The 72089-nt window shown below is 33.4% G+C and overlaps 1 long non-coding RNA gene across 1 annotated transcript; it reads left to right on the top strand.

Moving 5' to 3' along the window:
* Positions 1-36782: 36782 nt before the first annotated feature.
* LOC128553535 (uncharacterized) lies at positions 36783-58744 on the top strand. Its single transcript, XR_008369363.1, has 3 exons — positions 36783-36984; positions 46822-46893; positions 58658-58744. It is a non-coding gene; the product is annotated as an uncharacterized LOC128553535 (long non-coding RNA).
* The last annotated feature ends 13345 nt before the right edge of the window (positions 58745-72089 follow it).

Here is a 72089-nt window from a genome sequence, read left to right as displayed (position 1 = left end):
AAAAACTAATACACTTATAAATAAGCTCTGTAACTAACGAAGTAAAAGTACTAACCTGAAACAAAGCAATAATTATCTTAGATAATATATTTATTATTCTTATGTAAACTCTCTATATATGCATTTACATCAAGAAGGCAAGTGCAGTGAAGCATTTACACTTGCTCTCGATTATTGCAATACAAAGACATAGATTAAAGATTAGTACAATTCAGGTTGGGGACCGGGGTAGACAAGGATAACGGTAATTTATTATGTCAAGTATAGGGTTATAGGATGGAAAAGATGTACGGATTTATAGTAAAGAATATTTGGGTGAAATTGTTACACTGAATCTTAAAAGGGGTGTACTCGATTTAATTACAACAAAAACAATTTTAGTGTGCTTTATATTTTATTTAAGAAGATGTAAAACAATTAATTTCAGAACAACACTGTCATGCCCTATGACATACTCCCCCTGCTTTAAGAAATGTCGTCCCCGACATTTAACTCCCAGAGCTGAAAGAAAAAAAAATCTTAAGTGTACAAGTATGTGATAATTAAAAACAAATAAGATTACACATGATATATCACTACTACGGTATTTGCATGTACAAGTACATTGCCGTACCCTAAAATGACGTGCTTTTGTGTCAGAGACCTAAGCTGCAATCTACATAAGACATACTGGTAGAAGAAGGTCAACTAGCTCAAGGTAAGTATACAAGGTAAGTATAATTACTACATTACCTAAAACTTGTGTTACTACTAGTACTTGAGTGCTAATTAACTAATTACCGAAGGTAAGTATAATTATACTATATATAGGTAAGTATATGTACTATTAACACATCTAGCTAAATACAGTACACAATATCATGTCACTGGTGTACGTGGTAGCTGGAAAAAAAAAAACAGTGATATCGAGCTCAAATATCATTGAATGTCCAACAGGTAAGTAGCAATCATATAATACAACAATCATTTGCAGATGCAAATTTTACAATTACAGGTAAGTACTTATTCATGATCCACAATTTATCCAAGGTAAGTATCTACCTTATGGTTGTACTTATAACAATGTAATATGTTCTAAGAACATATAGATACATATACTTACACATTTTAAACATTAACTAATGCAAAAGTGAAATATACTCATTGTGCACACATACATGTAGTCAACAGAAATAAAACATTACTGACTAAAAGTTACAACTAAAACAGATAACAATCGTCAGTCATACTGCTGCCTCTTATTAATACGTAACAAAGTCCCCTCTGTTCATCCAATAAGGCTTCTGTCTTTTCCTATTTGGTCGCTTAGATGGTGTTGAAGCTGTTTCCGCTGGTATTTCCGATCTCACTACATCACGCCGAATCCTTCTTGCAGGAATTACATATTTCTGCCCATCTCCTACTGGTATGTGGGAAGGAGACGCACTGCTGGTCTCTTCCGAAGTAGGTGCTGTAGATAAGGTTTCAATGTTGTCTTCCACATCATCGGAAGTGTTACCAGAAGGAAGGTGGTCATCGGGATCGTAGCCATCTGCAATGGACATGAAGGGAAGGAGAAGGTTTCGGTGTAGAATCCTAGATTTCTTATACCGAGCTCCTTCCCTTCTGACCTCGTACACGGGAATGTCATCGTGTACCTTGCGCACAACTACGTATGGTTGCTGCTCCCAACGATCAGCTAACTTCTGTTTTCCTCTGATCGATACATTGCGCACAAGCACAATATCTCCCGGATGTAGGACCGAACTTCGAGCCTTCTCGTCATATACCGACTTATTGGCTAGTCCTGCAGTCCTCGCAGTTTGGCGGGCCTTGTCATATGCGAGCTTCAGACGGTCGTGCAGCTTATTCACGTACTCAGTTTGTGATGCAGCTGAAAGATCATCAGCTGGTAGCCCTAGAAAAGCATCAACTACTAAACGAGGATGCCTCCCAAACATTAGAAAATACGGAGAAAACCCCGTACTTTTATGATGGGTTGCATTGTACGCATGTACAAGGGTGGGTACATGCGCCCTCCAGTCGGACTTTTGATACTCCTCTAGGGTACCCAGCATCTTTAGTAACGTCTGATTAAACCGCTCGACCTGTCCGTTACCCATTGCGTGGTAAGGCGTGGTTCTTGTCTTTTTGACGCCTGCGATGTTGCATAGTTCTTTAATCAGACGAGACTCGAAGTTCGGACCCTGGTCGCTATGGATGGACGCCGGAAAACCATAATGCAGTATGAAATTCTCAAAAAGAATCTTGGCTGTTGTCCTTGCTGTTTGGTTCCTGGTAGGATATGCCTGTGCATAACGACTGAAGTGGTCCGTTATGACCAGGATATCCTCAAAGCCTCCTTTGCTTCTCTCCAAGGACAAGAAATCCAAACAGACGACTTGCATTGGTGCCGAAGACTGTATCGGGACAAGTTCAGCTTTAGAAGAAAGACTTTTCCTTCTAATGCACCTTCCACAGTTTCTAACTTGGTCCGCCACAAATGTATCTAGACCTGGAAAGTAAAATCTTTCTTTAAATAGTGACGTTGTTCGGTCTCTACCCTGGTGGCCCAAATCGTTATGCAGAGCTTCAAAGATATCGATTCGAAGATTGGTAGGCAAGACTAACTGTAGTCTTTCGTGTCCATTAACAAGTGATTTTCGAAATAGTACACCATCTTTAAGGATTAGTTTTAACCAATCCCTTGTATATGCATGCATTGGTCCATCTGGCTTAGCCGGTTTGGTACCATTGTTAAGATGGTCAATTATTGTACTAATCACTTGGTCCTGTTTTTGGGCCTTTTTCCAATCTTTTGACGACAAACTGTAACTGTACAATAAGTCATCTGGAATCGAATCTGACTGTTCGTTTGAAGTTACATCATCGGGCATAGAGAGGGAGTCACTTAAAGCACCATCAGTAAGAGCTGATTGGATAACTGCTTTAACAGCGTCTCTGGGGATGGTTGAAAGGTTCTCCTTTTCCTTCATACGAGATAGGCTGTCGGCATCCGTATTCTTCGACCCAGGTCTGTATTTCGGTACGAAGTCATAATTTGCCAAGGAAGCAAGCCAGCGGTGACTAGTGGCATCAAGCTTAGCGGTGGAACTTACATAAGTTAATGGGTTGTTATCCGTCACAAGCTCGAACTTCGCCCCATACAGATAGTCGTGGAATTTCTCTGACACCGCCCACTTTAGGGCGAGAAATTCCAGCTTGTGAGCCGGATAATTCCTTTCTGCAGGTTTGAGACTCCTACTCGCAAAAGCAATGACCCTGTCTTTTCCATCTTGGCGTTGATAGAGGACGGCTCCAAGACCAGAAGATGAAGCATCCGTGTGCACCTTGAACGGCAGATCGTAGCTGGCATAGGCAAGTACAGGCGGGTTGGTAAGTTTCTCTTTAAGTTTATCGAATGCTTCCTGTTGTTCCTTTTCCCATTTAAAGTTAACTTTCTTTGTTGATTTTGTTAATTTTGATGTTTTCTTTCTATCACTTCAAATAAAACTACTTGAAGATATACTTTTCTACTTGAAATAAAATACTGTTTGCCTCTGTTTTACGTTTTTGTCAACACCTTGCAAGGATTTTATAAGCTAGACCTATGTATTTTCCCTTTTGTATTATTACAAAGAGAAAACACCGATAAATGCTATGAAACAAATTCAAACTTCTTACATTTTGCAAGAAATAAGAATAGAAAGACTATATTAAATGACTTTATAACAAAGACGGCACTTGTAAGGAGAAAAAAATTTGGAAATTCTGCGTCTCGAACCCACGGGTTAAAAATCTGTTTCATTCATAACCCTACATCGCTACCGATGGAGCTATCAAGGCTATTGGAAATTTCAGTATTTTATTAGGTTATATGGTATACTATAGGAGTATTGAATTTTATCGGGTTGGAGCGGGACAGGTGTTAAAGAGTTAGTCCTCTATACTGCAACTTTCTAAGGAAATAAATAGTCAGACTATATAACTGAATATTACTACGAAGGGTTTATAATATCAACAAACCTTCTAATAACCTAAGGTCAAAAATACATGTATATCTCTGTTAATATAAAATTTCAATCACAGTCTAATTATAACTAAGCAGAAAAATAGAAAAAAATCTTACCCACTAAACATATCCTAATTCCAAATAACTTTTGAAACACTTATTCCAGCACTAACACACTATATCCTAAGCACTAAATTAACTAAATGTCAACGCACAGACAAAAGTTCGGAATGTCAAAGCATTCTTATTTCCAAAGATCCAGGTCAACAACGCGGCGACGACGACATCCAGAAAAAGTATCCGAAAGATGCTGATCAGCTAACGATGTGTTTAGGGCCCAATATGCGTAACTGTCAAACTTGTCAAAATCCGTGCGCACGTGTCGATAGTAAACAAACGAAATGGTATTCCATACCACGTGGATATGATATCCAATGAAATTGTTCATAAACGTGAGTGACGTCACAGGTAATTCTATGATTTCTCAGGTGAACTCAAGGGAAATCCTAAACCAAAAGTGAAAGTACTGTTTCTCAAGTGATCTGTGTAGTGTCTAATGCAACCCAATCCATGTTTTGGGCGCCATTGACGAAGGGCTTTCCTTGTCGTGCCCGAAGGCTAGCTCAACCCTTCTGCCAAATATTTATAGTTTACTGGTAGATGTGGGTTTGTCTTGGGATGCTACACACCTGGGATTACGAATATTTATTCCCAGAACAATCACTGAAACAAAGCAATAATTATCTTAGATAATATATTTATTATTCTTATGTAAACTCTCTATATATGCATTTACATCAAGAAGGCAAGTGCAGTGAAGCATTTACATTTATACAATACATTGAAATTCCAATTATACATGTACACTTGATGTCCTAACAATATTAAATGAAATACTAATTTCAGAACAATTTACATCAAAGTCATAAAAACTAATACACTTATAAATAAGCTCTGTAACTAACGAAGTAAAAGTACTAACCTGAAACAAAGCAATAATTATCTTAGATAATATATTTATTATTCTTATGTAAACTCTCTATATATACATTTACATCAAGAAGGCAAGTGCAGTGAAGCATTTACACTTGCTCTCGATTATTGCAATACAAAGACATAGATTAAAGATTAGTACAATTCAGGTTGGGGACCGGGGTAGACAAGGATAACGGTAATTTATTATGTCAAGTATAGGGTTATAGGATGGAAAAGATGTACGGATTTATAGTAAAGAATATTTGGGTGAAATTGTTACACTGAATCTTAAAAGGGGTGTACTCGATTTAATTACAACAAAAACAATTTTAGTATGCTTTATATTTTATTTAAGAAGATGTAAAACAATTAATTTCAGAACAACACTGTCATGCCCTATGACATGATGCCTATAGAATTGAAAGGACAAGATTTACTCAATCCATTCATGCAGAAATAAGTTCTGATATTTGCAGTTTCTTTCTCAGAGTAAATTCAGAAACATTCATAAGAGGTCTCTTTGATTACAATCTACTTGCTGTATTTGGCGTTAACCGAGAACTTCAAAAGAGCTTCACCACTTTATGCTGTAAATACATACACGACGTATCAATGGAATATAAAAATAATCTTAGATCCATCTAATGATATCCTCCTTGGGAGGTTTCTTCTTAGATGACTAAAATTACATGAATCTGTATTGTGTAAAACCTGATTGTACATTCCCTGACATGATACATATATTTCGTTTTTCGATAAGTTATGTAATGGGGAATGCAGGGAAATGCTGCGTAAATGCATTCTACTGAGCTGAACAAATTTATTTGTCAACAACGTTTCATTATACTTTGTATAATTATGTAATAACTACCATTCTTGTAAATGTACTTACATATGTTATATTGTCATTACTCATATATTTTGTAATATCTTCTGTGTATATATGTAAATAGTTGTTATGTTATGTCAGTCACTGAAAAGTGGAATAAAAGAATATATATAAACGATGCATATATATCCTGTCGGGAAATGTGACAATTTCAGTGAGTTATTTGGAAAATAAGGATGATTTATACAAAATTCAGATTGTTAAAAAAGATAACATCTTAATTCTGGAAAATGTTACAAAAGCAGGATTATATGTGCAACAGCCGAAACGGATGTCTCTCGGTAAAAGTGAACAGAGTTCGGATAAGGTTATATCGAACATGGGTGTGTATAATATGTGATTAGTCTGCCATATTATGTAGATCAACACATATGTATACAACTCTGTGTATAGTAACTGTTAGCTTGCAAGGAAATGTCATTGAAACAGTTCAAATCACAGCCAAGATCAACGACTTATGTCATAAAACAAGGAAATGGTAAGTCCCCATCATTTGAGGCGTTACAGTATTATGTTTTCTAATTTATTAGATTCAGTTATATTATTTGATATAATTCCAAATGATATTATTCATGACTTGATTTTTTTAATTCATTTGGTTCTTTTATTATAAATTTCATTAAAAACAATGGTACTTTAAATTGTATATGTCAAACGTCAGAACGCCCTTTTCAAATTAGGGATAGAACGTCGGAGGGTAAAATAACGGTACATGTAAATCACTGTAAAGTTTTGATTGTTTTATTTCATTTTCCCCGTTTTTGTCCAGTCTTTGCCAAAATACTTCAATACTTACATATAGTCCAAGGAAAATTAATCATCGCCTCCTTAACTAGTCTTCCTAATATTTTGCCATGTGACTTATTTAAAAAAAATGATCTGGTGACTGCACGTTTACGGATTGATAGTCTTTGGATATACTACATATATATTCAGATCTTGGTAGTAATACAACATTTTGTTATTATTATCTTTAAACCCATTATTGAAATATCTAAATTGTTTTTGTCATCATGCCCGCCCTTAAAGAAATTACCATATCATGTAGCCAAGTCAGCTATAAGAGGAAAATTGAAGGAGTGACATTCACATTCCTACTTGATAGCTGTTGGGGTTTAAAAGCAATCTTATATTTAAAACTGCGTACTTTGGTTGCACGAAACCAAGATGCACAAAAGGAAATAACCATAACTTAAAGAATGTAAATTTCTGTTGAAATGCTGTTGTAAATAAATATGTTTTTGTTTTAATACAAATCTTTGACCATAGTAACTTTTTATAACTGTTACATCTTTGCATTTGCTAAGCAACGTAGTTTAACCCGTTTTGAGGAAAAAATCCAAACAACACCAATTTATAGAAAGAAATACTTTGTTTCACATAAACATTGAACAGCATGTAAAACATGTAATTATATTACTTTACGAAACAAGTGTCAGTATGCTGATATAAACATCGAATTCCGGAATAAGACTGCATAAAGGGGCCACACTTCCGGACAGCTAAACGCCTTTAAAAACTCACCATTTTTAAAGAGCTGTTACATATGTTCATTTTGATGCATTTGCAATAATATACAAGTGTTGAAATTTCACATAACTACGTTGAACGCAGTTTTCAGCAATTGTTTATATTTATTTCTTTACAAATGACATTTATGTTTAAAGGGGGACAACATTTTCAGAATATTTGTAGTATCCGTCGTACTGGAGAGTACGGCAGAACATGTAATGGTCAGGTAAAATAAACAGGGAGAGGGATAACGACAACAGGCCGCGCATGGTATTGTTATGCGCATGTGCAAATATCGTGTAAAAATAGCCATCTAAAAATAGCCATCCCAAATAAAAGTCTATTTTTAGATAACTAGCCTATTTTCTGTTTTCAATTAACATCATGGAATGGGATGAGGAATTCACTATGAAGAATGACTCTTATTACGGTTCATTTGTGTCTATTGAGGCAGCAAAAATGCCATTGACGACTTTGAATATTTTACTTCTTCCTCATTTTCGGAAACAAGATCGACACACTTCGGACAGTTTTGTATAGAAGGGAAAGAAATTATTGTTAGAGTTCAACACTAATTTCAGACCCGAAGCCGCACAAGTCATGAAGTATGTTAATAAGTCGTTTTACGGCAATAGTGCATTGAAATAAAACAGCTATATAGCATGCTCTGTATTAGTAGTCTTACTCTATGTAAACATTCACGACTGTTATCAAAACTAGAAAGAAACAGTAACTTAAGTGCAGACAGGTATGGTTTGAGGCTGCGTTTTTTGGAACATGGCTTTCCCTGTTGGATATTCTTCCTTGTTTGTATCAGTATTATAGATAACCATGCCCTAACTGTTGTCATGGTTCGATAGCTATGGCTGACCCATGGTATCTGTGAGTACTATGGATAACATGCTCCGCATATTTTTGTACTTCAAAAGCATCATGTAGCTGGAACATGGTATATATGAGTATTTTAGATAGCTATGCTCCGACTGTTATCCTGGTTAGATGACAACAGCTGGGGCATGGTATATATCATTACTATGTTCACCATGCTCCAACCATTGTTGTGTTTCTGTTACCTCAGCGGAGCATGGTAAATACCATTACTATAGTTATCCATGCTCCAACTGTACTGCTGGTTCAGTAACAACAGCTTGAGGACGGTATATATAAGTACTATAGATAACCATGCCCAAACTGTTATCATGGTTTATATATTATATATCCATGTTCTGACTGTTGTCCCGTAAACCCAGCTGGAGAATGGTAATTACCAAAAGAATTTGTATCCATTTCCAAACTGTACTAATTCGATAACAAAAGCTGAAACATGGTATATATCAATATTATAGTTCCCAATGCCTCAGGTGGTGCATAATATATATGAGTATTTTGGATAACTATGCCATGACAGTTGAGTTGGTTTGAACCCGTCTGAAATATTTTTCCATTACAGCTTATTTTTGTTGTGGGACTACTATGCAAATGCGTAGCTCCTGGGTTGTGTTTTGATGCTCTGTGCTTCTCAGAAATCTACCCTTACCTATTATCGTTTGGTTCCGACATCTAGATCATGGTATTTATTAGTGCTATAATCATCCATGCTCAAACTGTAGTTATGGTTCAGTAGCAACAACTGTAACATGATATATGGGTACTATAGATAACCATGTTCGACTTGCTGTCGCGGTTCGGTTAAGTACAGTTGGAGCATGATATATATCAGTACTAGATTTAACCATGATACAACAGTTGTACATAATGTACTAGAAGCAACAGACGAAACATGGTATACACGAGTAATATAATTAACCATGCACCGACTCTTGTCGTGGTTTGATAACAACAGCTAGAGTTTGCATATATCCGTTCATGCACTGTAGCTAACAATGTCCCAACTGTTGATATTATTCGATAATAAAAGCTGAAGCCTAGTTAACTCTAGCAGTAGCATGGTATATATCAGTACTATAGTTATTCATGCTCCAACTGTAGTAATGGTTTGATAGCGACAGTGGAAGAATGATAAGTATGAGTACTATCGATAACCATGCCCCAACAGTTGTCATGGTTAAGTATCAACAGAAAGAGCACGGTATATATCAGTATTACGGATAACCATGTTCTGGCGGTTGTTGTGGTTCAGTGATAACAGCTTGAGCACGGTAAATATGAGTATCGTAGAAAACAAGATAACCATGCCCCAGTTGTTGTCAAGGTTTGGTATCAACAAGAAGAGGTATATACCAGTATTACAGATAACAATGTTCTGGATGTTGTTATGGTTGAGTAAAAACAGCGGGAGCGTGGTAAATATGAGTACTACAGATAACCATGCCCAAACTGTTGTCATGGTTTGGTATCAACAGGAAGAGCATTGTGTATATCAGTATTATAGATAACTATATTCTGGCTGTGGTTCAGTAGCAACACCGGAAGCACGGAATATATGAGTTCTAAAGATATCAGTATCACAGATAACCATGTTCTGGCTGTTTTTGTTGTTCCGTAACAACAGCGGGAACATTGTAAATATGAGTACTATAGATAACCATGCCCCAACTGTTGTCATGGTTTGGTATCAACAGGAAGAGCATGGTTGATATCAGTATTCATGCACCAACTATAGTGATAGTTTGATAGCGATAGTTAAAGCACGGTAAGTATGAGACTATTAATAACAATGTCCCAACTGTTGTCATGGTTTGATGTCAACAGAAATAACACGGTATATATCAGTATTACAGATAATCATGTTATGGCTGACAACAACGGGAGCATGGTAAATACAAGGACTATAGATAAACAAACCCCAACTGTTGTTATGGTTTGTTAACAGGAAGAGCATGGTATATATCAGTATTCATGCACTAACAGTAGTGATGGTTTGATAGCGATAGGCGATAGTTAAAGCACGGTAAGAATGATTACTATAGATAACAAGGTCCCAACAGTTGTCTTGGTTTGATATCAACAGAAAGAGCACGGTATATATCAGTATTACAGATTACCATGTTTTGGCTGTTGTCGTGGTTCAGTTACAACTGCCCTAACTGTTATCATGGTTTGGTAACAACAGGACGAGCATGGTTTATATTAGTATTACAGATAACCATGTTCTGGTTGTTTTTGTGGTTCAGTAACAGCAGTGGGAGCATGGTAAATATGAGTACTTTAGATAACCATGCCCCACTGTTGTCATGGTTTGGCAACAACAGGAAGAGCATGGTATATATAAGTATTACAGATGACCATGTTCTGGCTGTTGTTGTGGTTCAGTAACAACAGTGGGAGCATGGTAAATATGAGTACTGTAGATAACCATGCTCCAACTGTTGTCATGGTTTGGTAACAACAGGAAGAGCATGGTATATATCAGTATTACAGATAACCATGTTCTGGTTGTTTTTGTGGTTCAGTAACAGCAGTGGGAGCATGGTAAATATGAGTACTTTAGATAACCATGCCCCACTGTTGTCATGGGTTGGCAACAACAGGAAGAGCATGGTATATATAAGTATTACAGATGACCATGTTCTGGCTGTTGTTGTGGTTCAGTAACAACAGTGGGAGCATGGTAAATATGAGTACTGTAGATAACCATGCTCCAACTGTTGTCACGGTTTGGTAACAACAGGAAGAGCATTGTATATATCAGTTTATTTTATGCTTATTGGTGAAATACTGGAAAATAGCAATGAGATATAAATTGATATCACTCACAGTGCCGAACTTCTTTTTTTCCAGATAAATTATCTCCCTTGAAATATATTCTTTTAATTTCTTCAATTACCTCCCTCTGCTGCCTTTAAAATTACTGGATTATACTAATACTCAAGCAATACAGGAGTCATGAACTGCTAGACAATCCTATATAGAACAGGCTAGCTATAATTAAATATGTTACCTTTGTCAGCTTGGTTGCTAGGCCTTGCCATTCATGTAGCTACAGATTGTGTGTTTCCTCTACTTTTTTTCTATTGGTTCACTATCGTGTGGTAGATTTTACTGGCGACAGCACATTTAGTTGGTTGTTGTCTTAGTTAATTATCACAAGACATCAACTCAACCTTATGTAATATGCCAGCATTTTCGTCGAAGTACTTTCCCACTACAACTACAAGGCAACAAGCCCAGCCAGTTGTGTTCCAACTTCCATCCATTTTGTTATGCTATGCAGCTCCTAGATCAATATTTCCTAGCTATTCTATTGAATCCATGATGATATTTAATTCTGCAGCTTGATTTTCCAAGGACTTACGCATATTCCACAGTTGTTTAGAATTTTCGTGTTTTTTTTTTAAATCTGACCTTCAGCGTGTGTTTTGGTAAACAAAGCAAGCTTCCGGTTATTAAACGAACTGACGGATTGACCCGAAAAGTTTTAAATATGCTTCTACTTAACTACCGGCATTTGTCAATGTCTCTGTTAGCCGCGGACTGTGTATTTTTACACAAAATATTTAAATGCAGTTTTTGTTTTTAAAAACAAAATGGCGTCGTGTTGATTTAATGAACTTAATCACCAATATTCGATATTATTGTGCCTAAGTGTTCATGGTAATTTAGCGGATGTATCATATGTAACACGGTAGCTTAAATAAATCCGAATTTCGTCATGAAATATTGGATTTATATGAACATTTATGCACGTAATAAACAGAAAATTCGTTGATCTTCACAAACTAGCATAAAATAAAAAGAAAATTTGTTTGTTTGCAGTGAGATATCGAAATATATCATCACCGATAAGGGAGACAATTCTGATATTTTCACTCAGGCTCCGCCTTCGTGAAAATATTCAATTGTCTCCCTTATCGGTGATGATATATTTCGATATCTCACTGCAAACAAACAAATACCCTCTATATTACAGATGACCATGTTCTGGCTGTTGTTGTGGTTCAGTAACAACAGTGGGAGCATGGTAAATACGAGTACTATAGATAACAATGACCCATATGTTGTCATGGTTTTGGTAACAACAGGAAGAGCACGGTATATATATCAGTATTACAGATGACCATGTTCTGGCTGTTGTTGTGGTTAAGTAACAACAGTGGGAGCATGGTAAATATGAGTACTTTAGATAACCATGCCCCAACAGTTATAATGGTTCAGTAACAACAGGAAGAGCATGGTATATATCAGTATTACAGATGACCATGTTCTGGCTGCTGTTGTGGTTCGATAACAACTGCTGGATCACGGGAAATATGAGTACCATAGATAACCATGCCCTAACTGTTGTTATGGTTTGGTAACAACAGGACGAACATGGTATATATCAGTTTTACAGATGGCCATGTTCTGGCTGTTGTTGTGGTTCGATAACAACTGCTGGATGACGGTAAATATGAGTACTATAGATAACCATGCCCTAACTGTTATCATGGTTTGGTAACAACAGGACGAGCACGGTTTATATCAGTATTACAGATGCCCATGTTCTGGCTGTTGTTGTGGTTCAGTAACAACAGAGGGAGCATGGTAAATACGAGTACTATAGATAACAATGACCCATATGTTGTCATGGTTTTGGTAACAACAGGAAGAGCACGGTATATATATCAGTATTACAGATGACCATGTTCTGCCTGTTGTTGTGGTTAAGTAACAACAGTGGGAGCATGGTAAATATGAGTACTTTAGATAACCATGCCCCAACAGTTATAATGGTTCAGTAACAACAGGAAGAGCATGGTATATATCAGTATTACAGATGACCATGTTCTGGCTGCTGTTGTGGTTCGATAACAACTGCTGGATCACGGGAAATATGAGTACCATAGATAACCATGCCCTAACTGTTGTTATGGTTTGGTAACAACAGGACGAGCATGGTATATATCAGTTTTACAGATGGCCATGTTCTGGCTGTTGTTGTGGTTCGATAACAACTGCTGGATGACGGTAAATATGAGTACTATAGATAACCATGCCCTAACTGTTATCATGGTTTGGTAACAACAGGACGAGCATGGTTTATATCAGTATTACAGATGCCCATGTTCTGGCTGTTGTTGTGGTTCAGTAACAACAGAGGGATCATGGTAAATATGAGTACTGTAGATAACCATGCTCCAACTGTTATCATGGTTTGGTTACAACAGGAAGAGCATGGTAAATATCAGTATTACAGATGACCATGTTCTGGCTCTTGTTGTGGTTCAGTAACAACAGAGGGATCATGGTAAATATGAGTACTGTAGATAACCATGCTCCAACTGTTGTCATGGTTTGGTAAAAACAAGAAGAGCATGGTATATATCAGTATCACAGATGACCAAATTCTGGCTGTTGTTGTGGTTCAGTAACAACAGTGGGAGCATGGTAAATATGAGTACTATAGATAACCATGACCCAACTGTTGTCATGGTTTGGTAACAACAGGAAGAGCATGGTATATATCAGTATTACAGATAACCATGTTCTGGCTGTTGTTGTGGTTCAGGAACAATAGTGGAAGCTTGGTAAATATGAATACTACAGATAACCATGCCCCAACTGTTGGTTTGGTAACAACAGGAAGAGCATGGTAAATATCAGTATTACAGATGACCATGTTCTGGCTGTTGTTCTGGTTCAGTAACAACAGTGGGAGCATGGTAAATATGAGTACTATAGATAACCATGCCCCAACTGTTGTCATGGTTTGGTAACAACAGGAAGAGCACGGGATATATCTGTATTACAGATAACCATGTTCTGGCTTTTGTTGTGGTTCAGTAACTACAGTGGGAGCATAGTAAATATGTGTACTATTGATTACCATGCCCTAACTGTTGTCTTGGTTTGGTAACAACAGGAAGAGCACGGTATGTATCAGTATTACAGATAACCATGTTCCGGCTGTTGTTGTGGTTCAATAATAACAGTGGGATGAATATGTTCTGGCTGTTGTTGTGGTTCAATATATATGAGTTCTATTGAAAACAATGCTCTAACTATTATCATAGTATATCAGTACTATATTTTACTATGACCACCAGTAGCAAAGCTGGAACATGGTATACAAGAGTAATATATATAACCATACCGACTCTTTTCGTGGTTTGGTAACAACAGCCGTGCTGTAGTTATGGTTCGGTAGCAGCAACTGTAACATGATATATGAGTACTATAGGAAGAGAGTAGTATTTATCAGTACTATAGTTAAACATGACCCAACTGTAGTGGTGGTTCGGTAGCAAAAGATTGGGTACGGTATATATGAGTTATATAGATAACCATGCTCTACCTGTTGTCATGGTTTTGGTAACAACAGGAAGAGCATGGTTTATATCAGTATTACAGATGGCTATGTTCTGGCTGTCGTTGTGGTTCGATAACAACTGCTGGAACAAGGTAAGTATAAGTACTATAGATAACCATGCCCTAACTGTTGTCATGGTTTAAATGAACAGGAAGAGCACGGTATATATCGGTATTACAAATAACCTTGTTCTGACTGTTGTTGTAGCACATTTACCAGTGAGAGTTTTTCTTTCAATAAAGAGCATTGCAACGTATGAATCCCAAAAATGCTAAGATAAAAAGGGACAGAATTTTATTATTATTATTATTATTATTATTATTATTTACCAGATTTTTATAGCGCTCTTTTCATCTATAAAATAAACGTCCAAAAGCGCTGTACAAACTGCATGATATGGACATACAATACAACACAAAAAATATATTAACAAATAACAATAAAAGGTATTTAGCTTGAATCAGGTTTTAGCCGGAAGAGCATTACATAACTTCGGTGCAGCTGATGAAAAACTACGACCACCGAACCTCACAGTTTTGCTTTTTTGAACAACCAGTTGTTTTGAATTGTTCTTGGATCTCAAATTTCTTGCTGGCTTGATGGGAAAACGTTCTTTTACTAATATCTAGAATGGACTGTTAAACTTGTGTGGTGTAATTGTTATACAATTTTAAACATAATCTGTAATTTTATACACCTTTTACTCAACATTTCTATTTGTACTAAGTGCACATATTTCCTTTGACTTTGTAAATCTTGTGATAGGGTTTGATAGTTTCGTTATAAGTGCACTTGTGACAGTATGGCATCCAATAAAATCAACACTATTGCAATTTTGTAGAGTACTGAGTGCACTTAACACATTTGAACCTTCGAATTATTTTGCATTTTGTTGTATGCCAGATTGAGTTAAGTACAATTTTAACTATAAAACCAATTTATTTTGTGAGAAGTCCTTTTATAGTTGTCCTATATTATAACAACATTATAATATAACTGAATCATACCTAAATATTCCCATTCAATAAAAGTTTTATGTGTCTAAAACCTTCTTTTGCGTTTCTCTCCACTATATGAAAAATGGACTTATATCGTTCTGGTTTTAACCCCTCGATATCAGTATTACAGATAAACATGTTCTGGCTGTTGTTGTATGAGTACTATAGATAACCATGCTCCGACTTTTATAATGGTTCGGTAATACCATCTACAGCATGGTATTATTCTGATACAGACAATGCTCCAGCTGTTGTAATACAACCATGACAACAGTTGGTGCCTAATTATCTTTAGTACTGAAACAGATGCTCCGGCTGTTGGTACCGGACCATGACAACAGTCAGAGCATGTTTATCTATAGTACTGATACAAACAATGATCTAATTGTTGTTACACAACCATGAGAATAGTTGGGTCCTGAGTATCTATGGTACTGATACAGACCGTACTCTAGCTGTTGTTACACAAACATGACAGCAGTTGCGGCCTGTTTATCTACAGTACTAATATAGACGATTTTCTAGCTGTTGTAACACAACCATGATAACATTTTTGGCCTGGTTGTCTATAGTCCTGGTACAAACTATGCTCTAGCTGTTGTTATACAATCACGACAACACTTGGGGCCTGGTTACTTTTAGTACAGAAGGAAACCATGCTCTATCTGTTGTTACCGGTCAATGACAACAGGCGGAGCATGTTTATCTATTGTACTGATACAGAACAAGCTCTAGCTTTTGCTACCGGACCATGACAACAGCCGAAGTATGTTTATTTTATTGATACAAACCATGCTCTAGATGTTGTTACACAACCACGACAATAGTTGGGACCTGGTTATCTACAATACTGATACAGATCATGCTGTAGCTGTTGTTACTGGACCATGACAACAGCCGGAGAATATTTATATATAATACTGATACATATCATGCTCCAGCTGTTGTAACGCAACCTTGAAAATTGTTGTGGCCTGTTTATCTATAGTACTAATACAGACCATGCTCTACCTATTCTTACACAACCATGAGAACAGTTGGGACCAGGTTATCGTAAGCAATGGTACAGACCATGCTCCGTCTATTGGTTCCGGACGATGACAACAGTCAGAGCATGTTAACCTATAGTACGGATACACATCATGCTTTTACTTTATTTTACTAATTTTGTTGGGTTTAACGTCGCACCGACACAATCATAGGTCATATGGCGACTTTCCAGCTTTGATGGTGGAGGAAGACCCAAGGTGCCCTTCCGTGCATTATTTCATCAGAAGCGGGGACCTTGGTAGAACCACCGATCTTCTGTAAGCCAGCTTGATGGCTTCCTCACATGAAGAATTCAACGCCCCGCGTTAGGCTCGAACCTACATCGATCATGCTCTTACTGTTGTGACACAACCATGACAACCGTTAGGACATTGTTATCTAACATAGTGATGCAGAACAAGCTCCACCTGTTGTAGCACAACCATGACAACAGTTGGGGCCTTGTTATCTATAGTACTGGTACAGAAGATGCGCCAGCTTTTGTAACAGAACCAAGAAAACAGTTGGGCCCTTGTTGGGTCCTAGGTATCTACTAATACAGACCATGCTGTAACTGTTGTAACCGGACCATGACAACAGCCGTAGCTTGTTCATCTATAGTACTGATACAGACAATGCTCCAGCTGTTGTTTCCGGATCATGACAACAGCCGGTGCATGTTTAACTATAGTACTGATACCTATCATGCTACAGCTGTTGTAACGCAACCTTGACAATTGTTGGGGCCTGTTCATCTATGGTACTAATACAGACCATGTTCCAGCTGTTGTTACCGATACATGACAACGGCCGGAGCATTTTATCTTTTGCACTGATATAGACCATGCTCTAGCTGTTGTATACGGATCATGACAACAGCCGGAGCATGTTCATCTATAGTACTGATACAGACCATGCCCTAACTATTGTTACACAATCATGACAACAGTTGGGGTCTGATTATCTATAGTACTGATACAGATCATGCTGTAGCTTTTGTAACACAACCATGACAACAGTTGGGGTCTGGTTATCTAAAGTAATGATGCAGATCATGTTGTACCTGTTGTAACACAACCATCATGTTGTACCTGTTGTAACACAACCATGACAATAATTGTGGTCTGGGTATCTAAAATACTGGTACATGATACCATGTTCCAGCTGAAGTACATGATGTAGCTGTTGTAACACAACCATGACAAATATTTGGGCATGGTTATCTAAAGTACTGATACAGACAATGTTCCAGCTGTTGTAACACAACCATGAAAGCAGTTGGGGCATGGTTACATTTAGTACAGATACAGATCATGCTCTGGTTGTTGTTACACAACCATGAGAATAGTTTGGGCCTTGTTATCTACATTACTGATTCAGACCATGCTGTAGCTGTTGAAACCGGACCATGACAACAGCCGGAGCATTTTATCTTTTGCACTGATATAGACTATACTCTAGCTGTTGTTTCCGGATCATGACAACAGCCGGAGCATGCTCATCTATAGTACTGATACAGACCATGCTCCAGCTGTTGTTTCCGGATCATAACAACAACCGGAGCATGTTTATCTATAGTTAAACAACCCCCATGACATCAGTTAGGGTCAGGTTTTCATTAGTACTGAAACAGATTATGCTCCAGCTGTTGGTACCAGACCATGGCCACAGTATAGTACTGATACAGACCATGCTCTAGCTTTTGTTACCAGTCAATGACAACAGCCGCAGCATGTTTATCTATTGTAATGATATAGACCATGTTCTAGCTGTTGCTACCGGACCATGACAAGAGCCGGAGCATGTTAATCTTTTGTACTGATTTATACTATACTCCAGCTGTTGTAACACAACAAAGAAAACAGTTTGGGTTTGGTTATCTATAGTACTGATACAGACCATGCTCTAGCTGTTGTTACCGGTCAATGACAATAGCCGAAGCATGTTTATCTATTATAATGATATAGACCATGTTCTAGCTATTGCTACCGGACCATGACAAGAGCCGGAGCATGTTTATCTATTGTACTGATTTATACCATACTCCAGCTGATGTAACACAACCATGAAAACAGTTGGGGTTTGGTTATCGATAGTACTGATATAGACTATGCTCTAGCTGTTGTTACCGGTCAGTGACAACAGCCGGAGCAGGTTTATCTATTGTACTGATACAGACCATGCTCTAACTGTTATAACACAGCCATAAATAAAGTTTGGTCGTTGGTATCTATAGTACTAAAACAGACCATGTTCTAGCCTTTGTTACACAACCATGAGTAGTATAAGAATTGTTTGTTTTGAGACATCTGACCCCACTTGACCTTTTAACCCTCGGTCCGAACTGACCAATGCCGGACAATTTAAAATACTTTAAAATCCACAGGTTTTAAACCCAACAATTAACCCAACCCTAAACTTATAATACTAACTCGCGAATCTGAAACCTTCGAGGTCTTTGACCCAGTCAGACCTACAGTCTTCGGTTGCACTCGGTACACTTGTACCCTCAAAATCTAACGACACCAGTCATTTTCTTTAATAAGTTTATCAATCAATATCGTTTGTAAGCTCAATGTAAAGCGACACCGGTGTCGTTCTATTGATATTTACTTTCATTCATAAAGTTAACCGATATGTTTACATTTGTAGTACAATTCGTTTAAACTTCCTTGTGATCGATTTACATTTTACAGCTGATTTAATATAAGTGTCATAGGTAAATCAAGTGCATTTTTTAAAAATGATAATGCGGGAAACCACAAATTCAACCAATCAAAAGCCTGCCATTTTTCTGCCAAGTTGGCAGCAAACTGTCATTTGCTTTTACTTTGGCCGAATCTTTGGCCGAATCTTTGGCAGAACTTTGGCAAAACTTTGGCAGATTATTTTTATTAATAAAATGTAAGGTGGGTCTACGACCCCCGGAGGCAAAGCCTCTGGTCTTTGATCTTATTTTCAATTAGTAAGTATATTATCAGGGTACACATAGTAATTAAAACTTTAATTAAACTTTTAATTAAGCTTTTAATTAAGCTTTTTAATCCAAAAGTCTGTTTCTATCATAGGATACAGGTTCGTCCGATATATAGAATCTGATGTAACTACCCATCAAAAGTATAAATGTTAATTTTGTAGATGCTGAATCGTCATAAGGGTGAATATCAAACATTGTTCCATGTTTTAGATAAATTTTAATTTTTTTCTTATACATAGATATTAACTTATCAGTGTCAAAGTCCTCAGCTGCCTCAGCTGTTATATTTACATTATCAAATATATCAAAAATAAAACATCATCCTGAGGTCTATTATTTCGCCACCTAATATAAAATTTGATATGGGCTTTTAGTCGGTTTATAGGTTCACCCGGGGGCTCGCCCCCTTTTAATAAAATTTTAATATCATTAAAAATTCCGGGTTTTTTTTCCGCTAAAAAACACAACACCAAAAAGCAATCTATAACTATTTTAATTTTTGGTCTATGAGTAAAAAAACTTTTAAAACAGGTAATTCCGGGCCCTTATTTAAATAATTTTAAAAATAGTTCGATCGGCCCATATTTTTATATTTTGAATTATCCCAGGCACCACGGCGGTCAAAATACTTTTTCTTTTGGGGGTATGTAATCAAAATATGTTTTATAATTTTCAAGAAAACCTTCTTTTTACTTCCTCTACCCCTTTTTTTCTTTTTTTCCTGTCTTTCTTTTTAATTTAAAGAATTATTTCCGCTAAATCCAACTCTTTTTGTTGTAGCAACTTCAGAAGCAGATAAACATAAACAGTTTTTTTTTGTTCAGCAATTGTGTTTCTTTTTAAGAAAACTTTTTTACTTTTGTAATTTCTTCAGCATTAGGGTAATTTTCTTCAACATTAGGGGTTTATTGCTTTAGATTAGCAAAATTCTTTGGGTATTAGCATGATTGATTCTCCTTTTTAACTGATATTTTAACTACAAGCCATATCTTTTTATTATTTTTTTAATTTGATCTTAATTTTATTGCTTCTATTAGCAGTATTAAAAATCTCCTTTTTTAGCTAAAATTTTCACACAGAGTCCATCATTTTTTTTTTTTTTTTAAATTTTTATTTTTAAATTCATTTTCTTCTTGAATTTTTTTTGAATTTATTTAAATTCTGCATATTTTAAATTGTGACGGTTTCAACAATACTAATCCAATTTCGAATTTTTTTTTTAAGTCTCTATTTAGAATTAAATTTTTTTTTTAAAAGTTATCTAATCCCTGTATCTGATCACACCTTTTTGTAAAGCTGCCTTTAAAATTCAATTATATTCTGCAAATTTTTTAAAAAATTTTCGAAAAAACTTGATTCCCCTTTTTGCCATTTCAGTATTTAGTTTTTTTTTTCTTTTTTGATTTCTAACTGATACATTTTTGTAACTTTTCTCAGCTTCAATATCTTACTTTTAGCTCTTCATTTTAATCATACTATCTTTTAATTCTTAAACTTGGGGGTTAAAAATGTTTAAATTGACTCGAAATACTCTTTTATGTTGTCATCTGTAAAATCAGTTTTCTCTTCAACTTTAATAAAATCTCATAGCTTTCATTTCTTCTTAAATTTTCCTTGAATTGATTAATTAAATAATGAACTTTTTTAAAAATCTTTTTAATTCTTCAATATTCTTTTTTTCACTTTTTTGTTTTGTTTTATATTTTTGACATTTTCAAGATATAGTCATCTATTACACTTTGAATTTTTTATACAAAAACCGTTTTGGGGAACTGCATCTTGGGTTTATCTGGTTTTCCCCAGGTTTGTTTATTTCATTACCTCCCTATCTAATGCCTATTCTTTGGGTTTCAATTCCTTTTTCATGAGATACATTCCGTTTCCTTTTAAGTTTTTTTGAATTGATTTTTAGTACATAATCATTTAAATCAAAAAAAATTTAACTTTAAATTTTAAAATTTCATTTTTCCTTTATTTTTTTTACATCATTAAAAACTCCCATTAATAATTATTTTTATTACCATAAATTTTTTTTTTTAAAAAACCCCTTGGTTTGTCAATTATAAGAAATAAATTTTTTTTTGATTTTTCATTAGCAAAATACACGATCTATATTTTGTTCATTACAAATCCTATTTTTTTCCCTTTTTTATCTAGATTTTTAAATAAAAAATTGAACAGTTAAATTTCGAATATTTTTTGGTGTTTATAGAAAGACGACTTAAAAATAACACAACATTTTTTTGACCCCTTGAATAAATATTTTGTTATTTCATTTTGAATTTTTTTACTTCACATAAAAAATCATAAAAAATTTACTACTTTTTGTTTTTCTGATTCAAGATTCCAAAATTTTCATTGGTTTTGGGATCACTGAAATTTCAAGTATTTCATTGGATCTACTTTAATTTTTTTTGCTTTTGGTTTAAGTTTTTAATTAAATCCTAATTTGTTTGTTCTTTTTTTACATAAATTTTAATTTAACAAATATATAAGAGTTTTCGAAGTAAATCATTAAGTATTTTTTTTTTCCAATCCTGCCATCCACTTTAACTTCAAAAACAGAATCGGCAAAAAGGGAAAAAATTTTTTAAAGTTATTGATTTATCACTTTTTGTATCAAAATTTTGGAAAATTTCCTTTTAAAAAATATTACATTTTTTAAATATCTTAATTATCTACTTTATTTACTTATTTTAATTATTATATAAATGCATAAAAACAATGAAAATAATAAGAAAAAAATTAGTTGGGCAAAAGATAGAGATCTAAGAAAAATAAGGGGAAAAAAATAAGAAAAGCTACAAATCGGGATATTTACTAAAATTTATAAGCCAATTACTGAAAAAATAAAAAGTCAAAAAAAAATTTACAAGTCAGTTAAAAGCATTACCGGGAATAAAAAAACTTTTGCTTTACCCCCAGAAATTTTTGCTGATAAATACTGAAAAAAAATCTAAAAAGGGAAGAGTTATTGGAAAAAAAACCACCCCGGACTACAACAACCATACAACCATTACCACCCCATTCCAAGAACCAATACTTTTTTCCCCCGGAAATCTATGGGTTTGGAAGAACTATTCCGAGAACCAACACAATTACCGCCGAAAGATCATATGATTTGGTGATGAGTGATGGTTTGAAGACATTGAAAACCTCCCAAGAACTAACAAAAATTTTAGAAAATTTAATTAAAATCGAAAAGATAAAAATTCAGAATATGGTTTGCCTACTTTAACGTTTTAAAAAAAACCCAAAATAAAATGATTGGATAAAAACAAGAAAAGAGGTTACCAAAAAAATTAAAAGGTCTTTTCCCGGGATAAAAAAATATAGTAAAAAAAAACCAATGAAAAAATTAAATTTTACAAATGCAGAACCTACGGCTGCGGTGAGTATGTTTGGGATTAAAATTTACAAAAGGAAAATTTTAAAAATAAAATAACCTTTTAAAAAATTTTTAAAAGACTCAAAGTTTTTGAAGGGGAATAAAATACAAACCCATAAAATTTCCCCAAAATGGAAAATATGGTAATTTAATAATTAACTTAAATAAACTTATGGTCAAAACAAATTAATTGCAAAGGGATAAATAACGGAAAAGAAGAAAAAATTAACACAAAGTAGATGATGATTTAATTGATTTGATTAAAATAAAAATATAACAAAAATAAAAAACTAAATTCATTCAAAAAAATTTCAAAAAATTTAACAGAAAAGTCAGGATTACCTATCAATAAAAGATCATGAAATTTTAAAAAAGAAATTTGGGGGACGGGTTTACGTTTGCCCCCTGAACCAGAAAATTGGTTTTAATGACTTGGAGTTAAATTTTGGTTCAATTAAGCTGGAAATAATAATGAAGAACTAAAAAATGAAGGTTTAGAAAATTTGATGAACTTTTAAAAAATGAAAACATTGTTACCAAACACAGGGATTTTTTTTTAAAAAAATTATTTTTCTTGAATTTATTTTTAGTTTAAGTTTTAAAACTTTAGTTTTTAATTATAATAAATGGAACAAAAAATATTTTAATTTCTAAAACATTTAAAAGATAAAAAAATACTCCGATGTTTTTACAACAGATTTGTCGTTCTTTAATTTTAGATAAAAAAAAACTTATTTTTGGGTTTGGATAGTATTAACCATCCCTATTCTGGCATAATATTATGATGAAATTACAATAAAAAAATTTGTTATCTAAGGGAAAGGATTGGAAAGATTTATTTTTACAAATTTTCTTACATTTAAACACAAAATTTTAAAAAATTTATTTAGGGAAACATTAATAATAAGATGAATGAATTGATAAATCAGAATTGCTCCATAAGTTTGGAATTTGTTTTAAGATTTTAAGATTTTGATTTCAATTACAATTTTTAATTGGATTTGGGAAATAAAAATTTTTCATACTTGCTTGGTTTTTGAAAAAAAAAAGACAAAACTAAAAGGGGGAACAAAAACACCAAATATAAAAAACCTTGGGAACAATTTACTTCATTGTAAATTTATTGATAATTCCTTTTGTGGTTTTTTCGTGATTTATCTATGCTTTAAGTACTGAAATTTTTTAAAACAAGAGTTTACCCTTTTAAAAAAAAAGAACCACAAAGGTTGGATATTCTGAATTAATAAATAATAAAAATTCAATTGAATATATTTTACAGATTTTTTTGGTAAATTTTTAATTTAATGGGTTGAAAAAATTTTTACAATTTTTTTAAAAAAATTTTTAAAAACTTTTTTTAAATTTTTATTTTAATAAATTACAAAAATTTATGACAAAAAAAAAAGGAATTTTATTTATTTGATGCTCACACAGGAGAAAAATCATACACGGGACAGGTATCTTTGACCTTTAACAAATTGCTTTCAAGTTCAGCCCTTTCAATTCACACTGAAAAAAAAGCTTTAAAAACAGCAGAAAAGCACACTTGAAAGGGGAAAAAAAAAAGGGTTGGAAAAAGTTGGAAAAATTTAGCTGCTAAAAAAAATTTAAAAAAATTAAAAAAAAACCCGCCCCGGGAATTTGGTATTTAATTGCAAAGGGAATTACAAAAAAAAAATAATAAAAAAAATAAAAAAAAAATAAAAATGAAAAAGGGGGGGATTTCATATAAATAAATAAATTTTGTCAGATCGGAAACCGTAAACGATTAAAAAAAGTTAAATTTTATAAAAAATAAAATAAAAACTAAAAAAAACAAAATAAAAAATAAAATAATTATAATAAACATTTAAACAAAAGAATATTGCGAAAGAACAAACAACTCCTATTCAATTAAATCGCTTAATATCTTCTTGGGAAATAAGTTAAACAACAAAAAAACGGATATCATTTTAAATTAATGAAGAAGCAATTTGTTTGGGTTTAATGGTTATTTTGAAGTAAGTTTTAAAGTAAAAAAATTTGCTGATGGAATAATTATAATTTTGGGAGATCAAATTGCTCAATTAAAAATGCAGCTTCTTTAATTTGGATCATTTAGGGGTTAAAACAAAATAAAAAATTGTATATGATTGTAAAAATTTTATACAAAGTAATAATGAAAAAAAATTTATTTTGAATTATCTAAAATTTAAACAAATTCAACGGGAACAAATATTTTATTTATTTAGATAAAATAGACTCTGAAGAGGAAGGTAAATTTAAATTAATTCGGGGTTTGCTTCTGGAATTATTAATCCGGGGGAATGATTAATGCTAAATTCCATTAAAAAATTATCTTTTTTCGGGGTTTAGAAACTAATATTTTCCCTCCAATCAAATTCAAAAATAACACTGCAGCGACAGATATGTAAATTAATTTTTTAGAGCTAATCTGCTGATCCCGGGTGAGTAATTGAAACAAAATTTAATTTTGGGGTTCCACTTTGGTTTTTAATGTTTGGGGTTTTATCTAATTACTACTGAAAGATTAAAAAAGCAAGGGTCAAACCTTGGGAAATGGGACGCAATCAACTGATACACGACAGAGGGACATAACTTTTAAATAACACGGTATACAAAAACCACAACTGTATTTGTTTATTTACAACGACCACAAAAGTAAGCACAAAGACGAATCCCCATTTAAATACATTTAAAGTTGATCGCAGATGAAATGTTTTTTTTTTGAGCTTTTGTCGTCTTGAAGTTGGAAAGGGGTTTTTTTTACCAAAATAGAATCAAAAAAATCGAAAAAATTGATGATGTAATTTTAATTATTTTTAAAACAAAAAAAAGAATACTGAATTTTTTAAATAGTCACTTTTTTCAAAAATTTTTTGGATTTTTCTTTTTAAAACTTGGAATATAAAAAGGAAAAACTACAGAAACCCAAAACATATACTTAACAGCTAAATTAAATGTTCGGCCGGCAGCACTTTCCCCGTTTACGCAATTGATTATATGGGGGAAACAGTTAAAAAAATACTTTTGGAAATGAACTTGTTATGTTTAATAAAATAAATAAAAATTAAATAAATAAAAATTTTAATAATGCATCAAATTATATTGAATAAAAAGAAAACCTTAAAATGGACAAAAAAAAATTTAGCCCGAGCCTCAACAACAAAACTCCATATAATTTAAGTTTAAAAATAAAAATTTACAGGGAAATTTCCCCTTTACTATTAACAAAAAAAAATTAATAAAATTTAAAAAAAAGCTTTGCAAATAAAAAGGGATTAAAAATTTACAATTTTTCCTGCCATAAAGGGTAAAAAGGGGTTTTTTAGGGCTTTACTGTTTGTTGGGAAAAAAAATTTTTCCAATGGCAGCAAAAATAGCTCCAAAAATATTAGCCCTCTAGGCTTTGGGAGCCCTTTCTGGATGGCCATTAGGTTAGAAAATACTTGGAAAGGTATATTTCAGTAGCTAATGATAAAAAATAAATTCCCCATATCTTACACCTAATCAAAAAAAACAATTATGGGTCGGGAGTGTTTAAAATTAACCAAAAACAAAAAAAGACGGCGTTTTTTTAGTATGTTTGGCTGCTAGTCTAGGGATACCTTTTGTTTACATCTTTTTTAAAGTGAAAAGGGACTACAATTGATCTAAAGGGAACCTTAAACAAATTCCTAAGAAAAAAAAAAATAAAATTTATAAACAAACCTATTTCAACTTTAAATTGAAAAAGGGGTAAACAATAAAAATTAAAAATTTTAGGGTGTTTTTTAGTAGAAAAAATTTATTAAAAAATTAAAAAAAAAGGGGAGAGTGTGGAATTTTAAATTTGGACACTCGTTGGGCCTGAACCATTTGGGTTTTTTATTTAAAAAATATGTTTTCGATCCTTTGGACTTCCTCCACCCAAAAGAAGTAATTCATATAACCAAATGTAAAAAACAACAAAAAGTTTTAATATCAAACAAAAAAAATACACTCTGCGGATATTTTGTTTATTTTTTTATTTAAAAAGTTTACAAGAAAAGACCGTTTTTTTTGATTTTTAAATTTTTAAAATACTAAAATTTAAAAAAAAAAGAGTAAAGAAAAAACTATTAAAAATTTTTAACCAAAAAGGACATTTATTTAACTGGGAAAAATTAATAAATGGGAAATTCAATAATATAAAAAAAAGTAAAAAAAATAAAAATGGGCGTCGACACCAAATTTAAAAAAAACCTCCATTTTTTTTAACAGTTATACCCAAGATACCATGGTGGATTATTTCAATGGAAAAATGTAAAAGCAGTCCCGGGTTTTTTCAAAAGGGAATAAAGAAAATATTAATTTTTTAAATTTCATTTTAAAAATTCTTGTTGAGCAATTTAAATTTGATAAAGGAAACAAATTACAAATAAAAATAAAGAAAATGTAATTCTTCAAGTTATAATTAAAAAAAAAACAGAAAAAAAGAACTATTTCTATTAATTTGCAAATAATTTAAAAAAAATGATGTTTTTAATTTAATTCTTTTAAACGTTATGAATTTCATTAACAATTTTTTGGTTCTTAATTTAAAAAAACTTTAAAAAAACTTTAAATTTTTTAAGAATAACTAATGTATCAAAAACCATTATCAAAAATATATCTTTTTTGTCTCATATAAAGATGTTTTTTTTAACATAACTGGGAAAAATTGTGTTTTCAAAGAATAAATTTTAAAAGGGGGGATTACTTTGGGGTTTAATTAAACAAAATCTTTTTAATTTTTATAACTAATTTTTTCTTAACAACAAATTTTTTTTTTAAATTTTTTAACATTTCTTTGTTTTCTAAAAATATGAAAACTTTTACTTTTTAATCCGACAAATTCAACAATTCTACACCACACTCATCTTTAAATTTTCCCAAAACTTTTTTATTATTACAAAAAAAAATTTTTAATTACTACATAATCACTATTACAAAAAAATCTTTGTCCTTATAAAAATCTTTATACCTCTTGTTTTTTTCATAACTAATGAAACATTCGTAAAAATAATTTACAATTACCCTGATTTTTCCTTTAAAGTAATTATAATGAAAAAACAACATTAAAATTTTTGATAAATCAGAATGCACATTTCCAAATAACAAGGGCTGTTTAAAAACAAAAATTTTTTTTTATTCTATGAATTTTCCAAAAAATTTTGAGTTAAAAAATCGTTTTAAAATAACAATAAGGTTTGGGTATGTATTTTAATAAAAATTTTTTATCTTTTTAAATTTTAAAAATTCCCTCTGCGTAAAACCCATCGTCTACCGAATACAAGGTTGTTCATAACTTAAAAAAGCCTTTTCAAAGAATTTTTTGCTTTAGATCTTTTTTTATATTAAAATCAATATACTTTTTTAACCAAGGACTTTCGTCAAAAGTTAATATTTTATTATTTTTGTTACTTTAACCCTAATTTTGTATATACAAGATTTTTAAAGAAATACATAATTTGTTTTTTCATTAAAGTTTGGAATCAACTTCTTTTCATTACTTTTTTTTATTTCAAAAATTTTGTTTTAAAAAATTTTAATAACAGAAAGCCATTGATCTTATTTTTATTTTTTCAAGCTAAAGGGTAATCGTTGGGGTTTATGTAAATTTTTTTGGATTTCAGATCACATTCAACTATAAAATTTATTTTTCCTTTTTCAATTAATTCTTGAATTTTTTTTTCCGAATAAATTTAAATTTCCAGAGGGCAAAGGGTTGACACATAGCCCAACCGTAAAGGATTGGGGTCAGGTAATAATTTTTGCTTTTTTTTCTTTTGAATTTTAAATCTTTTTTATAATTATTGTTTGCTTTACTGTATCTGTTTAAAATATAAAATTTCCCCCCAGCCCCTTTTTTTAAAAAAATACATATCAAATCAGTTATTAAAACCCAACTTAATTCCAGTCATTTTTTTAAAATTGCATCCCAAGCTAAAACCCAGGGGGCTACTAAAAAAGACAAGGAACTAATTTTGTATATCCCAAAAAAAAATTTTTTTAAAATTTTTCAAAAACATCACTAAAAATAAAACTCATTTTTAAATATAATCAAGATATTCTCCCATTGTTTTAATTTTTAATTTATTCCAAAAATTTTTTGCATGTTCATTTCTTGTCAGATATGTGTTTTACATTTAAAATTGAAAAAACCTTTTTTAAAGGAAAATTTTGTTTCTTTTTATTTTTTAAATGAATCCTGTAACATTGGGTAAAACCCTTTTTTCTTTAAAAATTCTATTTTTCAAAAACTGAGATAAGTATTAAAATTCTGGAATTTTTTTACTAAATTACTAATGATTGAACATAAATTGGAATGAATCAAAAAAAGACCAAATCGAAATCAAAATGCCAATATCTTTCCATATTTTAGGAATAACATAATTTTTTTTTTAAATTTCCCCTTTTTGCATAAAAATGACCGCAAAACCTCTTTAAAATTTGAAAAATAACAGGAATTTTTGGTTTTTTTGTTTAAATTAAAAATTACTTCTGAGTACACTTCCTCTAAATTTTCCGTTTTATACGTGATCCTTACTTTGATTGAATCTTTTTTATATCTTTTTCACAAAATGACAAAAATTTTTTTTTAAATTCACTTTCACTTTTTTTTGACATTCTTAGTTCTTTGTTAAAAGTTCTTTAAATATTTCTTTTCAAAATTCCTCTTCCCCAAGCATTTTTTTTAAAAAACTTGTAAAATGCATTAGGGCCTCTATAAAACTGGGGTGGTTTTTATTTTATCATCATAACAACAAAAAACTTTATCCCCTAAACCCCAACTATAATTTTGATATCTTCATAATGAAATTCAGTTAAGGTAAAAACGTTAAACTTTTTTTTGATTCAAAAACACATAAATTTTCAAAAGGTACGCTAAACCTTTTGATAATTTTTAAAATTTTACTTTTACTTTCCCCCTTTTTGGGATTTTTAAAAACCTTGATACCATTAATACTAAACAATTTTGGGAATATGTTCATTTAATATTTTTTCTTAGTAAAAGTTGTAACAACATTTACGAAGTGTTTTTTTTTTTGTTTTTTTGTTTTTTATTCATTTAAACTTTAAAGTCTTTTTTCCAAACATAAGTTGGGCTCATTCTTGGGGGTTTACAAACATCTATTATTTTTAATATTTTTTTTCTTAGTAATTACAACATGTCACAGTGGGTTCTTCGTTTTTAATTTTGATATGACAAAGGGTAAATTTTCCCCTAGGTTTTTTCATAACCAAAAAATTTAAAAGATATTTCATTTAAAACTTTTATTTTAGGTATTTTTATTTTTAAAGTAACAGGAAATTTAAATTCCCGTATAATCAAAATCGTTTATATTTTTTTTATAATTTGAAACTCTTTCAAATGTTTTTTTTACAGGAAATTTGTAAGCTAAATGACACCATCTAAAAAATTCGTTATCATCTTTTTTTTATATTTATTTTTTCCTTTATGGTGTTGAAAGGTTTTGGTAATTCTAAATAACTTGAAGCACCAATGGACTAACTTTTATCTATTTTATAATAGCATCAACTGACCCATTCTCCACCACTTCCTTCGAAATCCAATTACCAATTCATTTTTTTATTCATCAAAAGCTTTATGTAAGTTTTTTTTATTTCATTTGTTTTAATAATTTTTTAAAGCCTTGATTGGAAATAATGATTATATATTTTATCAGTTTTATCCATTTTTGCAAAAATTATTTTTTTTTTTAAAAAAACGTTATTTTTCCTTTAAAGCTTTAAGTTCAGATTAAGTATTTCATAAAAAGTCGTTTATGTTAAAAAAATTTATTCTTTGGATCTTGTCTATATGTAAATTTTTAAATTTTAAATTTCTTATAAAATTGTTTTGTAAAACTCTCATTTCCATCTAAATTTTATATTTTTAAAAAAAAAACTTCAAACAAAAAAGGGTTTTAAAAAAAATTAAAAAAATAAAAATAAAAAAAGTTTTAAAATTCTTTAAGAAGAATAAAAAAATTTAAATTTATATCTTTTTCCATTAAATTTTGATATTCCACATTTTACTCGGGTTTTTCCCTCACAACAATTTTTTTAACCCAGCATTAATACCCCAAATTTTTTAGATGCTTTGTAAGGCTTCATATATTTTTTCTTCTTAGTATCACAGTCGGTTTCAATAAATTTTTTTTAGGATTGTTTCGATAAAAATTTTTTTCTGGGACAAACACATAACTTTCAAACATTTTCTTCTTTATTAAAAGACACCACAGTCCCATTCAAATAAAGTTCTTTTACGAAGATAAGGCCTTAACTTTTGTAAATTTTTCAATGACATGATTTTTTATTCATCGCTAAAATTTTGTCCGTTTTTATTAAACATTTCTTCTTTTAAGAACTTTCTTATATGAATTTTCATCGGATTCATTATTTCTCCTAAAGTGCTAGATAATTTGGGATAAAACTTCATCTCCTTTCTATTAAACCTCTATATAATAACTTTTGAAAAAAAAACTTTTAAAAAAAACCGTAAAATTTAATACAGCTCTTCTTCTTTTTTTCTTTTTTTATCCTTAAAATTTAAATTCCTTCAATCATTTTAAGAGGTGTTGAATAATTTTTTTCTTTCTGCATTTCTAACTATTGTAAAAATATCCGAATAACTTTATTGGACCTTTTTATTTACTTTCCAAACCGTGCTTTTGTTATAAGTTGTTTTATTTTTTGATGATGTGATTTTTAAAAAAAAATTTTTTGTCGTCAAGTTTTTTGTCTGTTAGTAAAAAATGTAATTACTGAGGGGAAAAGCCCACACTGCTACAAATATAGGGAAAAGCTGGGAAAAAGTCTAATGCAGCTACAAACCAAATACCCGCGAAAAAAAATAACCAGTATTTCTCTCCCCCAAATTTAAACTTTTTTTTAACAGCACTATTTATTAAGTGAAAAATTAAAGACTATTGTTTTTATTTCCCTTTTATTAAAATTAGTTTTTAAGCCATTTATTAATTAAAATTTTTTTCTAAATTAAATTTTTTCCCGATCGCTAAATGGTACCCACATTAAAATTTTTCGCTAAACCCTTCCTTTTACTAAAGCTTTTTTTTCTTATGCTCGTCTAATAACTTTTTTTATTTTAAAAACTTCTTGTGTAGTAGGTAAAAGTTTTTTTCTAAAATGAACCTTGAATTATTCACATTTAAATCTTTAAAATTTTATTTCTGGATTTGATTTTAAAAATTTTAAAAAATATTTTCCCCTGTCCTTTTGGGGTTTTAACCTTTTTTTAAAATGTCTTTTAAGTTTGCTTAACGAAATCATCACCAATTTTAAAATTTTTCTTTTCCTTGGGATCTTTAAATCACCATTAAAATTTAAAAAACTACCTTTCTTAATTTTTTTTCTACTTCGGGTTTGGGGCATTTTATACTAGAAGGGGGTGGGGGGATATTTATCAACCAACCTGCAAATTTTCTAAAAAATATAAGTATTTTTTGCGTAAATTTTCCAATTTTTCTTTTTAAACTTCTATTAAAACTTTCTATTCTACCCTTTCCTTTTTAAATGTAGGTACAATTAATCTTTATTTTTATTCAAAAATGATTCAACTTTTTTTATAAAATTTTTTTCCCCTCTACCAAAATTTTGTGGAAAACCTTGCAGCTTCGGGAACTTTTGCCCGAATTCTATCTTTAGAATTATTTTTCAAATGTTCGTAACAATCCCCGTTTTATTTTTTAATGAATAAACCCCGCATATTTACTAAAATTTTCAAAAACGGTTTTAAAAGTATTTTACTCCTTTTTTATATTTTTAAAAAACTTGCATTCAACTAAAACACTGACCAAGTATCCAATATCATTAACTTCACTCTTCTTTTCCAAATTTCCTTTTAATTGGTTGTGTAATTCTTTTGCTAATCATCGCTCCATTGTTCCGGGGGGATACTCTCCCCCTTTCCCCTTTTTTTTACTTTTTTTTTTGTCTGGGTTTAAACCCATAGGGGAAAGTTGTTCCTGTCCCAACCCCTTGTATTTTGTTTTAAATTTTAGGTTTCCAACAAATTTTTGCAATCTTTTCTCCAAATGTTTTTGATTTAGTTTTATTTAAATTTGGGAAAACATTTGCTTACACATTTCCCTTTTTTACACCCCTGTCATAGCAAAAAAACAGGGCCAACTATGCCCCCTTTCATTACAGGGGGCCATTATCTAGGGGGTTTTTTGGTCCACAATAGTTATATCCGGAATGTTAAACCTTTTTTTAGTAATAAAAGGTTAACTTGCTTTGTGAATATCTAAATTACCCCCTTACTTTTAAAAAACTTGATTTCATCTTTCCCCAAATGAAACAGGACTTTTATCATTGTTTTCCCTTTTTTTTATAACATAAAAGGGGTTATATTATCATAAATCCCTTTTTTCAAACAATAATTTTATTTTGTAAACTCATCTATAATTGTTTTAAAACTTTTTAAATGGGTTTAAAACCTGTGGATTTTAAATTGTCCGGCATTGGTCAGTTTTTTAGAAGTGGTCAAAAGGTTAAGTGGGGTCAGATGTCTCAAAACAAACAATTCTTATACTACTACCATGCCAACAGTTGAGGTCTTGTTATCTATAGTACTTATACACACCATGCTCTATGTGTTGTTACACAACCATGACAACAGTTGGGGCCTGGTTATCTATAGTACTTGTACAGACCTACTTTAGATGTTGTTACCGGACCATGATATCAGTTGGAGCCTATTTATCTGTATTTATGATACAGATCTTGCTCTGACCATGACAACGTTGGTGCATGGCTAAAGTAATTTCAAAACAGTACAAATAACGTTTGTAGAAAAAAATGATGCAAATATGATCAAATTTTGCACAGTTAACTTTTGTGTATACCATTCGATATAGCATTAATATTTCAAGTGATGCGTGCCGTAGAAAGAATTGTAAGACCTTACACTTATCTTCATATATATGTCAAATATTGAAGCAGCCATTTCTATGTATGTTGCCACAAAAAGAAAACTTATGATACCGCGTTTCTTGCCTCGTATATGACTTATAGGCTGCTCCGTGAGCGATATGTCACTGGGTGAAAAAAATGTACAGCGTGACCAGGACTCGAACCCGGGACCTTTCGGTTACAGGACGAACTCTTTTGACAGAGCTATCTGGTCCCTTACACATTTTATCCGCTCCAAACATAGTTTGAATTTTAGAGAACAGCATTCATTTTTCTCGTTAGTTATCACAAAGGCAGTGACTGTGAAAGGCTGCAATAACTCTAAAAGGGATATGTAAGATAAGAATTTTAATAAAATAAACATCACAATTAGGTTCAGGAAATACATGCTGGTTTGCTTCCTCTGAAGTGCATGTCTAACTAACAATTTTAACTTGAAAGCAATGGTGTCTACAAAAGGAAACACTAAGTTACAGGGAGTTTTGTTGCATATTTTTTAGATTGAAACATTATTTTAAATGTTCTGCTGGCGATTTTTGTTTATTATAAAAAGTAACTAATTGACGCATGCGCATTTTGCAACCATGCGCGGCCTGTTGTCGTTATCCCTCTCCCGGTAAAATATTGGTAAATATGTCGTTCGTTTATCAAATATTTCTGTGTTTTAATGATATACTCCTAAACCTTCGGAAAATTTATTCTTACGCTAACTTGAAATTTTTAACTTAGTTGGGCAACCTGGATAAAACAATCAAAATCTAGCGAATACCCAACATGTATCGTATGTTCACCGAAACAATTAAAATTCAGCGAACAACCAGCATGTCTCGAGTATTAACTGGAAATTAATAAAAATTCAATTTTTTTTTAATAAACCCTTTTTTAAATGGCCAAAATCAGGTCGACCACAAAAGATGTTGAATGATTTGAAACTCCCATTTAGAAAGCGCTAAAACAATAGTGTCAGATGTCTTAGCTAACAAATCGTCAGTATACAAGATGGTTATATATAGCTTGGCAACTCATGCTTAGCTTTCGTTAATAAGAAGCAAAATGCCGCATCACATTGGTTTCGGAATTTTTGTATTAAGAGGCTAAGCCTCATTTGTAAACTTTTTATCTTGAACTTACAAATGTACCCATTCCGATACACAATTTGGTATAATCTGTTAATAATTAAAACGCACCGAGTAACGTCAATTCTAAGTTTGTTTTCATTAATAGCAAATATTCTTATTTCTAAAAGCCTTTTTGTTAAAATATTGCAAATAAAGGGTGAAGCTTGCATGTTTAAGGATCCATCTCCAGCTTTTATTATATTTGACTGGCATATCATAGTAGGTTGTCCCCCTTGAACATTATCCGATAATCAATATTTGTTTCCCTGTTGATATGACTTTGAGCTATAAATTATATAGCTTGTTAAATTGCTTGTTTCTTTTGCTATTGCCTATGTCAAATACCTTATTGCTAAGTTTAATATGAAATAAGGCAAAGCCTCAAAGCGAGCTCAAAGAAATCGGATTTATCTAAAATAATGCATCATTTATTTGTCACAAAGAAACTATTCACTAGTCACAAGAATTCGGGAGAACCTATTAACTGAAAAAGTCTACATTTAGTGTCACCATACCTATAACAGTGAATATCATACGTTGCAAACTTTATGGGAAGCCGGTGTCACGGTGACGTCATTACCGCGTTCCCGTTTCTTTTTGCTTATTATGACATTTTTTCCATTTTCTGGCCGATACTTGATCTTTTAAATGAAAACAATATTTTTTTCAAACAACTGGAAATCATTTTTTCATTATTGTTAAGTGATGAATAATTTTTAGCAGTTGAATGAAGTTCTGTATTCACTCCTGAAAGAAGTAATTCCTGTGAGCACCAGTCCGCTAGGGTGCCCTTTTTTAAAACTTCCGACGAAACTTTTCAAATCCTTCACCAAATGTGAAAGTATACTTGCGTTACCGTAAAGCTCGATTCTCGAGCAGGCCCTTCGAGCTCGCTATTACTCTATTTTATCATGTTTTAAGGAGCAAACCTCTAGGCATGTAAAGTTAAACAAAAGTACTGTTATACGGACAAGGACATTCAAACAAAATTGGAATACATGTATCATCACACAAGTCTCGTTTTTCTAGAGGAAAACTATGATACAGAGGGAAAATTCGTTTATAAAATAATCCTCGGATTTCAATATTTAGCTGTCATTTTCCGGTCAAAAGAAAATAAAATAAACATAAAAAATATTTAAATATTTTCGTTTTCATTTACATTTCAACATGAATTCCGTAATATCATAAACTAACATAATGCTTTTCTTACAGAAATGTTTTATACCTTTACAAGAATGATAATTCTGTATGAATCTATAAAACAACATGATTTATATCAAAAACTACCTATATGCTATGTTTCTTTCTATGGTGTAATATGTGAGCTTTATTTTTGTGTATTGGCCAAAGCAATATTATATTCAAATCAATACAAAATCTAATAAATGACACGACTTTAGCAAATGTAAGGGAGACAATCTAATTTGAAGGGAATATCTTTAACACGGTCAATAATTAAGGAACAGAATTCTAGAAAATTCTGGTTAAAAGCTGACCTTGTTTCAAGTAAACATCATTAGTTGTATCAAACATATTTATTTTTGTACGTTGTAATAATTCACAAGTCATCTAATATACAACATAATTAGAAACTACTGCAAATGAACTCGGATATCATATTTTGATAAAACGTGTTATCTATAGATATCGCGATCGTCATGTGAGCTTTAAATAAAACAGGAAGTTTGAATTGAAAGATAGGACTATAGTGATGTGTCATAAACGGGCTGAAAAACAAATATATATAGTGATTAAATTTGGAATTGAGTAATTAGGTTTATTGGTGCAGTTTCTGCGAAATATTAGTGTCGATGCCGCTTTAATATTTGTGAATAATGGAAGAATGATATTTCGGCATTTGAGAATATAGATGATAATGTGACAAGTGGACACTCCTTCACAGAATATGTAAACGTGAGTATTTGATCTGTATACCAACTTCAGTTTGCTCCAAGATTAAAAGTTAATGTCATATTGCTGATTTATCAGTAAAGTATCCCCTCGCCCTTTCCCATTTCGTCCTCGAATCAAACACTGTGTTCAAGAGGCACGGAGTGCATTTTTTACTAAAATATCTAGAGCCACACGCTGTATTCTGAAACACTCCCGACTTAAATGCCTTTAAAACATACGAAATACTTAATATACATAAACAACAGTATTTTGGATAATTAAATACGAAATATTTGCCGCTTTGGTGGGGGTAGAGGGGTTACACTAACATAAAGAGCATACAGATCGCAAGACAAGCATTAATAAACACACATTAATCGGACACGTCAGAATGACTGAAATAATATTAGAAAGGGCAGATATTCGAGGTTAAGAACTGAAAATTAGAAATGTGTAGTCAAATGCAGTGCATACCAAAGTTTATATGGAAAACAATGAAAAATACTAAAACACCATTAAGTAATTATGAAACCTATGTATCTGTCTAGTGGTTTTGCCTCTTATACCACAGTCACACATACGGCGCTTATAGCTACGTTTAGCTACGAACAGAAACGTAGTAATCCGTATCGATCCGTACCTGAGCCGTACGGATTGGTACGGATTGATACGGGTTACTACGTTACGGTACGACTCAGGTACGAATAGATACGGATTACTACGTTTCTGTCCGTGGCTAGACGTAGCTATCCGCGCCGATTGTGTGACTGGGGTATTACGGCGAAGTTTTCATTTACGTAGAATAAAGCTTCTAAACCAACTTATTTATTCACTTATCTTATATGTCTTTCAAATACATTTGAATCGATGCGGCTTAAAACGATCATTCAAGAGGAAACATGTTTATATGAGCCGTAGCTGGGAGATAAGATATCGAGGGGCGCCCTGGCTGTGTATTCTCCCAGTCAAAGAAATGTTAAGAGCTTTTATTGTCTCTGTAATAACACTACCCAGTCAATGTCACAAAAGAGAGAGAGATTTATTTAGTCAAACGTTTTTATAGTTTTTTAATCAGGTAAAGGAATGCAGCTTCTGTCCATTGCAATACATTATATCCTAAACCCTGAAGCATTAACTGCACTTTTTAGAGAAATGATGTAGGAAAGTTTCATCGTATCCGAACACATGTGCTTTCAATTCGATGCACATATAATGTGCGTGAACATAGCCAGAGCAACCAGAGTAGCCAGAGTTCAGCCAGAGTAGCCAGAGTTCAGCCAGAGTAGCTAGAGTAGCCAGAACTCTGGTTACTGTGACTGGCCAAAGTAGCGAGAGTTCAGCCAGAGTAGCCAGAGTTTCTAGGATTTCAACATGTTCTGACTACTCTGGTCAGCCAGAGTAGCTCGAGTAACCAGGATTTCATTTTTGCTCTGGTTATTCTGACTGGCGAGAGTTTCTAGGATTTTAACATGTTCTGTAGCCAGAGTAACTAGGCCCCGTGTTCACAAAACATTTTCAGTCTTAGGTGAGTTTGATTATGAAATTTAATATGCCATTTCTATCTAAATAGCATGTTTAAAACTAAATTTTAAGTTAATATCTATTTTCAAGCGGCTATTTAGAGAAGCCAGAGTAGCCAGAACTCTGGTTACTCTGGCTGGGTAGAGTAGCCAGAGTTCAGCCATAGTAGCCAGAGTTCAGCCAGAGTTGTTTCTAATTGTGTGTAGCAAGGGACACACTCAAATAGTTGCTTGTCATGTAATAAATTCATGAATTAACAAGACCTGTGACATGAGTCACTGATTAGTGACAAATACCCCCAAAGTGTTGCGAACAAATGGAAAACAGTCTGATGAATTAAAAGACGAAGTGTGACAGTGCAAATTTAATATGCCTCCCTTCAGGGGAATAAAGGACATTTTACTCTACAATCAAACAAGATTAAAGACAGTCAAAAAGCATTATTGTGACAAATAACTACCGTAAGCATATTTTTCGTAAAGGAATGGTTACAGGGCCTGTCAGCAGAAACAAGCTCCGGTGTTCTTCGTATTGGTTATTCAAAGGATTTCCCCTGGTATTTGCTGTAGGACATCCGGTAATTCGGAATTCAGGAAATGTAAAATTTGATATCATGACATGATATCAGTTGATACAAGTGCTTTCAAATATCGCAATTTACAATTAAGGAGTTCTTGTGATCACCTTTATAATCAACTTATGCCATTAGACAGGTAATCAACAGTCCATGTTAAATTAACTTGTGTATGTGTATGAAACAATATTGAATGTGTTTGGACTCAACAAATTTAGGACTCTCTCTCTCTCCCCCTCCCACACCCCCTCTCTCTCTCTTCCCCCCACCCTCTCTCTCTCTCTCTCTCTCTGTGTGCGTGTGTGTTCGGGTTTAACGTCCTTTTCAACCTTTTTCAGTCATGTAAACGACGGTTTTTTTTATGTCTTTGGTATGACGCGGCCGGGGATCGAACCCTCGAAGCGGACGCTCTACCACTAGGCTACCGAGGCGGTATGCTGTCTGAAAAAGTAAAACAATTCTTTGAAATCCGTTTGATGAATCACTTGATACATGAAACACAAAAAATCACCCCTGAAAGTACAAAGAAGGGTCATTTCGCAACATGTTAAAATCCTAGAAACTCTGGCTACTCTGGCTGAAGTCCGTTTTATGAATCACTTGATACATAAAACACAAAACAATCAACCCTGAGAGAACCAAAAAAGTCAAAAATCTTCTCACACATTTCCAATATCGCTTCCGTTCCAAACATAGCTGTGAGACTCAACTATTATCCTTTACACGAGAAATTTTTGAAAATCTCCAATCTGGAAAACAAAGCGATCTCATTGTAATGGATTTCTCGAAAGCTTTCGACAAGGTCGATCATCAACTCCTCTATAAACTCATGAAACATTGGCCAATAAAAGCTCTCTATCCTGGATTTAATCTTTCCTTAGCAATCGTTCTCAATCTGTAGTAGTTGAAGGCTCACACTCTTTACCAATTCTATCAGAGCGTTCTCCCAGGTTCAGTGTTGGGTTCTTGTCTCTTCCTTTGTTTTATCAACGACCTTCTCAACTCTGTTAAAGGTAGAATACGCTAATTTGCTGATGACACCATCATATACATCACCATTGACACGTTAGTAGACTCTTACAAACTTCAAGATGATTTGACAAAATTAGAAGAAGGGAATGTAATTGGTCTATAGAATTCAAGTCATAAGAATCTCAGAAAAAGAAAAAATATCATTTTTCCTTATAAATTACATAATCAAGAATTAAACACTACAGAAAAGATGTGTTATGAACGACTACTCACACCAAACCAGCGTAACATCAATGCTTGAAACTCTTAAATGGCAGACACTAGAACAGAGAAGAATACATGCATCCCTAATAATGTTGTACAAAATATCACAAAAACTCGTCTCTGTAGATCATAGCCACCTGACAGCCTATAGAAATTTAAATTTTATCATTCCATCTTCAAGAACACAATATCATAAGAACTCAGTTTTCCAGGCAAGATCAGATACTCGAACGCCTTCCATAATAACATCAGAGACAGTGTGAACCTTCAGGTAGCTAGAACCAATGGGTATCTCGGAAATTCTGGCTGTTCTGGCTAGCCAAAGTAGCCAGAGCAAATGAAATCCTGGTTTCTCTGGCTAGTCTGGCTGACTAGAGTAGCCAGAACAAGTGAAAATCCTATAACCTCTGGCTACTCTGGCTGCTGCCTGAAAAATTAGACACTTCTTTGAAGTCCGTTTTAAGAATCACTTAATACATAAAACAAAAAACTCAACCCTAAGGGGTACCAAAAGGGCCATTTCGCAACAGGTTTTACTGTAGTTTCTCTGGTTATTCTGGCTAACCAGGGTAGCTAGAGCCAATAGGCATCTTGGAAATTCTGGCTGTTCTGGCCAGCCAGAGCAAATGATATCCTGCTTACTCTGGCTGACCTGAGTAGCCAGAACATGTTAGTATCCTAGAACCTCTGGCTACTCTGACTGAACTCTGGCTACTCTGGCCAGCCAGATTAACCAGAGTTCTGTTACTTTAGCTACCCTAAATAGCCACTAACTTGAAATTCAATTTAATACATGCTATTTAGATAGAAATGACAAATTGAGTTTCATAATCAAACTCAGCTAAGACTGGAAATGTTTTGTGAACACGGGGCCTGGTTACCCTGGCTACTCTGGCTACTCTGACTGACCAGAGTAGCCAGAATATGTTATAATCGTAGAAACTCTGGCTACTTTGCCAGCCAGAGTAACCAGAGCAAATAAAATCCTGGTTACTTGGGCTACTCTGGCTGACCAGAGTAGCCAGAACATGTTAAAAACCTAGAAACTCTGGCTACTCTGGCTGAACTCTGGCTACTCTGGCTTCTCTAAATAGCCACTTGAAAATAGTTATTAACTTAAAATTTAGTTTCCAACATGCTATTTAGATAGAAATGACATATTAATTTTCATAATCAAACTCATTAGCTAAGGCTGCTGAAAATGTTTTGTGACGGGGCCTGATTACTCTGGCTACTCTAACCAGAGTAGCCAGAATATGTTAAAATCCTGGAAACTGTGGCTACTCTGGCTTCCCTGGCTGAACTCTGGCTACTCTGGCAGCTCTGGCTAAGTTTAAGCACATGCACATATATCATATTACGAGTGACCGCAAAAAAGGAATGAAATACATTGTAAGTACCTTATGCAAACAGAAAAAACATAATTCTAACAGACGACATGTCGGCAATAAAATGAAATAGTACAAATAATATACAATCTAACTTGTTTAAGCGGCAATCGAATAGACTGACTGAAAATGATCACCGTAGGCAGGCCATGTGGTCATTGGAAAGCATCAAATCAATTTAAAACCTTATTATGCTTATAATATACATAAGGCTTGTTGTTTCTAATGATATATACATTTTTATAATGTTTCACACAAAAGCCATCTAAAAACTTGTACTGATACACCGTTAAAATATCCAGTTACGTGAATTAGATAAAAAAAAAACAACAAATTCAACTGACGATAGATGTAATTTTCATCTTTAGCTCGTCTGATATTTTTTGAAAAAAAAAGCTACAAGATATAGTTGTCACTTGATCGTCGGCGTCGGCGTCAGCGTTCGTTACAATTTTGGTTCACCTTTTCTAAAACGCTGTAAGAGCTGCAGCTTTGAAACTTTTAAGCCAAGAACTGTCAAAATTATGGCCCTTTTTGTACTTAGAATTTGAGTTTCTTGGTCAAAATATTTGATTAGGTCCATCTTTTTTCAACATCTATAAAAGCTACAGCTTTAAAACTTTGCACACTTGTTTATCATTAATTATTAGGACAGAGCGAGATCAAAACCTGTGACTATAGCCTGCATTGTGTCAGAATTATGGCCCTTATTATACTTAGAAAATCTTACCTATAACTCTTCTTACATATTGTTCAGTACTTGTAAACAAGCGATGGCACCCATAGGCGGTGCTCTCGTTAAAATATATCATGGCTTCTTCTGTTTATTTTTTTGTATCAGCAGTCTTCAAAAGAGTGACAAATTTAAGGCCACTAAATATAGAACGATATCCTCAACCTTCATAGTCTGTACGATCCTTGAACAAAACGTTGTAAGCAATGGTGTGTGTTTAGGACACCTTCAAATCGTAATCGTACAAGTAATAGTAGAGAGTGCAACCTGAAGCATGATCTCAGTAGTGCCTGGGATTTCACATGCTTCTGCTTCAACTCAACAGTAATGACTTCTCTAAGCCGTGTAATCGATTGCCCTCAGACGGCAGTGTCTCAACAATCAATAAACTATTAATAACGCATATCGCAGTATAAAAACAACTTATTACAGAACACACTGTTTACAATAAACCATTAAACTCCTGCCATGTGGTCGAAATTTCCACTACCGTCCATGAACAGGCTCAGTCAATCCGAACATGCAATATTTTTATTCATGTTGAGTGACCTATGGTGTTTCCACATTTCTTTTTTTGATAAAATACACTTGCAAATCAAGACACATAACTCACTTTGCATATCAATACCACCCACCAGGTAAAATATCATAAAATTCGTACCTGCAGTGCTGACAAAGACAGTCCTTGCTGCAATCACATACCAATAAACAAATTCCCCACAACTGCCTTTATCAATACTACTACTGACCATCCTTCATATATCATGTGCATGATGCAGGTTATATTTATGTTCGCTACACTCCCAGTTATCTACGAGGTCCATTCAAAAATAATGACAACACGTGATTCCGTAGTAGTTTCAAGTTTCGTTATCAAGTAATTTTATTAGCCGCAGTGACAGTGGCTGCGAAAAAGTAACCGTAGACCAACGCAAAAAGAACTAAAAGTGTGAAAATGTTTTGTGTTCCATCTTCTTTAACTCTAGGATACTGTTGTACAAATTCCTACATCGTCAGGAAAGTCAGTCACTGAAAAGTTTTATAGAGACAAACTACTGAAAGCTGTTAAACAAAATAAAAAAATACGTTCAAGGAATGGTCCGTGATCTCCAGCTGATCCATGACAACGCTGCGGCTCACTAAAGTGCCATCGTTTAAAAGTTCCTGAGAGATAAAAAGGTTGTACAAAACAATCCTCCCGCTTATTCACCAGATGTAAGTCATTGTGACATTTTCCTCTTTTGGGCGCAAATATTTATCATAAAAGCACGTGGGAGTGGTATTTTTCAGTTAGTTAAGGAAATACCAATTGGAGCCTACACTGCAGCGTTCACCTCATGGATTTCTTGGCTGCGGAAGGGCATGGAAGTTTACTATGATGAATTTATTATTTGTAAATAATTTTATTATTTTGTTCGAAACATGCCAATGAATGTTGCTGAAAGCATAGATTTTTCAGAAAATAAACATTTTGTACCATATTTAGGTCATATGGGCATGTTTTAATGGTGAGCACACTAAAGGCCCACATAAATATTTTGACCATAGGTCCAGCGTCTTTCAAAGAATTTATGATCATTTTTGATTGTGGTCGACAGCTGTGTTCATAATGAAAATTTCAGATTTGTTTACAAATTCGGTTAATGACAGCAAACATGTTCTTTAACCCGTTGAGAGACTTTCAGTTTTTAGGACATTTTTGGGCAAAAGTTAACCTTCTCCAAAATTGAAGAAATTGGACTGTTTGATATTACAACATAAAATATTTTGGGGATATGATATACCCTAGTACAAAGAAGTTATATTACAATGTGTAGAAACGAATTTTTGACGCTTGTGCGCGTTTAACTGTGCTGTAAAAGATAAAGATAAGACTAATGTGTTTATGTTTAATCGTATTATTTCTTTAAAACCAGCCAATCCGTCCGTCCTAATTTGTGTCGCACGTAGCTAGTTTGCTTTAGAGTCATCAAACGTCTTAAGGATTGTTACTCATCATATGAAGATGTGTTTTGTTTAGGGATTTCCCTCAATAAGATCAGAGTGGTGTATGCGGTAAGTATTTTACTTTAAGGACGCTCGCTACAGCTTCGTTTTTTTCTCAATAATAGATTTTGATGGAATGTTTTGTATTAAAAGATCATGTTATGATCTATTGAAAAATGAAATTAAAATACTAGGCCACCAGCTTTGTTTCAATTTAATTTGCCCCTAGATATGGTGCTATTTTAAACATTTTTCAAAATTTCTGTAATCCTAAAATATATTTCAGTAAAGTACAATAATCAGCACAAATTTGATTATCAAAGCATTTTTGTAACGGAAAACAATATATCTATTTGAAACATGCTCAGAGAAATCAAAAGAACATGATTTTGTAAAGAAAGGAATACTTGTTCAGCAGACCCAAGGGCTATTTTGCATATTTTTGTCAGTTTTAAGTTGGTAATTCTGCTATTTTATCTAGTTTCACATAATAGAATTTCATCAAACTCTGCACATACCTTTGGTTATGTCTACCTAATCTAAAACAAAAAGAAAATTGATAGGTCACCATATTAGATTTCGCTTAAATCAAATTACAACGAGGTGGGGTGTGGCGGGCATTTATACAACGCAGGTTGGTACGAAATACTCTTTCAGTGTTTGAGCAAATGACTTAGAAATATATATATAAAATTATCAAACGGCAGATTTCTAAATAAGCGGATTTTAAGGTGACTCTGAAGCATTTTGATGGCATAGAATGATGAAAGTTTCCGCCCTTTTTTAACAAAAACTATAGTTTGCGAATGTACGGTACGGGTACGGTACGGGATTAGAAACAGCTGTGACTCAATGCAGAGTTTGAGCGCTGGTATAAATAACAGACTCCAGTATGTCGGATTGAAGCAATTTGAACAAAAAGTACTTTAAATGTATATATTTTGTAACCATGGTGATACTTACCCTAACCTTGAGTCAGTATATTATACATTTTGTACATTAAATGCATGCGAACATACAATAATTTGCGAATTTTTGCCGTACGCGACATTAGATAATCACTTCCGGGCATGCACAGAAGACCGCACCAACTCTGCAGTGAGCTACATCGATTAGAAACACAACCAAATTGGCACGGTGGTGGGGTAAATATCGACCCGTCCGGAAAAACTGTATCGAGTGCCTTTAATACAGTCATCAAATATCATGATTATTGTTAAGCAGATGTGGTCTTGTTTAGGATTTCACCTAGTAAGACCCGAGTTATGGTCCTTACATTTGTACCTGAGTCAAAATAATTATGTATAAAAGACTTAAACGTTTGTATCATACATACCTCAAAATACTTGACATAGATTCATGTATATTTGAAAACAAATGTAGTTAAGCATGTGTAGTAAGGCATATGTGCTTTATAGTAGTGTTTTGTAGTATCCTTAACCGCAATACTCTCCTCCCAACCCCCAACAGGGACCACAATCACAGTAAAGATATAAAAGTGTATTTGCTTTTTCAACAGAAAACATATGACCGTGTAGTTAATGTAAACCAGAAAAGAAATGTTCTGGGATGTTCAAAGACCTTTGCATTAAATAAAATTTATTGAATTACACGTGAACAACGCTACCGAAATTATGTTAAATAAATTATCAGATTTTGTTTAATCTTTCACTTTATTTATGTTGCTTATTGATTGGAAAAGAAGATCTAGGAAGAATAATTTTTCCATGCAATATATGCTGAAAAGTAGATTCACTTAGTATTTTCTCCTCAGCAGCATATCCAATGGTCGTATGTAGTTTTTTTTTTAACTAAAATTGCTAGTCAGTCCGACATATATAATCAGAATGGCATATTGCGATAATAAGTACACACATTGTAACTTATTCGCTGCGTTTGGTCCGTGAGTAATAATTAAGGTGCGTGATTGAGATAAACATGATATGATATCTAGAATTTATCTTAAGTAATCAATGTTTTAAGATAGAATAATAAACAAACGGATATTTTAAAGACTTGTCAGTTTTACGTATTAAAGCTTCTAGTAAAGATAATACAGACATTTTTCATTCTTATAAATTCCCCACAATAACCAGACTTGGAAGAAAAGTGACCTTAGACAATGGACACACATAACAGCGCACCTACGTCTCGTCCAGGATTCAAACCTATGCCTGTCTAATTGGAAATCAAATATATGGCGTATAAACAACGTTTCTCGAAAAATGTATTAGATTTAAACAGCTTTTATGGGTAAGTCACAACTGGTGGCACACCAATACAGGACGTAAATATATTGTATGATCATTAAGGAAGTCAGACTAGAACTCATACTTACGGAATGGTTTCTTTTGCATTTAATTATATAAACACATTAAAACTTCAATCCAATGAGAAACATTTTACTATTAAACTTTCAGATTTAAAGAACGAGGAAAATGTTCAAAATGGCAAGCACAACAAGAATTTTGGCATTCCTACTTATAGTTTTGGTAAGTACATGTTTCAAAATAACTTTTGCTTTTATTCATTTTTGTCAAGTTACCGTAATTGTAAAAAAAAAACAAAAATATAAAAAAAAACATTTCATTAGTACTGGTTACAAGAGTTACATTCTAGGTGCTTACGGCTTATAAATGCCATTCCATAAGACTTTAATAGAGTGTTTTTTTTAAAAAAAACAAGCTTAAAATAACTTAATCTTTGTAAGAGACGTAAAACGCAAAACTGTTTTTGGGATAATACATATATCATCATGCTCATGCACCTCATATTTGTTTTGTTCTGTTTTTGTACATTGATGTTTATGTTCAGATAAAATTATTCCCTTTGTAACTCATTGATTTTCTCTGTTCTCTCTGATAGTAAAATTTACGATGACACGGCTGTAGTTTCCAATATAAACATTTAGCGACTGACACATTTTCCATATAAGCTGTCAAATTGAAAAATAGTAATATTTTTGAAATATAATATATATGTCCATAATAGATCAATTTATCTATACCGAGAGTGATAGGATAGCATTTGGTGATAACACAGCCTCAATAACGTATGCCTTTGAACATACAAGCGTAACAAATTTTTACTGCAAAAGCCATTCCCAATGCACCTGTAGTGACTGCAGTAGAGGAGACGGTAACATAAGTTTTCCGCCCCTTGCTAAATGATTTGATTATGATATACAATGTAACATTCTAATATATATTCGTTAAATTCTGACTATATCTTGAACATATTTTTTTCTCCTTAATCTATCTGTTACATATATCTGGCAATGATTTATGAACATGTTCGTCTAACTTATATACTTTCGACTAAATCTATTGCTTGTAGCTATACCGTCTTTAAGGAAATCATCTTACTGCTTTCAAATTAAAAGATGATTTCTCTGCGACACACCAAACGGTTTGAAATTCTACACTGTTACGTTGTTTTGCTTTTCTGCTTCATGTGGCCACGTATATCTATTCATGCTGCCTCTAGATTTATTATATCAGTTGGGGAGGGGTTGGACGTATTTTGTTAGTTGCTGCTTTTAGGCGAGCAAAATACTAGTTGCAGTTCAAAATGACGTCATTTGCAGTGGTAATTGTCTTTATTATATACGTATTTTTTAACGATCACGCCAAGTTGGTGGCCATATAATTTACCCTCACTCGGCTTTTGGTCTTACATGTTTATCTTTGTTAAAATGTTATTGAAGGTACAGTGCCAGTTTATAGTGAAGAAAAAATCGAAGCCGTGCACGAAAATGTAATTCCTGTACAAAACGAACACCTTTCGGGATGTTTATTGATTTGGACATATACGTAAATTTGTACTCTAATTGAAGATTTTATATGCTACTTCTAAAACTTCCCATTGCAAATATACTTTAGTACAAGCAACATTTTGTTGTTTGATGTTGTATACACGAAATTATTGTTTTGTGTTTCTTCTACCGAGATGTCTTCTTGAAGTCTTCAATCCAATATAAACATGTAATGTGGTTCTCATCGATACTAGTGAAAGCAACAAAAAAATTTAAGCATTTCTTCGGACTTTTCGTACATTAATTCTTGATATTGAAGATCAGATACTTAATTAATGTCGTCTGGGGGAACAGATGTATAAAAGTGTTTGAAGACGCCAATCTGCAACCGATGAATTCCATTTTAATGGCTAAGTGTATTTATTTAGGCACCATTTAAAAATAAAAAGGACAATAACATAGAGTCTAACCTGTCTTAAGCAGCCAGCTAGGGGAAGCAGGCAATTTGGCCGCTTAAGCCAGGTGACCGCTGATCGTTATTGCAGCCAGTAAATGTATTTTTCAGACTTCTGATCAGTTTAGCCTTAAGGCCCATTTCTTTTTCGATTTTCTATTATTATTTTACCAGGATACATTGACGTGCATTTGCCTTCGCAATTCGAATGGTCTTCTTAGCAATCTAAATTTCCGGCGTGTTTTCTTTTTTTTTTTTTTACAACAAAAATTGTTACAGACAATTTTCCAACTTCAAAACAAGTTTGTATACAATTTTCGCCATTTTTATAGGGGAAGCTACTCTCCATGTTTACTGTCTACGTTAAAATCTGCCGTTAGGTTCCGTAAAAAATCGAGCGGTTTATATTTTGTTCAAGCATAATAAATTTCGTATAAATTAAATAGTATTTTGATGAAAGAAATATAAAAGAATAGCAAATATTATGCTACTAATTAGATATTGAGTATTATCTTTAACCGAGATCAAATTGTTAACAACAAAACTGACACGAGGTGACACGCCAATTGCCGATAATTACTAGCCATTCGATCGTAACAAAATGGGGATCACACCTTTGGTTATCGGTTTTAATTGAGAAGCTCATGTCATTTTGTCGTTCTTGTGGTGAAATCACGCGAAACTTAGCAATCACGTGTTTCTTAAAAATCAGGCATCTTCGGCAATTATAGCCTAAAAATAATTGGTTTGGGAAGAAACATGGCCACTGAAAGGGGTCAAATACGGCGGAAGGGAGGCAATTTCGGTGGCCGCTGAATAAAATGATGAAATAGAGGAAAATTCTTCGGGGGCTTGATAAAATGACCGCTGAACGTAGGAGACCGCTGATCGAATGTGACCGTTAGTACAGGTTAGACTGTATTCCTTATATTCATAAAAAGTTTGATTTCGATGAGGAACATTTAATCTAGTTATGCCTCTTTTTAACTTCGAAATTTTTGGTTAAAGTTTTTGAAAATGTAAAATATCTCTGTTACTATCAAAGCTTTTGGATTGAATCTTAAATTAGTTATTTACTATCAAAAGAGAAATAATCCCTATAACTCTGATTTATTTGAATTTAGACAGAGTTATGCCCACTTTTAACTTAGATTTTTTGTTTAAAGTTCATTGATGAAATTTAAAACCAAACTAGCACTTATGATAAGTTTCACGTAATACTGGCGCTTGTGATCAGTTTCAATTGAAAATGTGTGACATGCACGAACCATTACTGTACCCTATTGTTTGAGTAATGTCCCTTTATGTAGCATTACTGTCCAGAACATCACACTGCAACTGCTGTAGGGAAATGCAGCGTACAAGGACCATAACGCTTACCACACTTATTTTTAAGGTTATCTCCCTATATTAATTTCTTTACAGCGCAGAAGTCTCTAAATATACAGACAATATATGTTATATATACCTTAAAATAATTGATTTTTTATACGCAAGTTTTAAGAAAAAAAAACCAGGACGTATAATGGAATGGTATTATCCGTTCATATATCCGTCCTTCTACATTTTTGTTTCCGGACTATAAGTTACAAAATGTAATTGGCGTAGCTTTCAAGTTTGACATTTCTACTATACCACATTGGAAGGATCTTGTATGTTGCTGTGTCGATCAAAGGTCAAGCACATATTGACCTGGAGATTAAAAATGGTTTTCGGACTCAAATTAATGAAGTGTGACAGCTACGGGTTCCGTCTTCGCTTAATAACGGAATACTTGTGGGCTCATATGTCAAGGTCACAGGCATCTGACTAAATTCTGATATTTGTTTCGTTTACATGATCTTGAATAAAAGAGTGTACGCCTCTCAAAAGTACCACAATGACTAAGTACACCAGGATTCGGTGGCATCTGACTAAATTCCTGATATCTGTTTCGTTTACATGATCTTGAATAAAAGAGTGTACGCCTCTCAAAAGTACCACAATGACTAAGTACACCAGGATTCGGTGGCTTATCAACGTCACAGTTTTATACGTCCGTAGGAACGTATTATGTTATGACGCCGCTGTCCATCTGTCCGTCCGTCCGTTAGCAATTTCATATCCGCTATGTAACTTTTGAACTCCTTGAAGGATTTCGAAGAAACTTGACACAAATTTTCACTACATCGAGACAAAGTACAGGATGCAAGTTTTGAATGGCTGGCTTCAATATCAAGGTCACAATTTAGGTCAAAGTTCATATTTATGATATTCCCGGGTCAGTTAAGTACAAATGATAGAAAGAACCTAAATATAATTGCAGATTACTTTGTAGAGATAGACACTAAAATTTTCAATGATAGTTATACATTAAATAAAGTCTAGAAATTTATTTCCAAGTCCTTCAAATAACCAAAAATGATTTCATAAATATGAAGTTTATGATAGTTTTGTTAATATCAATAACAGAAGTTTTAATTTTTAATTTAAATTTGTGATCCACAAAGAATGTCAACTCTTGCCTTTGGCTAGTACTTATAAGCAGAGATATCTATTAGTTTACTTCCCTTGCAATTACACAATTGAGTGGAAAATGAAAACTGTTCTAGACACAATATCATACTTTTTTGCACAACAAAAACATTTAGGATTTATTCATATGTGTTTGATTTACCCCTCAAAACATGGTTCATAAGATTTTTCCAACTTACTTATGGTAAAAAGTTAACTTTTAACAAGCCAATAATAAAATGAAATACCAGTAAGTAATTAATAGTGCAGATAATACAGTTTTGCTTGTATCAAAATGTCACAATAGAAGCACTTTTGTCATACAGAACGCCTGGTAGGATTAGTAAAGGTGCAATTATATTGATCTCTATTTCCTATACTTTGAGGACTAAGGTGAAATGCAGCATCTCTATTGAAATGTTAAAAGGGTACATCCTGCAATGGACTCATTTAATTTCTTTGTGTTACTCAAACAAATTACTTCTAAATAAGGAAGGGAATAAATTTCTTAAAAAGCACATTTATGGGATTGAGAATTGAAAAGGAAATATTAAATGAAATTGATTTGAAATTTTGAAACTTACATTTTGATAATCTACCGCAAAGGTGTGATAATTTCTAGAAAATTCCGGAATACTCTTTAGACAAGTATGAGGTCTGTATTGGTTCCTCAAAGAAAATAGTGCTGTGCGTATTGATGCTATACACTTAGCACATTAATGATTAAGAACGCTTAGTTCAGTGAGCCAGAAAATTAATGCCTGTTTCTAAAGGATGTCTCTCTTTTTATTGCTGGGACTTTCTGTCGCTGTAGTCAACTTGCTTCGTGTTTAAACAAAAAAAAATGGTAAAGTTTCTTGTTTAACGTGGGTAGTCGACGAAAGTCCCCACCTGTAATGGACGGAACAACTTATTACCAGCCGAGCCCACGGCAGGCGTCACATTACCTCCCCAGCATCCAATCTAGGCCGATACTGCTGGAAACAGTACCAATTTAAGTAAATCACCCAGCACTGAATACTAGTCGGGATATCAGCCGCGACTGGGAATCGAACCAGATTAAGAGTCTTGTGCTCTACCGACTGTTTGTTCTGAATGAAACTTAATTTGGCATCAGGAGTGGCTGCCTCTGTATATAAACTTGTTCATAATGAAAGGATGCTGAGTAAATCTACTAATCTAATAAGAAAAATAATATAATAACAATAATAAAAAGAAGAAGAAGGAAGAAGAAGAATGCAATGTTGCGTGTTGGCTTCATAGTAAGATCTAAAATGATTAATGGCATCAGTGTCATTTACAGGCAAACAAATGTCCCTAGGTTGCACCCAAGACTTATGTGGGTTCCGCTCAGAAAAACGCGAGTTAAATACGAAGATAGTTTATGTTTTATTATATCAGTATGAAGATACGATATTGAATAATATTTGCGACATAATTTGAATAAAATTAAAGAGCTGTACCATTTGAACACTTGTATAAACTGATATCTTTATGTTTATACCCCCACTAAACATGTTTGTGGGGAGGGGGGCTATATTGGGGTCAGGTTTGTCCCGTCCCGTCCCGTCCCGTCCCGAAATCTATTATCTCAGTTACTACTGTATGGATTTGATTCAAACTTAAAATAGATGTTTCATCTTATCACTGACATCATGTGACACAAGGTACATAACTCTGACGCCAATTTTTCATGAATTATGCCCCCTTTTAATTATTAGAAATTTAGGTTAATTTTAAAGTATTTTCACTATATCTCAGTTATTACTATATGGATTTGATTCAAACTTAAAATAGATGTCCCAACTTATAACCCACATCATGTGACACAAGGTGCATAACTCTGACACCAATTTTTCATGAATTATGCCCCCTTTTAATTAGAATTTAAGGTTAATGTTGGTGCGCTTTCACTATATTTCAGTTATTACTAAATGGATTTGATTCAAACTTAAAATAGATGTTCCACCTTATCACCCACATCATGTAAGACAAGGTGCATAACTCTGACACCAACTTTTCATGAATTATTCCCCCTTTTACTTAGAATTAAGACTAATTTTGATGCATTTTCACTATATATCATTCTGATGGCTTAGAGCCAAAGGGAAGTAACATTTTTTAAACTTTTGTACTGAGTTACTTCCCCTTAAATTTCCTGAATTAGTCTGTTTTTAGAAATTCTATTTTTAGATTTCAGTATTTTAGGTATTTTTCAAATATTTCAATTATTAGTCCTGTGTAAAAGGTAAAAACATTTTTTCATGTGTCGGTAAGACACTTTTTTGTATTCATTTTTAGTGTATCTCTTATATTAGAGATTTTTATATTTACCTCATCCCTCATCCTGGGCACATATACTAGTATTACTTATATGTGCCAAGAAAGCCCAGGATGAAGTACTCAAAAAAACAAGTAAATTTTTGTTTTGAGTATTAAGTTTTTTTTACGTTTCATATTATTCTAAGTATTTTTGAAAATTCTTATGGTTGATGGTTGCCATTCTTATGTGACAAGACCGTATGGTGGGGGTATAAGTCACTCCTGTGACAGTTTTAGTTTTAATTGTATATATATATATATATATATATATATATATATATATATATATATTGTAGGAGAACTGTGTTTCAATTATGATGCTTTATGTACTTATATATATATATATATTCCAGGTATAAGAATCACACAACAAAAATGTCGTGTATCCAACATCAAACAACAAAATATTGCTTGTACAAAAATATTTTGCAATGAGAGGTATTAGAAGAAGCATATAAAAGTCTTAAACTACAGTATAAGTTATTGTATATGTCCAAATCAATAAACATCCCGTTAAATGTTCGTTTGTACAGGAATTACATTTTCATGCACGGGTACGACTTGTTCGTCACTGTACCTTCAATCAAAAATCAAGAGAAGATAAATAATATGGCCACCAAGTGGGCGTTATCGTTTGAAAATTTGTATATAATAAACTTACTTACAACTGCAAAATGTGTCCTCTGTTATCTCAAACAGCTACTTAATAATGCCTTCTGTAAAGAGTTTATTTGACTTGCAATGATACGTTAAATTAAATTAAAGGGAAACAATATGCATGACCATAAATACACCCCAGGTAATAAATGAAATATACTTCACACTCAGTGATTTTATTATATAATCAATTGTAGATCATTTAAGACAGAGTGTATTTTTTGAAAAGTATAAAATAATCAATAAATACGCAAAATATTTACAGTACAGTGCAAGTAGCGTCATCTTGTCACCGTACCATTTTCAGCAGTCTCCGTTTTTAGATCACTGGTCTGATCACTCATCTGATCCGGCGTCCGTAAAATTTTACTTTAAACGACATCACTTTATAAACCACTAGGCCAATTTTATCTAAACTTCACATGAATGTTTCCTGGATGAAGCTCTACAAATTTCTCTACTAAACCAGAAAGCCTAGATCTTAGATATTTGATATGTAACATTGCTTAGTAGACTTCTACGAACTTCAGATCATGTTCAGATCAAAAAAAAATTGGCCCCGCCCCAGGGTTTACTTGACTGTACATCGGAAAATTTTCCAAAAATTCTTAAAATCATTAGTTTGACATTTGAAACATGTAGCTCATATTACTCAAGTGAGCGATCCGGGGTCATCATGACACTCTTGTTCAATTTTACTGTGTTCATTGATTTTATTTTATAATGTCCATAACAGTGTAACTTAATCATCTACAAAAATAGTATTTGACTTTAACTTAATCTGGTATCATATAAAAATAGATAGGATGTATTTGCATATTTTTGTATTGTAAAAGAAATTAATTCACTCTCGAAATTCAATTGCATGGCACCACTTTTCACTAAAATACACACCTTTAACGATAGTATAGGGATGGATCTACATTACCACTGTTACGTTAACTTTCTTGCTCCAACACACCTCATATTACTTCCAGTCGTTTACTTCTGATATGCAAGACCTATTTAAACCATATCAACCTTTGGTCACGTGGAGCACAAGTTCTATTGTCCGTGTGGCAAAATTTCATTTCATATAACAACAAGATCATTGACAGAAAAAATGTTCTCAATTTTGTCTTGTCTTCAGAGCTGAGATGTACTATCGTTATTGATAGAGTTGTCAAATACTCCACTAGACGCAACCATCTTTTTGCGATAACTATCTTGGTAGAGGGTCACACAAGGGCCATTAAATTCATTGGTGCTGGCTAGGATATTTATATATACAGTAAAACCTGGGTACTAAAAATACTGGCTTCCGTGAAAAGGTGGTCTTTCGAGACAGGTTAAGCGTGACTTTTGTAGGCAGGTATTATGACATTTAGTTGGAGGTTGTCTACAGCACGGGTCCGCCAGTAGCTACATAAGTTCCGTTGATATCTGTGTTCCGTGGATATTCAATATCTCAACCGTGTTTTAAGAGTTTACGGGAGTTCATCACTTTTTAAAGATAGATGTCACAGTTGCCTATATTTATATAGGGCAAAACCTTTCCTACGGACAGAATTTCTTTAAACTTTGTTTGCTGACTGAGAACCAGGCTTAAAACGGAAATATGTATTAAAAATCATAGGTACCCTCGCTTTATCTTGAATTATCTGCTCTTGATATCAGAAAATACTAAAAAATCCAATTGTCAAGGGCAGATAATTCAAGATCAGATCAAGAGAACTGTGCATTCTACTTTTTATTTCTGTTTCAGACTTCATTTGCAGTCAGTTTAAAGAAATCCTGTCCATGGGAAAGACTAGCACTTTGCGGTATCATTTTGTCATGTTCATAATTAAGGACATTTGCAACAGTGTCTATACTGACATGGGGCAAACATTTTCTTACAGAAAGAATTTCTTCTTTAAACGGTTTTTACTGACAGAGAATCAAATCAAAAACAGAAATACGTAGGAGCCCAGCCTTGATCATGAATTATCTGCCCATGAAAGTAGGAAAATACTGAAAATATCTACTATACTCATGGCTGTTAACATACACATGTGTTAGAGGTTTGTAGCAAAGTGATCCACAAATAATAACAACAGTGTGTACGGACCTACACATACAAAAAATAAAATGCAATTTTGGACTGATCACTAATAAACGTATGGCCGATAAGTTGAAAAACAAACTGTTTATACCAGAACGAACGACCACACGGTCAAAGGCCCCTCTAACGTTTAAAATGCGCCTGCCCAATAACACAAATCCTGCCTTTTTAGATACTGCCTTAGTATCGTCAATTCTTTCAAAGACATGCTAAATTGTTTATGGATAATAATACAGTTTTGGCTTACATAACACGGACAATGTACATATAAAACAAACAAAAGGAAATAAGAGGAAAGTGCCGACAATTCTGTTTTCACCAAAAGAACTGAAATGGGCATTTTCCGTGAAATAAGCAGCACATAATATTTTCTATTCCAGTGTAATAAAGAATATTTATTTTATGCTAACTAATGAAATACTGTGTTCTATCAGTTAAATATTTTTATATCTCATCACTCACACTGTGAAAATATGAAATCTATATTTTCACACTGTGAGAGATATAGCTCCGCCCCTCATACATTGTGTATGAATTTTAAATTATTTGCTGAAAACAGGATAAAAAAATGAAGTCGCACTTTGTTCTTTATAGTATATTTCTCGATTCAAATCATTTTACATAATGAGAATTTCATAACTTATGCAGCAAAAAATAAAATAAAATGGAACTTTATGTTGTGTGCGTCTTTGTAACGTCACAACACGTCTGACATCATGTCTGTTTACGCGCGTCTGTTTCCCGCACTGAGATTAAAATTTGTTGCAAAATGCACATCTCAACGTAATTGAGCATAAAATGAAAAGAAAATTTGCTTGTTTTGAGTGGATATGGAATATATCTCACCTCGAAGTGAGAAAAGTTTCACAATATTTGAATTTTTCTCACTTCTCAGTGAGATATATTCCATATCCACTCAAAACAAACAAATATCCTCTATTTATTATATACCTATATAAATTCTGTAAAACATCGGCTTGTATTTCAAAATTGAATATGATCAGAGAGACAAAAATCCATATTGTACCATTTAAATTCCGTATTGTACCTTCCGTATTGTATGCTGCCGGACTATTTTCATTAATATGCTTGGTCCGACACATTTCTATAAATAGCGCACATAAAAACTTCACTAAGTTCCATTTAATATTGATAAACATTAAAGATTTCGTTCAAGAACAAAACGAGAATCAAAATGGTAAAGGTATATAATAAAAGTGTCATTATAACAGTAGCTAGATCTAGGACTTTGTATTCGGCTCTCGTGGATTTTGCAAGGTCGGATCACACTCGGCGCTTGCACGCCTCGTGAGATCCGATCTGGCAAAATCAACTCGAGCCAAATACTGCATCCCAGATCAAGCTACTCTTATAATAAGCCTATTTTATTTTTGGACAATTCCTAGAAGGAATTTTGCTAAATCTAGTTCACACTGCTTCTGAGACTTTTCTTACAATTTCTAGGCAGTCTGGTGCACAGAAACAATCTTTCTGACGCCTTGCACGCTCGAAATGGCAGCATGTATTTTACAGATATAACAAACAGATTTTTAATTACGTTTAGTTCTATGCAGTAAGATTATTCTCCTAGTGATTTTAAAATTGTTCCTTTGAACTCCGTTCATGAATCTTTAAGATATTAATTAAAAAGTATCTATAAATGCTACCGTAAACTCGGAAAATAACAGGTAAATATTTACTTTGTTTATTTCTGAATTGCAGTTTTACTTCTTTACAGCATTTTTTTTCTTTTTCGATCCTTGCAAACTGCGCTGTTTGGTACTATGGGACAGTTACATTTGACAGTTTTGGTTCACTATCTTGTTACCTTTCACACGAAGGTCATTTTGTATTCAAGATGGCGGAAATACCTTAAACCTCGCCGGCTGATATGATGTTCAAAGACACAAAGTCTCCACAAAATGATGATAGTCGTTGCTACGAATTCAAGTATTTCTTTGAAAAGAACACTAAAATTTCTTAACAGTTTCGGTTTATTATTATTGGACAACCACTGATTGATTGTTCGACATAAATAACGCAGGAATTAATATGTAAAATAGTTCATGAGCTTGCGCGGCCATTTTTTAAATATGTATTAGATTAAATGAGATAAAGTTTAATAAACAAATTATCTGCTTTTTGCTCGAAATCTCTCACCTTTCTGTTCTCCGGCAACATTTCTGGAAAACGCTAGCTCTTCTATACAGTTTTTGTACCCGAAGTATCGGGCTGCATGCCGAGTTATTAGTGAAGGAATGAACCGGTATTAAATGTAATATGACCACGCCCGTGAACTGCTTGGGCGTGAAATTAATTTATAATATTTATAATGACACGTTTTATTATATGGAATGGACTGACACACTGAAAGAATAGGCTTGTGTGACTACTAAAATTGATATTTAATTATTTCACAAGAGCGCATAAATTCATAAGGCCTATTTTTCGTCCTTATTAACGTAGCTTATGTCAACACAATTATTTTTTCAGACTACCCTGACAAGAACGTCGATAGCTAAAAATGAAGAATCACAATCACTATCATCATCAACAACAACAACAACGACAATTCCAATAAGTATGTTTCATGAGGTTTTAAAATGTGCCTTCATATACTTTATATAAAAAAGTCATGATATTAATGTTTAGACCAAAAACAAAATCATCAGAAAGCGTTTTATTGTGCCTTAACCGTAGTTAGGCATACAATAACAATTGTGAATTTTCATTAGTGAAAATGATGGCTTAAGTTCTTCTTTCTGGATGATTTATCTATAGAAGCGCATTTTTGCAATGTCGTGCTGTCACTTTTGCGCCCCAATCAGAACAAAAACAATATAGAATGAGAAATCACTTTTATCGTGTTGGTGCCTCAGCCAGCACGAGACACGGCAAAACTAGGACGATGGCACGTCACATTTTTCTGTTGTGTTGGCACCTTAGTTTGTCGTGTCATCATGCTGGAGGAGGCGTTACACGGGGATACGACAAAGTAGCATTCTGTTGTTTTGACTTACTGTCATGTTAGTGAATACGTCACGTAACATCACAAGGACACAACACATTATTTTGTTTCGTCTTCCAGTTAACATGCGAAGAAGGGCCTAATAGTATATGGTTGCCTGAAAACAGCAGGAAGAAACTTTGTTCGTCTACCTCTCAGTAGGTACTAAGCTACGCGTACATGCGTCTGTCTTCATTATTGAAAAATGTCTACTTTTACTGCACTAACCGGAAGGCGAAACAACGACAAATGATTTGTCGTGTCCTTGTGATGTCACGCGTAGCTATAACACCAGCACGACAAACACAAACACATGCAATGGGCAAAAAATGTGTAGGCGGTCGGGAGCTCAGTCGTTAGAGCATTGGAACGGTATTCCAAGGTCCTGGATTCGAGTTCCAGTCTGGTTGCGCATTTCTTTCACATTGTGACAGACGCATAACATCCCGCCAGCTCGAGGATACTTAAAAAAAAGGATGCAAACAGGACATGAAACTTTGAAGTGACGTCGCCCTTCTATAATCGTGTCATCGTGTTATAGTGTCCTCGAAGGAACACGACAGCACGACTTGGCAGATACAAGCCACAATATAATAATCTCATTTAAGCAACATATTATGACTTTTTTCACATTTCGCACATTCTGTTAGAGACATATTATAGGAACAAAAATGTCCACTACATACTAGGTTAGATCCCTATTGGAAATGTACGCCGTTTTTACATTTATAAAATCCTAAAATAACCCAATATGAAAGCATGCAACACGTTGAGTATTTCTTTTGGTTTGGATTTAATTTCTAGGTTTAAATTTCCTTTTGAAAGATGTTGGAATATTTCAACAATGTGAACCAAAAGCCATTTTTAAAACTAGATCTTCAAAATTCATTTATTTTCAATCTAGGCAAAAGGAAGGCGATGCTAATTTTACAAATGTACATTTTTAACATTACGGCGAAACATATTTTTTCTGACAAATGTAATACAATTATTTTAATATTCATATCATTTCTTAGGCAAAGCATGTTTTTCAAAATTATGCTAATGCTTAAAATCTCTTTTGTGGTTAGGCTAGAATACGTAAATCGATAAGACGTTAAAGGTTTGAACAAACCTTTTTTTACTAAAAGTCAGATACTAAATTTAACGTTTCGGCCCATTTTTTAAACCTTTGTTTGCCAATATTGTGTTGCTCGGGAGCAGATCAGCGACTACTATTTTACGGATTATATAAATAGCAAAGTATACCTAATGCCATTTTGTTCTAAAATATCACGGGTTTCATTTATGACGTCTCATATTTTATATGTCTACAGTTTCTTAGATTTACGATTTAGAAATTTTGGTAATTTTGACATTTATAATACGCCTCTGCTTATTCAACATTCTTTCAACATCCTTACCATTTTCCACTTCCAAAAAGGCTTTTATTCTGCGCAAAAGATGGATAGGATCCGCGCCTCTGCATTTATGTTTTAAACTGTCTTAAAAAACTCCTAGATGAGTGTGTTTGGAATACTAAATCCATAATGAAAGGCCATCACATTAAGTCTGTTGTAAATATATATATATTATAAATATTTATTTGAATATATGCAATTGCAAGTGCAAATCGTTGTCCTGTAATATCTCATCAGTATAAAGGGCCCGGTTTAACCTAAGGAGGGCGTCTGCGTCCCCGTCTTCTAGGTTCTCTAGATTAATGATCACTAAGCACCCAAGCCTTTTTTTTTTGGTTGTCAGTAAATCTGTCATGTTGGAGTTATGGCCCATTTAAAGTAATTTTGAAGGAGTTTGTGTGGTCTACTTCTCCTATACTTTTTACAGGATTTGAATTTGATTTGAACTAAAATGAAAGGGATTCAGAAGTACCAAACCTGGTTGCGTATATTCCATTGGGTTTGTGATTGAATGATTTGTGATGGAGTTATGGCCATTTTAAGAAAAGGAATATATTTCACTATGGTTACTCAATAGCACTATATATTCTTCTTCAATCCTTTTCATATTTAATAAATTATACACGTTACAAGATAATTATCATGATAGGTGTTCATTATGATACGAGGTCCCAACACATTTTATTTATATTAACTTAATAAATTATCAGTCAGCTGTTTTCTTCGAGAGATACAATTTCATATAGTATAGCAATTGTTGTTAAACGACAGTTATTGAATTATTCACAATGTTATGATACATCATGAAAACAAATTCCTATTTCAAAGCCTCTTCATTTCTTTACATTTCTTAATTGAATTTAGCGGCGTGATTGAAAATTTGCATCGCACTGATATGTCTGTCCGAAAATCTAAAACATACTTTTAATTTCTTCACAAATATTGGTAGAAAGCTATAATGGGATACGAAAAAGTAGCATAGAACAAAGCAAAAAGCTCATAAATACAGCATCTACTTCAATAATGTAAAAAATACTGTGAAATCATTAATATTCGTGGGGGACTAATTCTCGTGGACTTCGTGGTTGAGTCAATCCACGAAATTTAATTCCAACGAACAAGTAAAATTCTTATTTATTTTATCTTCAAAATTTCGAAATCCATTAATTCATATTCCTACAAAATTGCCATTTTGACATCAGCCACAAAATTTCATGCCCACGGAATTAAATGATTTCTCAGAACTAGAGATATGTATTTTAGGCACTGAGCAATAAGGATATTATTTTGTTTTATGTTTTGTAGCACTGAAGCAGCTCTGAATCTGAACAGATTTGTACTGGTACAGAATCCAGGAACACTGGTTAGGTTAACTGCCCGCCGTTACATGACTGAAATACTAATGAGAAACGGCGTTAAACCCAAAACAAACAAAACCTGCAGATGCATACCTAGGCACCGATCCCTCCGAGGAACATACCGAAAGTCGAACCTTTTATGCACTCAGGCTTAATTAGCACCTTCAGTTTGCTTACCGTCAGGCTGCAACTGAAGCTACCGGGGTGTCCGCCAAGAATAAGCAACAATATGATCACAAAGGGAGGAACACTCGGCTTGAGATCGGAGATAAGGTTCTGGTACGTAAAATGTCTTGCAGGGGACTAACAATTGGCTGATCGTTGGGAACAGGAAACATATATAGTCCTTTCTTTGCTCAAACCAGATATTCCAGTTTATAAGGTACAACAGAAAAATGTGAAGGGTCCAGTCAGGACTTAACACCAGAATATGCTGTTGCCTTATCCTTGCAACCAATCTTTAGAGGAAAGCCTGTCCTCTTCCAGGAGCAGTTTTTGCAAGAGAAATACAAGAAGACCAAGTAGGAAGTCCACTCTGCAAATCCAGTTACACAGTTTATAGACTCTCTGTACGCCCAAACGGAAGTCGCCAAAAACTAGGCGTTCAAAAATCAAAACACAAATTTTTGCTGTCGCGGATGGCTTGGGTTTTCTATGTTTATTTCGTTAATATCACATGAAGTAAGTGTATTTTTGATTTACATATTGTCTTAAAGTTACTTTTAACGTAAATACCAAACATGCTTGATAAAACTCAATATATACTTAATTTTAAGTCAAATCAAGTGTTGATATCTGTTCGATTTCGTAATGAAACTATCACTTCTTTGAAATACATGTACTGTGAAATCATTAATATTCGTGGGGGACTTATTTTCGTGGATTTCGTGGTTGAGTCTATCCACAAAATTTTATCCCAGCGAACGAATAAATACCCATTCATTTCATGATCATAAGTTGAAATCCACGAATTCATATCCCCACGAAATTGCCGTTTTGACCAAAACCACGAAATTTCATGCCCACGAAATTTATTGATTTCACACTATCTTGAGCTTTTGCAAAGGTTTCAAACCTTTGCTACTTTGTAGAATAATGCATTACGCATGAATAGATACTAGCATGGCTCTATGGTAACAAACACGTTTTCAGAAAAACGTGTTTTTCTGGGACATTTATGCCTATTACACTGTCCTACTACTCGATATAATACTGACCTACTAACCGCAATATTTAAATTCCGGACTGTACACTTAGTCGAAAAACTGAACGCCTATTCAAAACGTCTTTCCATTCTTAATTTTAAATGTTTTGACTTTGTTTTATGATAACCGACAGTTCAAAAATAATAGTTAAAATTCTTTTCGTTTTTACAACAGTCATGGACCAGTTTAGATGATATTACTGCAGTTTAGTTCCCACTTTTCCTGAAGTATTAGATCACACGTCAACAAAACACAATGAACTTAATTACTTTGAAAGTAAATCTGTCTACAAAAAAAGTTCAGCAGAAATCACTTCTCAAAACAAATTTATTACCTCCATTCAAGAGTCAGGGGCTTAGAAAGTAAAACTTTTTAAATGTTTAGAATATGTAGACATTTTTACATCACCCGAAAAGAACGTGTTCAGACTATCTTCAACTCCTGTGAAAGCAGACATCACAAAGACGTCTTCAGTTATCAATAATACCGATGACGAAGAAGCAGATCTGAGTGCATATTTTGAACACATGCACATGTTTGAGGCAATTGTTGGTATACAGACAAGTGACTGTTTTCTTGTTGATTACAACAGCGACCAATATGATGACGAAATAAAAAAAAAACTGACACAGCGAATAGTAAAATGCATTCCTGACGTCATTTCATATCTTCAATTTACCGGGCAACAAGAACTCTTCTCAAGTTAACAAACTTAGCAGAGCTTCATTTACCGCTGTGAAAAGGCATAATTTTGTCCAAAAGAACAACAACAACTACAACAAAAAATATCAGGTTTATTGGAATTGTTTCCACACTTGTTGATCATAAAAATATATGAGTTTCGGAAAACGAAGCTTGCCCAAAACATTTAACCTGGATTAAGTATAACACCTTGGTGGCCTTGGCCTTTGTTATTATTGGCACAACCCCTGCATAAGCTTTGTTTGTATGCTGCACGTAAGATATAAGCAGTAATAACAAAGATATGACAGAAAAACAAAGGTATTCGAAAAATTTAAAAATACCTTGGGTGACCTTGACCTTGAGTATAATGGACACTGCCCCTGCATAAACTTTGTTTGTATGCCGCACAATGTTCATGTGAAGTTACAGTAGGATATAAGCAATAAAAAAAAAGATGTGACAGAGAAACAAAGTTTGCCGAAAAACTTTAATCAAGAAAGCCAACGCGGAAGCCGGGGCGAGTAGAAATGCACCCCTGTTCTCCGAATAATGAAGCTAAAAATACAAAGAAAAGATGAAAAACAAAGTGTCCTGTCAAACTGAGCAGAATATTATTATATATATTTTTTTTTCGTATGTTAGCGGAAACACGGATATAGATTTTACTTTTTGTTGAAGACAAGGTCATCTTTGGTGAAATGGACGAATGAAATACTGGTTGACTGCCTCAAGTAAAATGCAATACAAAACTTATATTTATTAATTCAATGGGTACAGTGGATGGAGCTTATAAGCCCAAACACTTCATCAGTTATTTATTGAATATGCGTACAGGTTTTTGGCGAATAGTATAACAGTTTTATAACAATGTTTGGGACTAGGCGGTCATTGCATAATTCATTTGCATGTTGATTTTAACAATCTTTCAACTATTCAGGATTGTACATCCATATTTGTACGTGTGCATGGATTGATAATGAAACATTTAGAAGCGGTTCTCGCATGAATTTCCTTCGCAATTCCAAAATATCGTGGATTTTAGCCTCAATGCTTCGTCTTTTGCCTTGACTGTCTGTGTGTTTGGTGAAAATACGTTTTAATTTCAAGCATTAATGTCTATTTAACGCCTGTGTGTTGCAGAGACATTTACCATACACTGAAAAATATATTCAACAAGAATATTAATTGCAAATAGCCAGAGTAAAAATACTTACTACCGTCAGCTTAAAAAAAATTGAAAAACGAAAGTGAACGCCTAGTTTTTAGCGACTTCCGTTTGGGCGTACAGAGAGTCTATACACTGTGAGTTGCAGAGACAGTAGCAGACAGTGCCAGTTCTAGTGATTCCGAGTCGAAAGGCTACAGTGACAGAACCGGAATATATATTCCTCCCCTCTAAAAAATCCCCCAAAACAGCCAAGACCAGTATACCCTTCTCCTCTTCAAACTGGAACTGAATCCTCTCTCAGACTCCCTACTCATTTTCAGGAACTTCACGGGTTCTAGAATCAGACCAGAGTAACAAGTCTAGACATTCAGTACAGAGGACGGGGGATAGCTCGCCACTTCATATCAAATGTACGAATCAGTGTCAGTCTAAAACGGAAGCACCTTCAATAAGCTTGGACCACGCAGGACACCGTAGTTTCAATATTGCCTTTGTACCTCCACATCCGAGCCCTCGTTCCCTTAGACGCAGAGAGTCACCGCAACGATATGGTGAGTGGGTAACTCGTGTGCAAGTACAAAGTTCGATATTTTCCTTTTTCGATACCTTGGTACAAGTTTTATGGTTTACAGATTAGATGAACATAACTGTATGTGATTACTTTGAATTTATTTCTTTGCAGGAACTTATTTGGTAAATAAGTACAAGTATTCCTTTTCAGGATCATGCGTTGTTTCCTAAAATATGACAAACGATAGTTTTTCTGTCTTACAGGAAACAATATTAATATAGTCTGTGTCAAATTGTCTGAAAATAAGAGTTTGTGATTTTTTTGGCTATATTTTACAAAGTTGTGGGGTTTTTTTTTGACAACCTCTCAAAATCAATTGGTAACATTTTTTATCATCATTATTTTGGCGGCCATCTTGATTTCAAAATGGCCGCCTCTAATAAGGCTATTTTCAATTTTCTTACCACTTAAATTTCTCAAAATGTACTGTAAGCACTTTGTATGTTACATAAATGCTAGAGTGTATTAAAACAAGTTTAAATAGAACATTTAATTCTAGCTTGTGTTATTAAAGTGGAGTAATTGGTGCTTAAAGGGAGATAATTTGTTGTAATGTTATAAATTTAGTATGATTTGCAATATCTTCAAAATACAGATAATTATGACATGAACAAAATACATTTCTTTATACAAAATATGTCTAAATCAACCATACTGTATGTCTTGTAAGTGAATCTTTATAATTTTAAGCATAACGATAACATGACAAAGGCAAAAATGTGTATTTTCTTCTTGGCATCCTATATTATTGAAATTATTCAATTATCAGCAAAGCGATTCCTTTTATTACAGTAAATAATTCTAGGTAAACTTTGTGTGTTATTATCAGTATTTATCATTTTGGTCAAATTAAAATAGAGATAATTACAAAATGTGAAAATATATCTACATAGTTTGGAACGAACATTCACACTGTACCAAGTTTTCTCAATTTTGGAACTTCAGTTATGATATACAATGCTTTATTATAAAACTTTTAACTTGAATGAAATAAATATGAAATACCAGAAGTAATTTTAAGATAAATTGTTGTTATTCTTATCAAATATTCATTTTGTGGTGTTATACTTTTATTAAATGGCGGCTGCCTCAAAGCATTGCATGACTGAGTGATTAAAAGGCCTTCCTTTACCATTCAAAACTGGACTTTGACTTTTCAATCACTTTACCACCACTTATGTTGGGTTGAAATCCTTCAAGTGACGTAAAATTCTTTCAGTGAAGTTAGCAATGCAGCTATTTCCCGAAGATTATTGGTTCTACTTGGACATCTGCCTATGCCTGTAATGGCGGGCTCCTGAGGCTTCCTTTACCATTCAGAGCTTAAAATTGCCATATTCCTAAATTGTTTTGGTGGGGCATAAACCCTAAGATTAAACAAAACTTCATGGCACACTTCGTGAAGAAAACTCTTATGTTGTATATAATTATATATGTTTAAAGTTTTACATCACATTGACACAGTGCATGATAAATGGCAACTTTCATGTGCCCTTCTTGGTATTATTTCGGGTATATGTTGGCACCTGGTTGAACTGCTGACCTTCCGCAAGCAGGCTGGATGGCTCATCTGATGACCAAAACAGGGCTTGAACCCTCGGAGACTATGGTCTAGTGATTTAAATTTGATAACGACATCCTTCACCACTTGGCTACAGAGGTACCTTGCTAACTGTACTAGATGACCAGTTAGCTTGTCAAAAGCAAAACATTATTTACAATTCTGTAAAATGTAATGTGTTATTCAATGAGTTAATTATGATTATTTAAAAAAAATAATCTACATAAGTAGATAGATATTTCCCTTGCTTCTCTTGCATAAATGGTTTCCAGTTTTAATACATGTAATATTATTTATATATAACTGGGTATTCAGTTTGTATGTCAATAACATCCTTTTAAAATGTAGAAAAAGTTCAACATTAACTGGACCAAGTTGAATGATATATAATTACAAACGAGGACAAAATGCATTGAATTTGAAGGAATAAAGTGAAGTACCAATGTAAAGGTCAGTGATTCTCAGCCAGAGATATATTTAACTAGAAATGAAAATATTTATACAGATCAGTAGGGGAATGTGTAACCCTGTCAACAATTTACTGTGTTCGTCGTGTTTTATCTATATTAATGACGTATCGCGTCTTTCTCCCTTAGTATTTATTTAATTACCTTACTATCGTAATGTAATTTACAGTGACATAGCGAGTGTCGTATCGGCCAGTAAAAGTCCGTATGAATGTGTTCACCAGTTTTGCACGCTCGAAACTTTCCCGCCTTGCCTATCTTTCTATTATCTGGGCACTTTACGTCTTTTTACTGTACAAGTACGTACTTTTATCTGTTTAGAAGTTTTATATACAGATATCAATCTCTGAGTGATCCTGGTAAGATTTATTTATTCTTTTCATGAAATTATATCATATTTTATATTGTCCGGATATTTATGCAATTTGTAATATTATATGTCGATGTTGAACGCTTTGTAATATAAATGTTAGCATTTATTTTAGACTTTGTAATATAGAGAGATTAAACGTGAGTTTGAAATCGACATCGTTGGTTTTAAGATTGCAAACCAAGTCCCGGTTATTGTAAACACATGTCAAATAGCTACTGTCAATTCTAGAAATTCATCAAATGTATTTTTTTTTTATATCTGAACTTTTAAATTCATTTTTCGGCATTAGATAGAGGAAATTATGGTGAATGTGTTTGAAATAAAAACATAAAAATGTCCAAAAAAGTCAATTGACCCCTAACTGTGTCCTTAAGATAGTTTTTCTAACTGATAGGAACACATAGACAGAATATACTTAAACTACATAGGGCTGGTCAGTTCCTTGATAAAAGGAAATATAAACAAGATGCAACTGTTATATGTCAATAAAATGAGAAATGAAAAGAAGCCAAAGGAAGTATCAGTTACGTAATCATCCATTTAAGCCTAAAAACTGACCACTCTGAATATTGCTCAATATAAACAACAATTCGTTATTTGAACAAGTAAGTTTGTTAGCACTGAGATTGTGTAAATAACTGTTTTAAGAGACAGTGCATGCTTGTTGTTCAGTCCTTTCACAATAGGACGCTACGCTTTCCTCTTTGATTGTGTCTGACGGAACAGGTGGATGGCTCTATGATAGGTAGGTCTTAAATCCCACTAGGACTGAGCTATTTTGATTTCCATCTTCTGGCCTGTTTGTCGGGCCCTTAAGGGTGTTCCCTTCTTGCTCTGTCTCTCTCTCTATATATAGTTTTAAACTTGGTTAATTATAGAGTCTTATTTAAATATGAGAGTCAGCAGCTGGGTCCAAAGTCGATTGACCGCGAAGTGGAAAATGGATCTTTTGGCACCCAACTGTTTTTTTACCACTTCTACGATGGTCTAGGGGTGTTTACCCCTATGCAGCTAGCCTAATGTGTTAAGTAGCGATAAGTGGGTCTTTTGGATTATATATACTCATATTTGATTAAATTATGGGTCCCCATATAAATTTTATATAAAATTTTGACCCATCAATCAGTTATAATCAAAGAGACCCATTTACCGGTTCCTGAAACATTAGGCTAGTTGCACAGGGGTAACCCACCCCCACCCCCTCCCCTAGACCCATGGTGAAGTGGTAAGAAATAGTTGGGTGCCAAAAGACCCACTTTTCTACTTCGCGGCCCGACAATCGTTTTCGGACCCAACTGTTGACTTATAAATACTGTCCTGTGATTTTGAAACATGATGAGGCTAAGAGTGATGTTAGGTGCACCATAAACCGATAAAAGCTTCCCAATGGTAGTTTTGCCACTGAACGTTCTAAGGCGGTGCCCCATTGTGTTCCTTTATTTCTTTGCTTTGCCCTTGTGTGTTTGCATTTTGTGTGTGTGTGCGTGTGTGTTAAAGGTAAAGGTAAAGGTCTTGTTTATTATAGTGTCTTCCCTATTGAAAGGGCCAGCCAGTTTACCTTTATTGTGATCACCAGTTACCTTCCAACTCCTACCACTATACCAGTCGCCTTGCGGATAGAAGCCGGTAGCCATTCATATAACTAGCTCGCGTCTCACGATCCGGCCTTTTTGGAAAGAGTCTCATGACAAATATATCCCGGAAGAACGTTCCCCATGGGGCTCGAACCTTCAACCTCCAAACCACTGGGCCACGGTGACCGGTATATGTGTATGTGTGTGTTGGTCGTGTGCGTTTCGCGTCCGCGTGCTCGGTTTGCGTTTGGGGAGGCTGCGTTTCTGGAGCGTTGTTTTCCCTGTGGGATATTCATCATTATTTTAAATTTCCGTTCACCAAAAAGTAATATGTATTGTGCTTTGGCATAAAGGGACTACCGGATTAATGTCAGTATTTTTTTTAAGTTGAAAAAGAATCTGAATTACTGTTTATGGTTTGCTAAACTATTAGCAATTTGTGTATTTAGCACTTTCATTTTGCCTTGTAACAGACTGAGAGTTTGTTTATTTAGATTTCCTAACAAACTATTTTCTTTGATGTTTTATTCATTTTACTATGTTTCCCTTTTTAGCATAAATGCTTGCATTGAGTGCAATTCTATAGTTAACCTTTGACAACCATAAATGTTCATGAGAAAATGCAGTCCCTTGATTGCTTATCGTGCAGCCACCGCCATGTTTGTTTCCCTCAGCCAATCGCTGGTCGCAGGGGACTAGTCTAATCACACTGGAGAAAACCCTCCAAATTAGGAGCCGAAAAGAATGAAAATGCCAAATACTATTTTTATTGTTTAATATATAGCAAACTCAAAATTATATACATAATCAGTTTAGAGTCAAATTATATAATCAAATTAAAACATTAATTGTAAATTAGTATATACTGATTATAACATTACGTGAATATGTTAAGTTCCTCCTCGCCATTACAAACATTGCAAGCTCCAAAGTAAATACAATATATATGGCTTTCACGCTGGTTCCTTTATAACTGTCAGGCCCTAGGAAACCTCCGTAAATTTCCGCCATACAATGTACATTTCCGCGATCCTCTGTTCACTTACATAGAAAACGATAAAAATAGAAATAAAACCCGAAGAACGCTAATGAAATTTTGGTCATGCGTTAGAATCAGTATAAATTTGCCTTACTACACAGTGTCCGTTACTGTTAAGGATAAAAGCTGTACATAAACGTTACGATTTGTGACGTATTCATATAATTATAATACATCACTATAGAAAATGTTTACAAAATAAACTTATACTAAAGTTTGAAAAAATACTCTGAAAAGATGAAGTTTTGATCGTAACATATAACTTGTAAAACATGTCTAGCACTACTTATAGATACACTCATCAAAGACATTACATACTTTTACAGATTGTGTTAATTTAACTGACCTGAAGACAACTTCATTTTTTCAAATCCTTATCCCATCCACTTTCTTCTACATACGCTGATACCCGAACAGAAAAAAAGTCACACAAACAGAAAATGGGCATGCATCAAAACATATTTATCTTTATCAATATTATGAGATTGATTTTATCAAATTAATTAGTATTGTCCGTAAGTATTGACCTGACACTCCTGAATATTCCGTATGTTTCCGTAAATTAATTTTCGGTGTCCGAACCTAAACAACGATATAACTATAGAAAAACCAATAATCATGTGCAGATATAGTTCTACAGAAAAGGCGTTTTGCCTCTTATCTCAGTGTTGTGTGTTCGAGTCCTCTGTCTGACCAATATGTTTTAATTTATCTGTAAAATTAACAGACGGAAAACTTGACACACTTATCATGATTCACAGAAATACTCTACTATCGAGTAACAGTTTTCTACGTACATAAAACCGTTCAACAAAACTTTCAGGACCGGAGAAGTATTCATTCATTCAACGTACAATACAAACAACTGTTGTTAGCGACACAGAATGAAATATTTCAGAAGATAATATAAATATAGATACAAAAACAAACACAATGAATTATGCTTACAAAAAGGGTCAGACATGTATACGAACCCACGGTAACTTGTTTCCAAGTCGGAGGGCTTAACACTACACCACTGTGCCGTTAGTTTTCTAAATCGTTCATTTTAATTATAATACATATAGATATTTTCAGGACATAAATATCGCGTAAAAGAACGAAAACCCCCGAAAATATTGGCAAAGATTAATGAGTGCCATGTCAATACTTACGGAAAATAGGTAAAATTATTCATCCGTGTTTCAATGACATAAATCTGATTTTGGAACAATTCATTCTAAGAAAATGGCGTAACTGCATATGGGGAGAAACATTAATGTAACTAAATTTAAGTGTTATAATCTATTATAGACGATGTGTGTACATAGTAGATTTAAATTATGATCAAAGTCAATAATATGATATGAAATACTTGAAGGGAGAGCGTGTTTGTTATTATATGATTTTGTGATGCCCGTAGACCACTATTTGCAAGCTCAATCATCAGCAGCATAAACTGGTATACTTTTACAGATAGTAGTAATCCTACCGGTACGTTAAAACACGGTAGTTTGGCGAAGAAAACTGACACGACAT

The sequence above is a fragment of the Mercenaria mercenaria genome, unplaced genomic scaffold (genome assembly GCF_021730395.1).
Source record: "Mercenaria mercenaria strain notata unplaced genomic scaffold, MADL_Memer_1 contig_3925, whole genome shotgun sequence".
Classification (NCBI taxonomy): domain Eukaryota; kingdom Metazoa; phylum Mollusca; class Bivalvia; order Venerida; family Veneridae; genus Mercenaria; species Mercenaria mercenaria.
The sequence above is the reverse complement of the archived record's forward strand: the minus strand, read 5'-3'. Positions and strand labels throughout refer to the sequence as shown.